The following is a 71696-nucleotide window of genomic DNA, read 5'->3' on the forward strand; positions in this document are numbered from 1 at the left end:
CAGGATATTGCTGATCCAGACAACTATGATTGATTGAATCTCGTTAGGTTAAGTTGTATCTGTAACTGACCAACCTGTTAATAGCCAACTGTTTGAAATATAGGCTGATATATAGTTGGAGACGAGAGTCTGATGCTGCTATATGACTGAATCAGTCAACTCGAACTTGGTGGACTCTGGACTCAGGCAATGACTATACTGCAGCAGTCTCCCACTCAAGCTAACGTTAGCTTCCATCAGAAGTCTGTCACCAGCATCATTCAGCATACTAAATATTTTTGATGGCATGCTAAATAGTATGGTAGTGTGAGTATTGGAATGCACAGGCTGTTGCTGTCGAGGGGCGTGTTGATGAGAGCCCGCCTGCCTGGCAGTGACAGGCTATGGTCAGCAGGGACGCGGAGGCGGAACTAAAGCTCTGCGCTGCAGTTTCCTTCAGAGCCTCCTAAACGGCACGGACGACCGGAAGTGGTCGCAAATTCAAACCACCGTCACATCAACAATAAGCGCGTAGTTGGTACTTTCACTTCATCTGCTGTCTGACGAATCGGTAGTTTATGAAGAATTAAGATAAACTCTTACAGAGCATTTATTTGAGGTGATGTATGCACTATGTTTATTGCATAATTTGATCTGTTTCATGCCGCTAGCTACTCTTTCCATCGCCGTCAATTCTGAAGCTGACTATTACCTGGAAAACAATCTGGTTCATCGTCATAGCGAATATCTACAACCCTAAATTTCACCAAATGCATTACGCTTCAGCTACAGTTTACAATGTTTGGGCCTATTTACATTTTTGCAAATAATGTGCAGATTTTGCAATCTGTAAACATGCAGCCTAGGAACACAACATTATTATCACGTTCCTGTTATTAATAGCGTTTATTATCGGTACGCCTTCCCGCCTTTGCTAGATTATACTCCAGGAAATAGACAAAGCCGTGCTAAACCCATCCTTTAAATCGTAACGTTATATCTAATTAAACGTGTATTTATTGCTTTCCAAATAATTAAAAATACGCATGTGTATTCTGTCGTATTCTGTAGAGTAACGTTAAATTGTTTATGTTGATTGGACTTTGTTAGTAGAAGAGTAATAATGTTATTTTAGGGTAAAATGGGGGACGTTTTTAAAGTCAAGATTAAATAAAAAATCTCGTTTAACCCTTGTACATCCCGGTGATATTGTGTATCGATTTAACAATGCATTATTTATTTCACAAACATCTTAACTCTTCGTATTTAAAAATATGACTTGTGCATACGTGAACTAGTAACGTCCAATTTCATCCCATAGTTTAGAGTGCTGCAGGGATGACGTGTTTTGGCTTAGCACTTAATTAAACCTTCAACAAAAGGCCAATGGGATTTTTCCTTCGGAGGTTTGGTTATTGCAGAAAATAAGTCCTGGGTCAAACAAACATTTATGATACAACTTACACATTTTGTTTTAACACCACTTTTATGATATCTGAAACATAAAAGCAGTGTTAAGAAGTAAAAAGCTAATGTTCGGCAATAATCATAATCAGAACCGTTTATTGCCAAGTACGTTACAAATACAAGGAGTTTTTTCTTGGTGACTGATGCAAAACAATAAACAGTGCAATAATCAAGACATAATTATAATTTGCAATAAAATATGGTAAACCGATAACAGTACATTAAAACAAGTATTTTCTAAAAGTGGCAAGTGTATTTTAATATAGAAAGGCTGTGCAAACAAACTACACAGGAACTGGAAGTGCAAAAATGCTCACTCCTTTCGGGGTTTTAGGGCTCGTCTTTTTACATTGTTAAAAAGGGTCTATATTACATTTTATCCAGGTGTCACAGTTCAAAAATAGCAAACTGCATCATATCTCAAATGTAGACATTCAATTTAATGTTTGCATTTGTTTGTGCATGTGAGTGTGCCCCACTGGTTAGCTCACGTCAGTTACAGCTGATAATGCCGCCTTGACCGACATCATCGTCACAGGGGTGTAATGCCCGCCCACATGTTAATCCCCTCACGTAAACACTGTCAGAACGTTCGCCGTTGTTAGCTGTGAGCGATCGGATCTAACCTCAACATGTTGAGAGCCGTTTAGAGGAAATCTATATGCTCCCAATATCGGATCTTGCACCTTTATAAAATATCTCCGATTATAACAATATCTATCTTGTAATATCATAGACGTTTCTGATTGTTATTCAAAATCAGCGCTCAAACTAAATAATTTTTTCTTTTCACTCAGCTGATTCATTTATGTTCTTTATTATTGTACTCATCCTTTGGTCTATAAAACTGAAAAATAGCCATTACAATATCCTAGAGCACAACGTGCCATCATCAAATGTCTCTTTCAGTAAGAGTAACAGCCCAAGTAAGGTCAAGAAAAGAAGCAAATGCTCCCGTTTTAGAACCTGGAAACGTCACGTTTTGCATTTTTGCTTGAAAAATGGCCATGTTCAATTGATTATATATTCTGCAATACTGAAGTTCTTCTGTATCACACATGCATCATGTAATATAAACAATATTAAATAGTTTGATTTACGCAGGAAGTGATTATTACTAAACAATAATTGTGCTTTTCAATGTTCAATTTACAGGTGCAAACCTAACCGAAGCGGTCCAGGCTGACGGCAACAGTATGGAAGAAGAACTAAAGGTGGCTGAGACAGAACAAGGAGATGCGGCGAGCAATGAGAGAGAGCCCAGTGTAGACATGTCCAATAACAGTCCAATTAAAAGAGCAAGGGGTAGGCCACAAGGTTCAAAGAAGTTGAGAGTTTTAATTCGAGATATCAACCTAACAAAGGAGTATTCAGGCATTTCCAACGGTGGGTCCCAACAGTCCAAGAGGGGAAGAGGGCGTCCAAAACTCATGAAACACACAGTGCAGGAAGGATCAGGAGATGACCATGCTGGTAATTCAACAGAGTCCAACAAACAGGTCAGGAATGAAGACAGTCCTACGGCAGACCATTCTCCGAAGAAAAGAGGCCGGCCAAGAAAATCTCTCAACAAAAGCACCTCTGAGAATGCTGAAGCTAAAGACTTACCGAACGGTGCCTCTGATACACCAAAAGCGAGAAGGGGTCGTCCTAAAGGATCCACGAAGCGCAAGTCAGAAAGTTTAACAAGTGGAGAGAATGAAGGCAGTTCTGTAACGCGTCGGAAACAAAGAGGCTCTCTCAATAAGAAACCCAGGCTAGAGACAGAGGTGAGCAGTGAGGAGGAAGAAGAGGAAGAGGAGGAGGAGGAGAAGGAAGAAGAAGAGGAGGAGGAGGAGGAGGAGGAAGAAGAATATAAGGTGCACGGTAAGGTGGGCCGGCCGAAGAGAAGCCTGCCCACACGGGGGAAGCGTGGTCGACCAAGAAAAGAACCAGCCAAAAGGGGAAGGCCAAGGAAGGACCCTCTGCCATCACCCGAGGAGCTGAAAAAGCCCAAAGTATGGAAGCCACTGGGAAGGCCGAGGAAATACCCGCGTGTTGATCCACCAGAGGATTCTCAACCGGCCCCTCGCAGAAGCCGCGGTCGGCCTTTCAAGTCAGAGTCCAAGAGAGGTGCTCACTTGCGCAAGAGTTTGCCTGCATCTTCATCCTCACCCAATGTTGTATCCCTGAGAAAAAGGGGCCGTCCCCCAAACGCTCCTAAAAATGATGCCGGCCCAACAGGGAAAAGGGGCCGTCCTAAAGGTTCAGTCATTAGAAAGAAAGCCAGAAGTGAAACAAAGCTCGAAAGCGCAGTCCCCAAGCATTCAAAAGCAGAGAGTGATTCATCTTCTGTTGGGGTGGAACATGAAGCAGAGGAGGTAGAAGAGGTGGAGCACAACACAGAGACGCCCATCGAGCTCGCGGACGATTCAGAAGACTCGTTCATCGAACAGGATGCAGGCTTTGACGTTAGTAACCAGGCTTGATGAACAACCCCGGTCTCACCAAAAAAAGTTGAAATACAATCTTGTCAAAGAAATCACATTTTTGACATTTTGTCGGTCAGATAAATATTCTGCAGCTCTCCTGTTTTCTGACTAACATTTCCATCTTCTATTGTGCTTGATTTTTTTTAAGAACTTCATTTTTGTCATCTCCGTAAAACAGTTTTTCTTTAGCTCTCAGATGTAATGTTTGTCAGTTTTATTGTTGCTGTAAAACAGTTGCTAGGGTTTGAGTTTGAAGAGGAAAAAAGTCCACACGCAACTCAGTATTTTTGGAAAGATTAAATGCGTTGTTGGGGTTTACGTTTCATGTTTTAGGACTCATCACCTTCTCATATATTTGTGTAAATCAACTGCCTCTTTGAATTGAAATAGACGTATCTGATATTGTTTCTTGTGTCACCAAGAATACAATTGCAGCAGTGAGAAAGTGGTGTGAAGAACTTTGTTTCCTGTCCCAAGTGCTTCAAATGAATTTGCCCCCCAAAACAATGTATTATACACATCGCAAGTTTTTTAAACAAATTAGAGGAACTCATGAGAAATTAGACATTTTACTGAAAAGTAAAGTCCTTAAATAATCATATAAATTTATTTTTTTGAATTAAAAAAATGTACAATATAATAAGCAATAAAACTTCAAATGGGTTTTGTCTTCAGCTCTACTTAAAATGACACATAAAGAAGTCTTTCCTTTAAGGAGAACCATTCAACTGGTTCTACTGTAGTGCTAATGCTGATATACCTGAATGTAACTAGTTATATTTTTATAATTGAGGTTTGTTATGAAAATTAACAGATCACTTTGTCTTATACTATTATGAATATTAAGTATTCTTATGTATCGTGCTTTTATTTTTATTATCATATACTCTAACATGTTTGAGTAGAAGTGTTTGTCAGTGTTGGAGTTAAATCAGTGTATTTCTAGAGTGTTGTTACGTTCATCTCTGTATTTCGTCCCTCCGTACACTGCATATTATTATTCCTGACCCAATAATCCAACAGTCTCGTGGGCTGTTTGAGCTACATCCCAGTTCTTATTTGAGGTGGCAACACTGAAGTGAAACACTGTACTTAATTTCTCACTGAAATGAAATAATGAATAATAAATACATTGTAGTTACTTTACCAGAGTGTATAAACCTTGTGATTCCATTTACTTTTTTTTTTCAGAAGCAACTATTGTAATTTATCTGACAGCTTGTTAGTTTGCTTCTGAAATATATCTAGTAAAGTTTAAACGGGCCAACATTATTCACAGTTGAGGCACCACCACATTAAATTATATTTCATGTTCCTGTCCACATGCTGGTAAAGAAGACAGCTCATAACAATAACTTCACTCTGAAAGCAATCCGTGCTCACAAGTTACACGTCACATTTCATGTTTTTTAGCAGAACCCAAAGCCTACATGCTGCTACAATATCTGAAACAAATACTTTTAAAGAGCAAATATTGAACACAGATGTTACTCACTATGATGTCAGAAATGTTGGGTGTAAAATTGTTAATTTTCCTCAAAGCCTTTCTTCCTTCGATGTGAGCATGGTACCAAGTGAAGCATTTTCAACTGATTACAATTATTTCTCAGGATCAAAGAAACCGGGCAATTGAACAGTTACACTTTAATGAAGATAGTTCTGTACTTGCATCATTTCTTCCTTTTCTAATGGAGTCATCCTCTTTGATGCATTTGACTAGAGTGCATGATGCTTGCAGGTATTATTTGGAGCATTGTATCAAGTTCATTATTCCTGTGGCTGAGATCATGCAGGCATGGGCCTCATTCAGATTTGCATATAAGGATTGAAAGCATCTCGTGTCACAAATATTGTCGTGCTCTTGTCTTCTTTTTATGTTTGTAGATAAGGTAAGACACCGTATTGATTGTACACAGGACAATTGAGTGTCACAACAGCAGAAGCACAAGAACAGATGTTTAAATATCTAGTATATGTACATTACGAGTATACAGCTAAAATGAAGCACATACAGTAAATCAAACATACAAGGTAGCCTACCAATGACTATTTAAGACAACATAATTGAACTTAAGTTTATTGAACTTAATAAAATAATCACAAGTTGAGGAAACAGAATTTGCAATTTAAAAAAATATGTACAACAAAAGTAAGATATGTTGGGTCTGCAGATAGCAGTCAGAGTTAGAAGCAAATGCGGGTACAAATACTCTACCCTACAGCATGTGTGAGGTCATGAGGTATCTTGCAGAATTGGAGCGTGGAGCTGATTTTGCATCTGTGAAATATATTTAGACTTAATAAGAACAGGATTAGACTATGGCAGTGTCGGATATGTATCCGCAGCTAAATCTGTGCAAGCAGACCTGGATGTTCTGCAAGCTCAGGCTAAAAGTGTATGCTGTAGATCTCTTCCATTCTTATTGACGCTGACCTCATCAATCTGCCCTTACCTCGTACTCCACCCCCTTATACAACTACGCTGTGCAACATAATCTGCCTCTCTCTAATTTGCCTTCTGTTTTGCGGCCCCCCCCCCCCCCCCATATCCTTTCTTTCTTTGTCAATATGGTTTCCCTATGGGGAGAGGTACAGGAAAGAAAAGAAGCAGCTAAAATAATGTGGGATAAACTCAGCTAACACTGATTCTGAAGGAGGACAGATGAGCTTTCTACGATCATTCTCACATTCTCTACACTATTGGTGTAGGATAAGGATAGTGTTTTTCCAGTTGTAGTTTTAAGTATTCTATACCCGATGGGTTTCTGCTGCTGCAACACTTTTCCTATGTGGGATCAATAAAGGTTACACCATCTTATAAATCAGTCCTCATAGCCACGTCAATTTCCAACGTGCTATATTGGCTGAGCATATTTTAATGAATGTACGTATGTTTGTTCTCGGTGCTGGAGTACAATTTTTTAAGGTATTTATACTTATGTGAGTTGTGTAACAGTAGCTCAAGTAGGGAAGAATCGTAGTAAGCTGACTTTGACTTGATGTCAGTTACACAGTTAAGTTTGGCAAAAATAGCCACCAGAAGCCACTGGTCATACCACACCAAGTAAGGCTGTTAAAGTGTATTGAATTGACCAATTTTATTACTTATAAATGAAACTTCATTTGTAAGAGAAAAAAATGTGTAATTACTTCTTTCAAATGTTACATTGTCTCGCTTTGAACCATATATATTAAATCTGTTATGTCAGCCACCATCGTTTTAATCAGCTTCTCTTTTACCTCTCTCTGTTTATTATAGATAAGATAAACTCGATTGATTGTACACAGAGGAATTGAGTGTCACTGCACGAACACATACATAGTAAATTCAAATATCTAGTACACTACAAATAGACTACATTTTGAGTATCCAACTAAAATGAAGCATGTAAAAACAAAAATCAAAGGTACTAATTTATCCTTTATTTAACCATTGAGATACAATATTTATTCGGCCAGGGAGTCCTGGTTAATAATTTTGCGACCTTGTCTGAACCTGAGCGTTCGCTATACCTTAATAAATTTAGGTTAATGCTGTCATACCCCTTCAGGTTTCCCTGTCCAACACAGTGGCAGGATATTGCTGATCCAGACAACTATGATTGATTGAATCTCGTTAGGTTAAGTTGTATCTGTAACTGACCAACCTGTTAATAGCCAACTGTTTGAAATATAGGCTGATATATAGTTGGAGACGAGAGTCTGATGCTGCTATATGACTGAATCAGTCAACTCGAACTTGGTGGACTCTGGACTCAGGCAATGACTATACTGCAGCAGTCTCCCACTCAAGCTAACGTTAGCTTCCATCAGAAGTCTGTCACCAGCATCATTCAGCATACTAAATATTTTTGATGGCATGCTAAATAGTATGGTAGTGTGAGTATTGGAATGCACAGGCTGTTGCTGTCGAGGGGCGTGTTGATGAGAGCCCGCCTGCCTGGCAGTGACAGGCTATGGTCAGCAGGGACGCGGAGGCGGAACTAAAGCTCTGCGCTGCAGTTTCCTTCAGAGCCTCCTAAACGGCACGGACGACCGGAAGTGGTCGCAAATTCAAACCACCGTCACATCAACAATAAGCGCGTAGTTGGTACTTTCACTTCATCTGCTGTCTGACGAATCGGTAGTTTATGAAGAATTAAGATAAACTCTTACAGAGCATTTATTTGAGGTGATGTATGCACTATGTTTATTGCATAATTTGATCTGTTTCATGCCGCTAGCTACTCTTTCCATCGCCGTCAATTCTGAAGCTGACTATTACCTGGAAAACAATCTGGTTCATCGTCATAGCGAATATCTACAACCCTAAATTTCACCAAATGCATTACGCTTCAGCTACAGTTTACAATGTTTGGGCCTATTTACATTTTTGCAAATAATGTGCAGATTTTGCAATCTGTAAACATGCAGCCTAGGAACACAACATTATTATCACGTTCCTGTTATTAATAGCGTTTATTATCGGTACGCCTTCCCGCCTTTGCTAGATTATACTCCAGGAAATAGACAAAGCCGTGCTAAACCCATCCTTTAAATCGTAACGTTATATCTAATTAAACGTGTATTTATTGCTTTCCAAATAATTAAAAATACGCATGTGTATTCTGTCGTATTCTGTAGAGTAACGTTAAATTGTTTATGTTGATTGGACTTTGTTAGTAGAAGAGTAATAATGTTATTTTAGGGTAAAATGGGGGACGTTTTTAAAGTCAAGATTAAATAAAAAATCTCGTTTAACCCTTGTACATCCCGGTGATATTGTGTATCGATTTAACAATGCATTATTTATTTCACAAACATCTTAACTCTTCGTATTTAAAAATATGACTTGTGCATACGTGAACTAGTAACGTCCAATTTCATCCCATAGTTTAGAGTGCTGCAGGGATGACGTGTTTTGGCTTAGCACTTAATTAAACCTTCAACAAAAGGCCAATGGGATTTTTCCTTCGGAGGTTTGGTTATTGCAGAAAATAAGTCCTGGGTCAAACAAACATTTATGATACAACTTACACATTTTGTTTTAACACCACTTTTATGATATCTGAAACATAAAAGCAGTGTTAAGAAGTAAAAAGCTAATGTTCGGCAATAATCATAATCAGAACCGTTTATTGCCAAGTACGTTACAAATACAAGGAGTTTTTTCTTGGTGACTGATGCAAAACAATAAACAGTGCAATAATCAAGACATAATTATAATTTGCAATAAAATATGGTAAACCGATAACAGTACATTAAAACAAGTATTTTCTAAAAGTGGCAAGTGTATTTTAATATAGAAAGGCTGTGCAAACAAACTACACAGGAACTGGAAGTGCAAAAATGCTCACTCCTTTCGGGGTTTTAGGGCTCGTCTTTTTACATTGTTAAAAAGGGTCTATATTACATTTTATCCAGGTGTCACAGTTCAAAAATAGCAAACTGCATCATATCTCAAATGTAGACATTCAATTTAATGTTTGCATTTGTTTGTGCATGTGAGTGTGCCCCACTGGTTAGCTCACGTCAGTTACAGCTGATAATGCCGCCTTGACCGACATCATCGTCACAGGGGTGTAATGCCCGCCCACATGTTAATCCCCTCACGTAAACACTGTCAGAACGTTCGCCGTTGTTAGCTGTGAGCGATCGGATCTAACCTCAACATGTTGAGAGCCGTTTAGAGGAAATCTATATGCTCCCAATATCGGATCTTGCACCTTTATAAAATATCTCCGATTATAACAATATCTATCTTGTAATATCATAGACGTTTCTGATTGTTATTCAAAATCAGCGCTCAAACTAAATAATTTTTTCTTTTCACTCAGCTGATTCATTTATGTTCTTTATTATTGTACTCATCCTTTGGTCTATAAAACTGAAAAATAGCCATTACAATATCCTAGAGCACAACGTGCCATCATCAAATGTCTCTTTCAGTAAGAGTAACAGCCCAAGTAAGGTCAAGAAAAGAAGCAAATGCTCCCGTTTTAGAACCTGGAAACGTCACGTTTTGCATTTTTGCTTGAAAAATGGCCATGTTCAATTGATTATATATTCTGCAATACTGAAGTTCTTCTGTATCACACATGCATCATGTAATATAAACAATATTAAATAGTTTGATTTACGCAGGAAGTGATTATTACTAAACAATAATTGTGCTTTTCAATGTTCAATTTACAGGTGCAAACCTAACCGAAGCGGTCCAGGCTGACGGCAACAGTATGGAAGAAGAACTAAAGGTGGCTGAGACAGAACAAGGAGATGCGGCGAGCAATGAGAGAGAGCCCAGTGTAGACATGTCCAATAACAGTCCAATTAAAAGAGCAAGGGGTATGCCACAAGGTTCAAAGAAGTTGAGAGTTTTAATTCGAGATATCAACCTAACAAAGGAGTATTCAGGCATTTCCAACGGTGGGTCCCAACAGTCCAAGAGGGGAAGAGGGCGTCCAAAACTCATGAAACACACAGTGCAGGAAGGATCAGGAGATGACCATGCTGGTAATTCAACAGAGTCCAACAAACAGGTCAGGAATGAAGACAGTCCTACGGCAGACCATTCTCCGAAGAAAAGAGGCCGGCCAAGAAAATCTCTCAACAAAAGCACCTCTGAGAATGCTGAAGCTAAAGACTTACCGAACGGTGCCTCTGATACACCAAAAGCGAGAAGGGGTCGTCCTAAAGGATCCACGAAGCGCAAGTCAGAAAGTTTAACAAGTGGAGAGAATGAAGGCAGTTCTGTAACGCGTCGGAAACAAAGAGGCTCTCTCAATAAGAAACCCAGGCTAGAGACAGAGGTGAGCAGTGAGGAGGAAGAAGAGGAAGAGGAGGAGGAGGAGAAGGAAGAAGAAGAGGAGGAGGAGGAGGAGGAGGAAGAAGAAGAATATAAGGTGCACGGTAAGGTGGGCCGGCCGAAGAGAAGCCTGCCCACACGGGGGAAGCGTGGTCGACCAAGAAAAGAACCAGCCAAAAGGGGAAGGCCAAGGAAGGACCCTCTGCCATCACCCGAGGAGCTGAAAAAGCCCAAAGTATGGAAGCCACTGGGAAGGCCGAGGAAATACCCGCGTGTTGATCCACCAGAGGATTCTCAACCGGCCCCTCGCAGAAGCCGCGGTCGGCCTTTCAAGTCAGAGTCCAAGAGAGGTGCTCACTTGCGCAAGAGTTTGCCTGCATCTTCATCCTCACCCAATGTTGTATCCCTGAGAAAAAGGGGCCGTCCCCCAAACGCTCCTAAAAATGATGCCGGCCCAACAGGGAAAAGGGGCCGTCCTAAAGGTTCAGTCATTAGAAAGAAAGCCAGAAGTGAAACAAAGCTCGAAAGCGCAGTCCCCAAGCATTCAAAAGCAGAGAGTGATTCATCTTCTGTTGGGGTGGAACATGAAGCAGAGGAGGTAGAAGAGGTGGAGCACAACACAGAGACGCCCATCGAGCTCGCGGACGATTCAGAAGACTCGTTCATCGAACAGGATGCAGGCTTTGACGTTAGTAACCAGGCTTGATGAACCACCCCGGTCTCACCAAAAAAAGTTGAAATACAATCTTGTCAAAGAAATCACATTTTTGACATTTTGTCGGTCAGATAAATATTCTGCAGCTCTCCTGTTTTCTGACTAACATGTCCATCTTCTATTGTGCTTGATTTTTTTTAAGAACTTCATTTTTGTCATCTCCGTAAAACAGTTTTTCTTTAGCTCTCAGATGTAATGTTTGTCAGTTTTATTGTTGCTGTAAAACAGTTGCTAGGGTTTGAGTTTGAAGGGGAAAAAAGTCCACACGCAACTCAGTATTTTTGGAAAGATTAAATGCGTTGTTGGGGTTTACGTTTCATGTTTTAGGACTCATCACCTTCTCATATATTTGTGTAAATCAACTGCCTCTTTGAATTGAAATAGACGTATCTGATATTGTTTCTTGTGTCACCAAGAATACAATTGCAGCAGTGAGAAAGTGGTGTGAAGAACTTTGTTTCCTGTCCCAAGTGCTTCAAATGAATTTGCCCCCCAAAACAATGTATTATACACATCGCAAGTTTTTTAAACAAATTAGAGGAACTCATGAGAAATTAGACATTTTACTGAAAAGTAAAGTCCTTAAATAATCATATAAATTTATTTTTTTGAATTAAAAAAATGTACAATATAATAAGCAATAAAACTTCAAATGGGTTTTGTCTTCAGCTCTACTTAAAATGACACATAAAGAAGTCTTTCCTTTAAGGAGAACCATTCAACTGGTTCTACTGTAGTGCTAATGCTGATATACCTGAATGTAACTAGTTATATTTTTATAATTGAGGTTTGTTATGAAAATTAACAGATCACTTTGTCTTATACTATTATGAATATTAAGTATTCTTATGTATCGTGCTTTTATTTTTATTATCATATACTCTAACATGTTTGAGTAGAAGTGTTTGTCAGTGTTGGAGTTAAATCAGTGTATTTCTAGAGTGTTGTTACGTTCATCTCTGTATTTCGTCCCTCCGTACACTGCATATTATTATTCCTGACCCAATAATCCAACAGTCTCGTGGGCTGTTTGAGCTACATCCCAGTTCTTATTTGAGGTGGCAACACTGAAGTGAAACACTGTACTTAATTTCTCACTGAAATGAAATAATGAATAATAAATACATTGTAGTTACTTTACCAGAGTGTATAAACCTTGTGATTCCATTTACTTTTTTTTTTCAGAAGCAACTATTGTAATTTATCTGACAGCTTGTTAGTTTGCTTCTGAAATATATCTAGTAAAGTTTAAACGGGCCAACATTATTCACAGTTGAGGCACCACCACATTAAATTATATTTCATGTTCCTGTCCACATGCTGGTAAAGAAGACAGCTCATAACAATAACTTCACTCTGAAAGCAATCCGTGCTCACAAGTTACACGTCACATTTCATGTTTTTTAGCAGAACCCAAAGCCTACATGCTGCTACAATATCTGAAACAAATACTTTTAAAGAGCAAATATTGAACACAGATGTTACTCACTATGATGTCAGAAATGTTGGGTGTAAAATTGTTAATTTTCCTCAAAGCCTTTCTTCCTTCGATGTGAGCATGGTACCAAGTGAAGCATTTTCAACTGATTACAATTATTTCTCAGGATCAAAGAAACCGGGCAATTGAACAGTTACACTTTAATGAAGATAGTTCTGTACTTGCATCATTTCTTCCTTTTCTAATGGAGTCATCCTCTTTGATGCATTTGACTAGAGTGCATGATGCTTGCAGGTATTATTTGGAGCATTGTATCAAGTTCATTATTCCTGTGGCTGAGATCATGCAGGCATGGGCCTCATTCAGATTTGCATATAAGGATTGAAAGCATCTCGTGTCACAAATATTGTCGTGCTCTTGTCTTCTTTTTATGTTTGTAGATAAGGTAAGACACCGTATTGATTGTACACAGGACAATTGAGTGTCACAACAGCAGAAGCACAAGAACAGATGTTTAAATATCTAGTATATGTACATTACGAGTATACAGCTAAAATGAAGCACATACAGTAAATCAAACATACAAGGTAGCCTACCAATGACTATTTAAGACAACATAATTGAACTTAAGTTTATTGAACTTAATAAAATAATCACAAGTTGAGGAAACAGAATTTGCAATTTAAAAAAATATGTACAACAAAAGTAAGATATGTTGGGTCTGCAGATAGCAGTCAGAGTTAGAAGCAAATGCGGGTACAAATACTCTACCCTACAGCATGTGTGAGGTCATGAGGTATCTTGCAGAATTGGAGCGTGGAGCTGATTTTGCATCTGTGAAATATATTTAGACTTAATAAGAACAGGATTAGACTATGGCAGTGTCGGATATGTATCCGCAGCTAAATCTGTGCAAGCAGACCTGGATGTTCTGCAAGCTCAGGCTAAAAGTGTATGCTGTAGATCTCTTCCATTCTTATTGACGCTGACCTCATCAATCTGCCCTTACCTCGTACTCCACCCCCTTATACAACTACGCTGTGCAACATAATCTGCCTCTCTCTAATTTGCCTTCTGTTTTGCGGCCCCCCCCCCCCCCCCCATATCCTTTCTTTCTTTGTCAATATGGTTTCCCTATGGGGAGAGGTACAGGAAAGAAAAGAAGCAGCTAAAATAATGTGGGATAAACTCAGCTAACACTGATTCTGAAGGAGGACAGATGAGCTTTCTACGATCATTCTCACATTCTCTACACTATTGGTGTAGGATAAGGATAGTGTTTTTCCAGTTGTAGTTTTAAGTATTCTATACCCGATGGGTTTCTGCTGCTGCAACACTTTTCCTATGTGGGATCAATAAAGGTTACACCATCTTATAAATCAGTCCTCATAGCCACGTCAATTTCCAACGTGCTATATTGGCTGAGCATATTTTAATGAATGTACGTATGTTTGTTCTCGGTGCTGGAGTACAATTTTTTAAGGTATTTATACTTATGTGAGTTGTGTAACAGTAGCTCAAGTAGGGAAGAATCGTAGTAAGCTGACTTTGACTTGATGTCAGTTACACAGTTAAGTTTGGCAAAAATAGCCACCAGAAGCCACTGGTCATACCACACCAAGTAAGGCTGTTAAAGTGTATTGAATTGACCAATTTTATTACTTATAAATGAAACTTCATTTGTAAGAGAAAAAAATGTGTAATTACTTCTTTCAAATGTTACATTGTCTCGCTTTGAACCATATATATTAAATCTGTTATGTCAGCCACCATCGTTTTAATCAGCTTCTCTTTTACCTCTCTCTGTTTATTATAGATAAGATAAACTCGATTGATTGTACACAGAGGAATTGAGTGTCACTGCACGAACACATACATAGTAAATTCAAATATCTAGTACACTACAAATAGACTACATTTTGAGTATCCAACTAAAATGAAGCATGTAAAAACAAAAATCAAAGGTACTAATTTATCCTTTATTTAACCATTGAGATACAATATTTATTCGGCCAGGGAGTCCTGGTTAATAATTTTGCGACCTTGTCTGAACCTGAGCGTTCGCTATACCTTAATAAATTTAGGTTAATGCTGTCATACCCCTTCAGGTTTCCCTGTCCAACACAGTGGCAGGATATTGCTGATCCAGACAACTATGATTGATTGAATCTCGTTAGGTTAAGTTGTATCTGTAACTGACCAACCTGTTAATAGCCAACTGTTTGAAATATAGGCTGATATATAGTTGGAGACGAGAGTCTGATGCTGCTATATGACTGAATCAGTCAACTCGAACTTCGTGGACTCTGGACTCAGGCAATGACTATACTGCAGCAGTCTCCCACTCAAGCTAACGTTAGCTTCCATCAGAAGTCTGTCACCAGCATCATTCAGCATACTAAATATTTTTGATGGCATGCTAAATAGTATGGTAGTGTGAGTATTGGAATGCACAGGCTGTTGCTGTCGAGGGGCGTGTTGATGAGAGCCCGCCTGCCTGGCAGTGACAGGCTATGGTCAGCAGGGACGCGGAGGCGGAACTAAAGCTCTGCGCTGCAGTTTCCTTCAGAGCCTCCTAAACGGCACGGACGACCGGAAGTGGTCGCAAATTCAAACCACCGTCACATCAACAATAAGCGCGTAGTTGGTACTTTCACTTCATCTGCTGTCTGACGAATCGGTAGTTTATGAAGAATTAAGATAAACTCTTACAGAGCATTTATTTGAGGTGATGTATGCACTATGTTTATTGCATAATTTGATCTGTTTCATGCCGCTAGCTACTCTTTCCATCGCCGTCAATTCTGAAGCTGACTATTACCTGGAAAACAATCTGGTTCATCGTCATAGCGAATATCTACAACCCTAAATTTCACCAAATGCATTACGCTTCAGCTACAGTTTACAATGTTTGGGCCTATTTACATTTTTGCAAATAATGTGCAGATTTTGCAATCTGTAAACATGCAGCCTAGGAACACAACATTATTATCACGTTCCTGTTATTAATAGCGTTTATTATCGGTACGCCTTCCCGCCTTTGCTAGATTATACTCCAGGAAATAGACAAAGCCGTGCTAAACCCATCCTTTAAATCGTAACGTTATATCTAATTAAACGTGTATTTATTGCTTTCCAAATAATTAAAAATACGCATGTGTATTCTGTCGTATTCTGTAGAGTAACGTTAAATTGTTTATGTTGATTGGACTTTGTTAGTAGAAGAGTAATAATGTTATTTTAGGGTAAAATGGGGGACGTTTTTAAAGTCAAGATTAAATAAAAAATCTCGTTTAACCCTTGTACATCCCGGTGATATTGTGTATCGATTTAACAATGCATTATTTATTTCACAAACATCTTAACTCTTCGTATTTAAAAATATGACTTGTGCATACGTGAACTAGTAACGTCCAATTTCATCCCATAGTTTAGAGTGCTGCAGGGATGACGTGTTTTGGCTTAGCACTTAATTAAACCTTCAACAAAAGGCCAATGGGATTTTTCCTTCGGAGGTTTGGTTATTGCAGAAAATAAGTCCTGGGTCAAACAAACATTTATGATACAACTTACACATTTTGTTTTAACACCACTTTTATGATATCTGAAACATAAAAGCAGTGTTAAGAAGTAAAAAGCTAATGTTCGGCAATAATCATAATCAGAACCGTTTATTGCCAAGTACGTTACAAATACAAGGAGTTTTTTCTTGGTGACTGATGCAAAACAATAAACAGTGCAATAATCAAGACATAATTATAATTTGCAATAAAATATGGTAAACCGATAACAGTACATTAAAACAAGTATTTTCTAAAAGTGGCAAGTGTATTTTAATATAGAAAGGCTGTGCAAACAAACTACACAGGAACTGGAAGTGCAAAAATGCTCACTCCTTTCGGGGTTTTAGGGCTCGTCTTTTTACATTGTTAAAAAGGGTCTATATTACATTTTATCCAGGTGTCACAGTTCAAAAATAGCAAACTGCATCATATCTCAAATGTAGACATTCAATTTAATGTTTGCATTTGTTTGTGCATGTGAGTGTGCCCCACTGGTTAGCTCACGTCAGTTACAGCTGATAATGCCGCCTTGACCGACATCATCGTCACAGGGGTGTAATGCCCGCCCACATGTTAATCCCCTCACGTAAACACTGTCAGAACGTTCGCCGTTGTTAGCTGTGAGCGATCGGATCTAACCTCAACATGTTGAGAGCCGTTTAGAGGAAATCTATATGCTCCCAATATCGGATCTTGCACCTTTATAAAATATCTCCGATTATAACAATATCTATCTTGTAATATCATAGACGTTTCTGATTGTTATTCAAAATCAGCGCTCAAACTAAATAATTTTTTCTTTTCACTCAGCTGATTCATTTATGTTCTTTATTATTGTACTCATCCTTTGGTCTATAAAACTGAAAAATAGCCATTACAATATCCTAGAGCACAACGTGCCATCATCAAATGTCTCTTTCAGTAAGAGTAACAGCCCAAGTAAGGTCAAGAAAAGAAGCAAATGCTCCCGTTTTAGAACCTGGAAACGTCACGTTTTGCATTTTTGCTTGAAAAATGGCCATGTTCAATTGATTATATATTCTGCAATACTGAAGTTCTTCTGTATCACACATGCATCATGTAATATAAACAATATTAAATAGTTTGATTTACGCAGGAAGTGATTATTACTAAACAATAATTGTGCTTTTCAATGTTCAATTTACAGGTGCAAACCTAACCGAAGCGGTCCAGGCTGACGGCAACAGTATGGAAGAAGAACTAAAGGTGGCTGAGACAGAACAAGGAGATGCGGCGAGCAATGAGAGAGAGCCCAGTGTAGACATGTCCAATAACAGTCCAATTAAAAGAGCAAGGGGTATGCCACAAGGTTCAAAGAAGTTGAGAGTTTTAATTCGAGATATCAACCTAACAAAGGAGTATTCAGGCATTTCCAACGGTGGGTCCCAACAGTCCAAGAGGGGAAGAGGGCGTCCAAAACTCATGAAACACACAGTGCAGGAAGGATCAGGAGATGACCATGCTGGTAATTCAACAGAGTCCAACAAACAGGTCAGGAATGAAGACAGTCCTACGGCAGACCATTCTCCGAAGAAAAGAGGCCGGCCAAGAAAATCTCTCAACAAAAGCACCTCTGAGAATGCTGAAGCTAAAGACTTACCGAACGGTGCCTCTGATACACCAAAAGCGAGAAGGGGTCGTCCTAAAGGATCCACGAAGCGCAAGTCAGAAAGTTTAACAAGTGGAGAGAATGAAGGCAGTTCTGTAACGCGTCGGAAACAAAGAGGCTCTCTCAATAAGAAACCCAGGCTAGAGACAGAGGTGAGCAGTGAGGAGGAAGAAGAGGAAGAGGAGGAGAAGGAAGAGGAGGAGGAGGAGGAAGAAGAAGAATATAAGGTGCACGGTAAGGTGGGCCGGCCGAAGAGAAGCCTGCCCACATGGGGGAAGCGTGGTCGACCAAGAAAAGAACCAGCCAAAAGGGGAAGGCCAAGGAAGGACCCTCTGCCATCACCCGAGGAGCTGAAAAAGCCCAAAGTATGGAAGCCACTGGGAAGGCCGAGGAAATACCCGCGTGTTGATCCACCAGAGGATTCTCAACCGGCCCCTCGCAGAAGCCGCGGTCGGCCTTTCAAGTCAGAGTCCAAGAGAGGTGCTCACTTGCGCAAGAGTTTGCCTGCATCTTCATCCTCACCCAATGTTGTATCCCTGAGAAAAAGGGGCCGTCCCCCAAACGCTCCTAAAAATGATGCCGGCCCAACAGGGAAAAGGGGCCGTCCTAAAGGTTCAGTCATTAGAAAGAAAGCCAGAAGTGAAACAAAGCTCGAAAGCGCAGTCCCCAAGCATTCAAAAGCAGAGAGTGATTCATCTTCTGTTGGGGTGGAACATGAAGCAGAGGAGGTAGAAGAGGTGGAGCACAACACAGAGACGCCCATCGAGCTCGCGGACGATTCAGAAGACTCGTTCATCGAACAGGATGCAGGCTTTGACGTTAGTAACCAGGCTTGATGAACCACCCCGGTCTCACCAAAAAAAGTTGAAATACAATCTTGTCAAAGAAATCACATTTTTGACATTTTGTCGGTCAGATAAATATTCTGCAGCTCTCCTGTTTTCTGACTAACATGTCCATCTTCTATTGTGCTTGATTTTTTTTAAGAACTTCATTTTTGTCATCTCCGTAAAACAGTTTTTCTTTAGCTCTCAGATGTAATGTTTGTCAGTTTTATTGTTGCTGTAAAACAGTTGCTAGGGTTTGAGTTTGAAGGGGAAAAAAGTCCACACGCAACTCAGTATTTTTGGAAAGATTAAATGCGTTGTTGGGGTTTACGTTTCATGTTTTAGGACTCATCACCTTCTCATATATTTGTGTAAATCAACTGCCTCTTTGAATTGAAATAGACGTATCTGATATTGTTTCTTGTGTCACCAAGAATACAATTGCAGCAGTGAGAAAGTGGTGTGAAGAACTTTGTTTCCTGTCCCAAGTGCTTCAAATGAATTTGCCCCCCAAAACAATGTATTATACACATCGCAAGTTTTTTAAACAAATTAGAGGAACTCATGAGAAATTAGACATTTTACTGAAAAGTAAAGTCCTTAAATAATCATATAAATTTATTTTTTTGAATTAAAAAAATGTACAATATAATAAGCAATAAAACTTCAAATGGGTTTTGTCTTCAGCTCTACTTAAAATGACACATAAAGAAGTCTTTCCTTTAAGGAGAACCATTCAACTGGTTCTACTGTAGTGCTAATGCTGATATACCTGAATGTAACTAGTTATATTTTTATAATTGAGGTTTGTTATGAAAATTAACAGATCACTTTGTCTTATACTATTATGAATATTAAGTATTCTTATGTATCGTGCTTTTATTTTTATTATCATATACTCTAACATGTTTGAGTAGAAGTGTTTGTCAGTGTTGGAGTTAAATCAGTGTATTTCTAGAGTGTTGTTACGTTCATCTCTGTATTTCGTCCCTCCGTACACTGCATATTATTATTCCTGACCCAATAATCCAACAGTCTCGTGGGCTGTTTGAGCTACATCCCAGTTCTTATTTGAGGTGGCAACACTGAAGTGAAACACTGTACTTAATTTCTCACTGAAATGAAATAATGAATAATAAATACATTGTAGTTACTTTACCAGAGTGTATAAACCTTGTGATTCCATTTACTTTTTTTTTTCAGAAGCAACTATTGTAATTTATCTGACAGCTTGTTAGTTTGCTTCTGAAATATATCTAGTAAAGTTTAAACGGGCCAACATTATTCACAGTTGAGGCACCACCACATTAAATTATATTTCATGTTCCTGTCCACATGCTGGTAAAGAAGACAGCTCATAACAATAACTTCACTCTGAAAGCAATCCGTGCTCACAAGTTACACGTCACATTTCATGTTTTTTAGCAGAACCCAAAGCCTACATGCTGCTACAATATCTGAAACAAATACTTTTAAAGAGCAAATATTGAACACAGATGTTACTCACTATGATGTCAGAAATGTTGGGTGTAAAATTGTTAATTTTCCTCAAAGCCTTTCTTCCTTCGATGTGAGCATGGTACCAAGTGAAGCATTTTCAACTGATTACAATTATTTCTCAGGATCAAAGAAACCGGGCAATTGAACAGTTACACTTTAATGAAGATAGTTCTGTACTTGCATCATTTCTTCCTTTTCTAATGGAGTCATCCTCTTTGATGCATTTGACTAGAGTGCATGATGCTTGCAGGTATTATTTGGAGCATTGTATCAAGTTCATTATTCCTGTGGCTGAGATCATGCAGGCATGGGCCTCATTCAGATTTGCATATAAGGATTGAAAGCATCTCGTGTCACAAATATTGTCGTGCTCTTGTCTTCTTTTTATGTTTGTAGATAAGGTAAGACACCGTATTGATTGTACACAGGACAATTGAGTGTCACAACAGCAGAAGCACAAGAACAGATGTTTAAATATCTAGTATATGTACATTACGAGTATACAGCTAAAATGAAGCACATACAGTAAATCAAACATACAAGGTAGCCTACCAATGACTATTTAAGACAACATAATTGAACTTAAGTTTATTGAACTTAATAAAATAATCACAAGTTGAGGAAACAGAATTTGCAATTTAAAAAAATATGTACAACAAAAGTAAGATATGTTGGGTCTGCAGATAGCAGTCAGAGTTAGAAGCAAATGCGGGTACAAATACTCTACCCTACAGCATGTGTGAGGTCATGAGGTATCTTGCAGAATTGGAGCGTGGAGCTGATTTTGCATCTGTGAAATATATTTAGACTTAATAAGAACAGGATTAGACTATGGCAGTGTCGGATATGTATCCGCAGCTAAATCTGTGCAAGCAGACCTGGATGTTCTGCAAGCTCAGGCTAAAAGTGTATGCTGTAGATCTCTTCCATTCTTATTGACGCTGACCTCATCAATCTGCCCTTACCTCGTACTCCACCCCCTTATACAACTACGCTGTGCAACATAATCTGCCTCTCTCTAATTTGCCTTCTGTTTTGCGGCCCCCCCCCCCCCCCCCATATCCTTTCTTTCTTTGTCAATATGGTTTCCCTATGGGGAGAGGTACAGGAAAGAAAAGAAGCAGCTAAAATAATGTGGGATAAACTCAGCTAACACTGATTCTGAAGGAGGACAGATGAGCTTTCTACGATCATTCTCACATTCTCTACACTATTGGTGTAGGATAAGGATAGTGTTTTTCCAGTTGTAGTTTTAAGTATTCTATACCCGATGGGTTTCTGCTGCTGCAACACTTTTCCTATGTGGGATCAATAAAGGTTACACCATCTTATAAATCAGTCCTCATAGCCACGTCAATTTCCAACGTGCTATATTGGCTGAGCATATTTTAATGAATGTACGTATGTTTGTTCTCGGTGCTGGAGTACAATTTTTTAAGGTATTTATACTTATGTGAGTTGTGTAACAGTAGCTCAAGTAGGGAAGAATCGTAGTAAGCTGACTTTGACTTGATGTCAGTTACACAGTTAAGTTTGGCAAAAATAGCCACCAGAAGCCACTGGTCATACCACACCAAGTAAGGCTGTTAAAGTGTATTGAATTGACCAATTTTATTACTTATAAATGAAACTTCATTTGTAAGAGAAAAAAATGTGTAATTACTTCTTTCAAATGTTACATTGTCTCGCTTTGAACCATATATATTAAATCTGTTATGTCAGCCACCATCGTTTTAATCAGCTTCTCTTTTACCTCTCTCTGTTTATTATAGATAAGATAAACTCGATTGATTGTACACAGAGGAATTGAGTGTCACTGCACGAACACATACATAGTAAATTCAAATATCGAGTACACTACAAATAGACTACATTTTGAGTATCCAACTAAAATGAAGCATGTAAAAACAAAAATCAAAGGTACTAATTTATCCTTTATTTAACCATTGAGATACAATATTTATTCGGCCAGGGAGTCCTGGTTAATAATTTTGCGACCTTGTCTGAACCTGAGCGTTCGCTATACCTTAATAAATTTAGGTTAATGCTGTCATACCCCTTCAGGTTTCCCTGTCCAACACAGTGGCAGGATATTGCTGATCCAGACAACTATGATTGATTGAATCTCGTTAGGTTAAGTTGTATCTGTAACTGACCAACCTGTTAATAGCCAACTGTTTGAAATATAGGCTGATATATAGTTGGAGACGAGAGTCTGATGCTGCTATATGACTGAATCAGTCAACTCGAACTTCGTGGACTCTGGACTCAGGCAATGACTATACTGCAGCAGTCTCCCACTCAAGCTAACGTTAGCTTCCATCAGAAGTCTGTCACCAGCATCATTCAGCATACTAAATATTTTTGATGGCATGCTAAATAGTATGGTAGTGTGAGTATTGGAATGCACAGGCTGTTGCTGTCGAGGGGCGTGTTGATGAGAGCCCGCCTGCCTGGCAGTGACAGGCTATGGTCAGCAGGGACGCGGAGGCGGAACTAAAGCTCTGCGCTGCAGTTTCCTTCAGAGCCTCCTAAACGGCACGGACGACCGGAAGTGGTCGCAAATTCAAACCACCGTCACATCAACAATAAGCGCGTAGTTGGTACTTTCACTTCATCTGCTGTCTGACGAATCGGTAGTTTATGAAGAATTAAGATAAACTCTTACAGAGCATTTATTTGAGGTGATGTATGCACTATGTTTATTGCATAATTTGATCTGTTTCATGCCGCTAGCTACTCTTTCCATCGCCGTCAATTCTGAAGCTGACTATTACCTGGAAAACAATCTGGTTCATCGTCATAGCGAATATCTACAACCCTAAATTTCACCAAATGCATTACGCTTCAGCTACAGTTTACAATGTTTGGGCCTATTTACATTTTTGCAAATAATGTGCAGATTTTGCAATCTGTAAACATGCAGCCTAGGAACACAACATTATTATCACGTTCCTGTTATTAATAGCGTTTATTATCGGTACGCCTTCCCGCCTTTGCTAGATTATACTCCAGGAAATAGACAAAGCCGTGCTAAACCCATCCTTTAAATCGTAACGTTATATCTAATTAAACGTGTATTTATTGCTTTCCAAATAATTAAAAATACGCATGTGTATTCTGTCGTATTCTGTAGAGTAACGTTAAATTGTTTATGTTGATTGGACTTTGTTAGTAGAAGAGTAATAATGTTATTTTAGGGTAAAATGGGGGACGTTTTTAAAGTCAAGATTAAATAAAAAATCTCGTTTAACCCTTGTACATCCCGGTGATATTGTGTATCGATTTAACAATGCATTATTTATTTCACAAACATCTTAACTCTTCGTATTTAAAAATATGACTTGTGCATACGTGAACTAGTAACGTCCAATTTCATCCCATAGTTTAGAGTGCTGCAGGGATGACGTGTTTTGGCTTAGCACTTAATTAAACCTTCAACAAAAGGCCAATGGGATTTTTCCTTCGGAGGTTTGGTTATTGCAGAAAATAAGTCCTGGGTCAAACAAACATTTATGATACAACTTACACATTTTGTTTTAACACCACTTTTATGATATCTGAAACATAAAAGCAGTGTTAAGAAGTAAAAAGCTAATGTTCGGCAATAATCATAATCAGAACCGTTTATTGCCAAGTACGTTACAAATACAAGGAGTTTTTTCTTGGTGACTGATGCAAAACAATAAACAGTGCAATAATCAAGACATAGTTATAATTTGCAATAAAATATGGTAAACCGATAACAGTACATTAAAACAAGTATTTTCTAAAAGTGGCAAGTGTATTTTAATATAGAAAGGCTGTGCAAACAAACTACACAGGAACTGGAAGTGCAAAAATGCTCACTCCTTTCGGGGTTTTAGGGCTCGTCTTTTTACATTGTTAAAAAGGGTCTATATTACATTTTATCCAGGTGTCACAGTTCAAAAATAGCAAACTGCATCATATCTCAAATGTAGACATTCAATTTAATGTTTGCATTTGTTTGTGCATGTGAGTGTGCCCCACTGGTTAGCTCACGTCAGTTACAGCTGATAATGCCGCCTTGACCGACATCATCGTCACAGGGGTGTAATGCCCGCCCACATGTTAATCCCCTCACGTAAACACTGTCAGAACGTTCGCCGTTGTTAGCTGTGAGCGATCGGATCTAACCTCAACATGTTGAGAGCCGTTTAGAGGAAATCTATATGCTCCCAATATCGGATCTTGCACCTTTATAAAATATCTCCGATTATAACAATATCTATCTTGTAATATCATAGACGTTTCTGATTGTTATTCAAAATCAGCGCTCAAACTAAATAATTTTTTCTTTTCACTCAGCTGATTCATTTATGTTCTTTATTATTGTACTCATCCTTTGGTCTATAAAACTGAAAAATAGCCATTACAATATCCTAGAGCACAACGTGCCATCATCAAATGTCTCTTTCAGTAAGAGTAACAGCCCAAGTAAGGTCAAGAAAAGAAGCAAATGCTCCCGTTTTAGAACCTGGAAACGTCACGTTTTGCATTTTTGCTTGAAAAATGGCCATGTTCAATTGATTATATATTCTGCAATACTGAAGTTCTTCTGTATCACACATGCATCATGTAATATAAACAATATTAAATAGTTTGATTTACGCAGGAAGTGATTATTACTAAACAATAATTGTGCTTTTCAATGTTCAATTTACAGGTGCAAACCTAACCGAAGCGGTCCAGGCTGACGGCAACAGTATGGAAGAAGAACTAAAGGTGGCTGAGACAGAACAAGGAGATGCGGCGAGCAATGAGAGAGAGCCCAGTGTAGACATGTCCAATAACAGTCCAATTAAAAGAGCAAGTGGTAAGATATTCTTCATGTTTAAGTTTAATAGAAATGTCTGTATTTTAACATCTATTTTGTAATGTCACAGAACTTTCTTGTTATAGCTCAAACTCAGTTATTGAACGAACAATTTTCATTTCACTTGATTAATCAGCTGATTCATTTCTTTTACGAATCCTTCTGTCTATAAAACACCAGAATGACTTGTTTAGTCTGACTAACAGCCCAAGCAAGGCCCAGAAAAGCAACACATTCTCCCATTTTACAACCTGGAAACATCAGATGTGTGGCATTTTGCTTAAAAACTGACCACGTTAAATTGACAATCAAAATAGTTGCCATTTTATTAGAATGGACTAATAGTTGTAGCTCTCGCTAAAACAAGAAATATTTCTCTTTGTAACACTGCAGGACTAATCTATTCCACAATACTGAAGGCCTGCTTTATCACACTTACACCCAGTTATATAATCAATATTAAAGAGTTTGAAAGTGATTATTACTCAACAATAATTGAGCTTTTCAATGTTCAATTTACAGGTGCAAACCTAACCGAAGCGGTCCAGGCTGACGGCAACAGTATGGAAGAAGAACTAAAGGTGGCTGAGACGGAAGAAGGAGATGAGGCGAGCAATGAGAGAGAGCCCAGTGTAGACATGTCCAATAACAGTCCAATTAAAAGAGCAAGGGGTAGGCCACAAGGTTCAAAGAAGTTGAGAGTTTTAATTAGAGATATCAACCTAACAAAGGAGTATTCAGGCATTTCCAACGGTGGGTCCCAACAGTCCAAGAGGGGAAGAGGGCGTCCAAAACTCATGAAACACACAGTGCAGGAAGGATCAGGAGATGACCATGCTGGTAATTCAACAGAGTCCAACAAACAGGTCAGGAATGAAGACAGTCCTACGGCAGACCATTCTCCTAAGAAAAGAGGCCGGCCAAGAAAATCTCTCAACAAAAGCACCTCTGAGAATGCTGAAGCTAAAGACTTACCGAACGGTGCCTCTGATACACCAAAAGCGAGAAGGGGTCGTCCTAAAGGATCCACGAAGCGCAAGTCAGAAAGTTTAACAAGTGGAGAGAATGAAGGCAGTTCTGTAACGCGTCGGAAACAAAGAGGCTCTCTCAATAAGAAACCCAGGCTAGAGACAGAGGTGAGCAGTGAGGAGGAAGAAGAGGAGGAGGAGGGGGAGAAGGAAGAAGAAGAGGAGGAGGAGGAGGAAGAAGAAGAAGAGGAGCCTCGTCGAGGGAGTGGAAGGCCAAGAAAGGTCACAGGTGGCTCCCAGCCAGCTAAGAGGGGAAGGGGTCGCTCTAAAGGCTCTTTAAACAAGAAACCCCCCGCATATAAGGTGCACGGTAAGGTGGGCCGGCCGAAGAGAAGCCTGCCCACACGGGGGAAGCGTGGTCGACCAAGAAAAGAACCAGCCAAAAGGGGAAGGCCAAGGAAGGACCCTCTGCCATCACCCGAGGAGCTGAAAAAGCCCAAAGTATGGAAGCCACTGGGAAGGCCGAGGAAATACCCGCGTGTTGATCCACCAGAGGATTCTCAACCGGCCCCTCGCAGAAGCCGCGGTCGGCCTTTCAAGTCAGAGTCCAAGAGAGGTGCTCACTTGCGCAAGAGTTTGCCTGCATCTTCATCCTCACCCAATGTTGTATCCCTGAGAAAAAGGGGCCGTCCCCCAAACGCTCCTAAAAATGATGCCGGCCCAACAGGGAAAAGGGGCCGTCCTAAAGGTTCAGTCATTAGAAAGAAAGCCAGAAGTGAAACAAAGCTCGAAAGCGCAGTCCCCAAGCATTCAAAAGCAGAGAGTGATTCATCTTCTGTTGGGGTGGAACATGAAGCAGAGGAGGTAGAAGAGGTGGAGCACAACACAGAGACGCCCATCGAGCTCGCGGACGATTCAGAAGACTCGTTCATCGAACAGGATGCAGGCTTTGACGTTAGTAACCAGGCTTGATGAACCACCCCGGTCTCACCAAAAAAAGTTGAAATACAATCTTGTCAAAGAAATCACATTTTTGACATTTTGTCGGTCAGATAAATATTCTGCAGCTCTCCTGTTTTCTGACTAACATGTCCATCTTCTATTGTGCTTGATTTTTTTTAAGAACTTCATTTTTGTCATCTCCGTAAAACAGTTTTTCTTTAGCTCTCAGATGTAATGTTTGTCAGTTTTATTGTTGCTGTAAAACAGTTGCTAGGGTTTGAGTTTGAAGGGGAAAAAAGTCCACACGCAACTCAGTATTTTTGGAAAGATTAAATGCGTTGTTGGGGTTTACGTTTCATGTTTTAGGACTCATCACCTTCTCATATATTTGTGTAAATCAACTGCCTCTTTGAATTGAAATAGACGTATCTGATATTGTTTCTTGTGTCACCAAGAATACAATTGCAGCAGTGAGAAAGTGGTGTGAAGAACTTTGTTTCCTGTCCCAAGTGCTTCAAATGAATTTGCCCCCCAAAACAATGTATTATACACATCGCAAGTTTTTTAAACAAATTAGAGGAACTCATGAGAAATTAGACATTTTACTGAAAAGTAAAGTCCTTAAATAATCATATAAATTTATTTTTTTTAATTAAAAAAATGTACAATATAATAAGCAATAAAACTTCAAATGGGTTTTGTCTTCAGCTCTACTTAAAATGACACATAAAGAAGTCTTTCCTTTAAGGAGAACCATTCAACTGGTTCTACTGTAGTGCTAATGCTGATATACCTGAATGTAACTAGTTATATTTTTATAATTGAGGTTTGTTATGAAAATTAACAGATCACTTTGTCTTATACTATTATGAATATTAAGTATTCTTATGTATCGTGCTTTTATTTTTATTATCATATACTCTAACATGTTTGAGTAGAAGTGTTTGTCAGTGTTGGAGTTAAATCAGTGTATTTCTAGAGTGTTGTTACGTTCATCTCTGTATTTCGTCCCTCCGTACACTGCATATTATTATTCCTGACCCAATAATCCAACAGTCTCGTGGGCTGTTTGAGCTACATCCCAGTTCTTATTTGAGGTGGCAACACTGAAGTGAAACACTGTACTTAATTTCTCACTGAAATGAAATAATGAATAATAAATACATTGTAGTTACTTTACCAGAGTGTATAAACCTTGTGATTCCATTTACTTTTTTTTTTCAGAAGCAACTATTGTAATTTATCTGACAGCTTGTTAGTTTGCTTCTGAAATATATCTAGTAAAGTTTAAACGGGCCAACATTATTCACAGTTGAGGCACCACCACATTAAATTATATTTCATGTTCCTGTCCACATGCTGGTAAAGAAGACAGCTCATAACAATAACTTCACTCTGAAAGCAATCCGTGCTCACAAGTTACACGTCACATTTCATGTTTTTTAGCAGAACCCAAAGCCTACATGCTGCTACAATATCTGAAACAAATACTTTTAAAGAGCAAATATTGAACACAGATGTTACTCACTATGATGTCAGAAATGTTGGGTGTAAAATTGTTAATTTTCCTCAAAGCCTTTCTTCCTTCGATGTGAGCATGGTACCAAGTGAAGCATTTTCAACTGATTACAATTATTTCTCAGGATCAAAGAAACCGGGCAATTGAACAGTTACACTTTAATGAAGATAGTTCTGTACTTGCATCATTTCTTCCTTTTCTAATGGAGTCATCCTCTTTGATGCATTTGACTAGAGTGCATGATGCTTGCAGGTATTATTTGGAGCATTGTATCAAGTTCATTATTCCTGTGGCTGAGATCATGCAGGCATGGGCCTCATTCAGATTTGCATATAAGGATTGAAAGCATCTCGTGTCACAAATATTGTCGTGCTCTTGTCTTCTTTTTATGTTTGTAGATAAGGTAAGACACCGTGTTGATTGTACACAGGACAATTGAGTGTCACAACAGCAGAAGTACAAGAACAGATGTTTAAATATCTAGTATATGTACATTACGAGTATACAGCTAAAATGAAGCACATACAGTAAATCAAACATACAAGGTAGCCTACCAATGACTATTTAGACTATTTAGACTATCAAAGAAACCGGGCAATTGAACAGTTACACTTTAATGAAGCGACCGTGGCTCACTGGGTTAAGAGGGTCGTCTGGGAACCGGAAGGTCAACGGTTCGATCCCCGACTGGGACGTGTCACGTGTCGAAGTGTACCTGAGCAATACACTGAACCCCCGGCTCCCCGGGCGCTGATCACTGGCAGCCCACTGCTCCCTATACAGGGATGGGTCAAATGCAGAGATACATTTCGTGTATGTGTAAAAATATATATGACAATAAAAATGGTTTCTTCTTTCTTCTTTCTTAAGACAACATAATTGAACTTAAGTTTATTGAACTTAATAAAATAATCACAAGTTGAGGAAACAAATAATTTGCAATTTAAAAAAATATGTACAACAAAAGTAAGATATGTTGGGTCTGCAGATAGCAGTCAGAGTTAGAAACAAATGCGGGTACAAATACTCTACCCTACAGCATGTGTGAGGTCATGAGGTATCTTGCAGCATTGGAGCGTGGAGCTGATTTTGCATCTGTGAAATATATTTAGACTTAATAAGAACAGGATTAGACTATGGCAGTGTCGGATATGTATCCGCAGCTAAATCTGTGCAAGCAGACCTGGATGTTCTGCAAGCTCAGGCTAAAAGTATGCTTAGGAGCAGCACACTTCCCCAGTGTGTGCGCTCCAGTTGAAGAAGGTGAAATGTCAATGTCAGCGGAAACAGCTGGTGGACAATTGCTGGGTCAACCTAAGGGGGCATGGAGATAGCAATACATCAAAAGGGTGCTGCAGACATGTTGGGAGAAGGAGATGACACAAAAAAATAAAGTTTTGGCTGAACAGGAGAGCAAATAGCAAGATATAGGCCTCGAAGGGAGTTCTGTGCAACCTGTCTGGGAATCAGAAGACCTGTGTATATCTGGAGTTAATTACTTAAGATTACACACAGGAATGGGATAAACAAAATAGGGCGGGTAGAGGACAACGTGAAAAGTGTGTAGACGGTGTTCAAGGAAGGAAGTGTGTTTTTTAAGCATGATTTGACTGGAAATTTGAAAAGGAAGGGATACAGAGGGAGAATAATACCTGAAGGTGGCAGCAATGCGACATAGTGGATTCCAATTGCCGTAAAAGCCTGCAAGAAGAGGATGGCGGTATGAGAAGCAACAGCAGTAACAGTCATCGGGGATGTTGAGGCGGAACTAAAACTGTGCGCTGCAGTTTCCTTCAGAGCCTCCTAAATGTCACGGACGCCCGGAAGTGGTTGCAAATTTAAACAGCCATCACAGCAACAATAAAGGTGTACTTTCACATCACACGCTGTTTGGACAATCGGCAATAAATGAAAATTAAGCTAAACTCTTACAGAGAATTTCGTTAAGGTGAGGTATGCATTTTGTTTACTGCAGTAGTTTCTCTCTTTTCCTCTGATAGCTACTGTTTCCATTTTGAAGCTGACTATTACCTGGAAAACAATCTGATAGTCAAAGCGGTTGTCTGGCCCTATATTTCACGAAATGATTGCGTTTCAGTTACATTTGAGAATCCATCGAGCTTTTACGATTTAAAAAAAACAAACTTTACAGTTGTTTCAAGATGTAACCGTAAACATGCAGCGGAAGAACACAAACGTATTATCATTTGCATTTTGTTGGTAGCCTCTACTATCGGTACGCCTTCCCGCCTTTGCAAGATTGTAATCCGGGAAAAAGTCATAGTCGTGTAAAACCCATCCTTAGCCATAGATATATTTTTATTAATAATAGTTTTCTTTTTAAATGAATTATGTGTTCAAGCTGTTGTGAGTAGATCAGTAAAACATTTGACAGTTATAATCCTTAGATATAGACAATATGCAGACTTATGAATAAACATATAATACAGATGGTATTATTTTAGTTATGATTAATCATTGTGTCACATGAGTGCGTTCGTGACTAAGCACAGTAAGACACATTTAAAAATGTATCCTTTTAAGTTACTATGAGGAACTTTGAACTGGTTATCAAACCGTCTCAATGTAATACTGACGCCTCTTTATGACCTACATAAGTAAACATCAGAGAGAAGATTGGTTATTTATTTACAGTTATTCTTCATGCTTTTCATCGGTGTCCCTCAGAAAACATGCAGGTTCACCAGAAACGCCTTCAGCTCTCAGGAAAAAGAGTCTCATAATGACATTATTTTTTATTTTACAAAGGACTTCTTACATTGTGAGAAGATATTCTTCATGTTTAAGTTTAATAGAAATGTCTGTATTTTAACATCTATTTTGTAATGTCACAGAACTTTCTTGTTATAGCTCAAACTCAGTTATTGAACGAACAATTTTCATTTCACTTGATTAATCAGCTGATTCATTTCTTTTACGAATCCTTCTGTCTATAAAACACCAGAATGACTTGTTTAGTCTGACTAACAGCCCAAGCAAGGCCCAGAAAAGCAACACATTCTCCCATTTTACAACCTGGAAACATCAGATGTGTGGCATTTTGCTTAAAAACTGACCACGTTAAATTGACAATCAAAATAGTTGCCATTTTATTAGAATGGACTAATAGTTGTAGCTCTCGCTAAAACAAGAAATATTTCTCTTTGTAACACTGCAGGACTAATCTATTCCGCAATACTGAAGGCCTGCTTTATCACACTTACACCCAGTTATATAATCAATATTAAAGAGTTTGAAAGTGATTATTACTCAACAATAATTGAGCTTTTCAATGTTCAATTTACAGGTGCAAACCTAACCGAAGCGGTCCAGGCTGACGGCAACAGTATGGAAGAAGAACTAAAGGTGGCTGAGACGGAAGAAGGAGATGAGGCGAGCAATGAGAGAGAGCCCAGTGTAGACATGTCCAATAACAGTCCAATTAAAAGAGCAAGGGGTAGGCCACAAGGTTCAAAGAAGTTGAGAGTTTTAATTAGAGATATCAACCTAACAAAGGAGTATTCAGGCATTTCCAACGGTGGGTCCCAACAGTCCAAGAGGGGAAGAGGGCGTCCAAAACTCATGAAACACACAGTGCAGGAAGGATCAGGAGATGACCATGCTGGTAATTCAACAGAGTCCAACAAACAGGTCAGGAATGAAGACAGTCCTACGGCAGACTATTCTCCTAAGAAAAGAGGCCGGCCAAGAAAATCTCTCAACAAAAGCACCTCTGAGAATGCTGAAGCTAAAGACTTACCGAACGGTGCCTCTGATACACCAAAAGCGAGAAGGGGTCGTCCTAAAGGATCCACGAAGCGCAAGTCAGAAAGTTTAACAAGTGGAGAGAATGAAGGCAGTTCTGTAACGCGTCGGAAACAAAGAGGCTCTCTCAATAAGAAGGTGAGCAGTGAGGAGGAAGAAGAGGAGGAGGAGGAGGAGGAGGGGGAAGAGGAGGAGGAGGAGGAAGAAGAAGAGGAGGAGGAGGAAGAAGAAGAAGAAGAAGAGGAGCCTCGTCAAGGGAGGGGAAGGCCAAGAAAGGTCACACGTGGCTCCCAGCCAGCTAAGAGGGGAAGGGGTCGCCCTAAAGGCTCTTTAAACAAGAAACCCCCCGCATATAAGGTGCACGGTAAGGTGGGCCGGCCGAAGAGAAGCCTGCCCACACGGGGGAAGCGTGGTCGACCAAGAAAAGAACCAGCCAAAAGGGGAAGGCCAAGGAAGTACCCTCTGCCATCACCCGAGGAGCTGAAAAAGCCCAAAGTATGGAAGCCACTGGGAAGGCCGAGGAAATACCCGCGTGTTGATCCACCAGAGGATTCTCAACCGGCCCCTCGCAGAAGCCGCGGTCGGCCTTTCAAGTCAGAGTCCAAGAGAGGTGCTCACTTGCGCAAGAGTTTGCCTGCATCTTCATCCTCACCCAATGTTGTATCCCTGAGAAAAAGGGGCCGTCCCCCAAACGCTCCTAAAAATGATGCCGGCCCAACAGGGAAAAGGGGCCGTCCTAAAGGTTCAGTCATTAGAAAGAAAGCCAGAAGTGAAACAAAGCTCGAAAGCGCAGTCCCCAAGCATTCAAAAGCAGAGAGTGATTCATCTTCTGTTGGGGTGGAACATGAAGCAGAGGAGGTAGAAGAGGTGGAGCACAACACAGAGACGCCCATCGAGCTCGCGGACGATTCAGAAGACTCGTTCATCGAACAGGATGCAGGCTTTGACGTTAGTAACCAGGCTTGATGAACCACCCCGGTCTCGCCAAAAAAGTTGCTGTTTTAGAAATACAATCTTTTCAATGAAAACACGTTTTTAACATTTTGTCAGTCGGTTCGGCTAAATATTCTGCAGCTATCCTGTTTTCTGACTAACTTGTCCATATTCTGCTTTTTTTCAAATTACTTTATTACTCATCTGAATATTAGTATTACTAATAATCTTTTATGGAACTGGCACTGATTGTTCCGGTTGACATTTAGCTTGTAGATGTAGTGTTTGTCAGTTTTGTTGTAACTGTAAAACAGTTGCTGTTAAATGATTTGGAAGGGAGAAAAGTCAAAACAAATAGAAACTACAGAGAGCTGAATTTGTGAAATCACATCCGGACGAGCCTCCATTCCACTAGCTGTTGTAACTCGATACAATCTCTCATTCTGTATTTCTTTCATTGCTCTTTCTGAAAAAAATTAAACGAGTTCTTAGGTTTTACTTTCCTATGAATACGGAGCGTTATGGGGTTCAGTCATATTCTATGAAAACACACATCTATGACGATGTGCTCCTCTGTTTTGACTTTTAGTTGGAATAATTTTAGGGCACAGTACTAAAACTTTTTTTTTTGTTGAGATTTGTATTATAACAATGTGAAAGGAGTCACTCGTAGCAATGAACGTACAGAGAATCATCACCTGAATGTGCAGCTCCCCCTCAACTTAACACAGCTCTTTAGCCGGTGTCAACTGATTGTTTAACCCTCGAGCCGCAAACTTTACTGTTTTTGTTCATTCTCGCTGCTCTCATGGTGCCATCTTTGGCCACGGGAATCGGCACTTTTCAGCAAAAAACTTCTCAAAAGCCACTGTAAGAAGCAGGCTGACACAGTTAGCCACTAGTTGGTGAACACAGTGGAGCATTACGCAGCTAAACAGACAGATATTTCCCTCAGGAGTTATTTGAGACCAAAAACTGAGCTAAAAATGAGTAAATATTGGACTTTTCAATTACATTTATTTTGTATAGCATAAAATTCCAAATTTTCCTCAGAGGGCTTTACAGTGTGTACGTCCTCTGTCCCGGGACGCTCACATCGGTATGGGAAAAACTATTGGCCACAAACCATTCCAAATGAATCATAATAATTCTGCGTACTGCTGGATGGGAAATAGGCACATTTCAGTTTTAAAGTTTGCTATGCCAACTTAAAAGTTGCTGTTATTTCAATGTTGTGTTGTGCAACAACTTGTTTCCTCTGCCCCCAAGTGGCCAACAAAAGTCAGTATTGCAGGTTTGAGCCATGATGTTTTATGGCTTACAAGGAATTGTTAAGAGGCCGATTAAACCACACAAAGTACTGTTGAGTAGTTTGTGTTTTTCAAATGTGGATGTGAGTGAGGTTTGCTTTTGGATCAAAAGACCCAGAACTTGCGCTTTATGAAGGGAATCTGTGAGGAGAGTTTGAGGGCCTGCAAGATAAAATACGTCCACATGATGTCGTGATTTTCTCGATGCCATTTCAGTTTTTTTTATTTGTCAAAAGCTTTGAATCCGATACAGTTACACCGATCAGTGAGTTGTCCTGCACACATCAGCCTCTCAACTTTTCCTTAACACACATTCCTCAACAGGACTGAAACCTCTCTAAGACCTTCTCTCCTCGCACAGTTTACTCTTGTAGTTGCAGCTGTTGCCATCATTATTTTTCTCTTATTGTTAACATGTAGCTGTGAAGTCTTTTTTTTTTCCTTTTCAAACTTTGACCTTCATGAGATTAAATTTACGTGATTGGATTGATTTCACAAACATTCATTCACTTGTTTTGGCACCTTGTTTAAAAGTCGTGTGACATGACTTCATTATTAATTAATGTACATCAACATCTGTGTGGTCGGGTAAAACAATTAAAGTTTCTAAATGCCAAATTGAGCTTCGGTGTGTCAAGTTATTCAATTAAAAATTGTTTTGAACAAGAAGTCAATGGTTTGTGATATTATGCACTTAAAATAAAATGTTGATCTAGATGTTTTATTTTCCACCTACTATTATATTAATGTTTATTTCCTTTCTATTCCGTCATTTACCTCCAGACACGACATAACATTGGAACCAAACATACTTGGGGAATTATCCATCTGATTATTATCGTGATTGTGTATAAGAGCAGCGCCCTCACCAGTCCTGTTTGATGACTTGACTGCTGCACTATGCTCCGGAGTGGAGCTGAAGCAAAGGCGTTGTATGTTTTGACAGACGAATCATTCAAACTAGAAAACTTGCACAGGTCAATGTGCATGTAGATAACCTGCTTTTTTTTGTCAAATATTTTACAGGGAGCATTATCATTACTTGTTATAATGGCCAACTCAAAACAAAGGAGTGTTTAATTTAGATATTTAACTGATTTAATGTATTATTTGACACCAGTACAGTATATATGCCTAGAACTGCCTACTTAGGTGTGTTGTCTTACTTCATAGGAATTTTACTCGGATGCTCTCGCAACTGCAGAGGGTGTAACGTATGGAATGAAGTTGCCTGCTTGTTTATTAAACGGACCATGATAAAGATCAACACACAAAATAAAAGTGTCTGTAGGCGTATAGATACTGGGGACTTTTTACTCTGCTGGGAAAAAAAATGTTGAGTATAAGATCTATAGATTCATACTATTTAATTTATCTTACTCCTTATAAAACAATGTAACGCCTTTATTCTTGACATATCTGTCAATTATTGAGACAAACAAATATATGGATCTTGAGCTCTTGACTCAGGCTCATAAGTGACAAAAAAACAACTCCCTCCCAAGAAAAAGGATACGGAGCCCAAGATATGCTTATTTGAGAGCATGAATTGTTAAATAAAAAGCAAGAATTATTAAATAAAGAGCACAATCTATTAGGTCCAGAGCACAAATGAGTATAAACTATTAAATCGAGAGTAGAAATTATGAAGTCAAGAGTATAGGGCTTCAACTTTTGTATTCCAGAGCTCGAATTATTAAATGTAGAGCACAAATGACTTATTGGAGAATATGATTGTTAGAGAGCAAGGCTACATTTCAATGACAAGCACGAATGACTATAATTGGAGAACATGAGTGACATTGAGAGCACAATTTATCACATTGAGAGCACAAACTGTCGATTTGAGAGGGTGAAACTGAATCAAGATGACAAATTTGTTTTCTTTTTAACATGACTCATCGTGTCCTCCATTAAAGGGCCTTTCTGGGTTGGGAAGAATGGACTACAACGGGCGGATCTTTGCTGTGACATTTATTTTTCAGTAAGTGGAAATAGAAGCAGAGTGACACCTCTTCGCTGTTTCCTCCTCCCTGTGGAGCTGGAACTTGGGTACACCTGACAGGTAACTTTCTGACTTCACCGGTGAGAAACAACTACGGTAGTGACCTCGCTGTTTTCGGACAAAGCTAACTTACGGATGGTTTCGGTGATGTGACCGGAGTGAAAACAGGTAGGCATACGTCAACCAGTAACGTGCAATGTTTTGAACTGTTTCAGTTTCACTAAAAAAAGGTCGTCAATATAACGTTGACGTTTCTGGAGTTGCCAAACAAGTTTTGGCTTTCGCCAGAAACCAAATTCCTGCACGAGGCCATAACAACTAAACTACAACTCGGTGTGCGTACAGGAGGGAAAGAAGCTTTATGAGTCTGAACTAACTCTGGAAGATGGTGAATAAAGATCTGTTTTGAAGTGAAACTCTACAACAGTAGCCTGTTTAGACTATAATACATATTATGTAACAAGCTGACAGCTATTCTTAGCAGCAGCTCTCCCGGAATAGTTTCAGCGTTTGTAAAGTGTGGCAATAACAATGGAGTAAGTAAGATATTTAAAGTAGACGATGAGAAGGAAGTGCAGTTATTTCCTGCAGGTAATCTGATCATATAGACATGAACTAATCTCCCCTGAAACCAAACGCAAAAGACGTTTAGACATGAATCTCAAAAATCTCAGTTTAGAGACGAGAAGTGTTTCACAAATCCAGCCATGTTTTATAGCTTCATCTCGCAGTACCAACAACACATCAACCTCAGGTTAAGGGTATTTCAGTGGCAGCCTATTTTTCTGTCAGGCAAAGTCCAGCGGTTTCATGTGTTTTCATCGAGCAGGAATGCAGCCATGTTTATACAGCTTGTTACTCACTTTATGGCTGAAATGATTAATAATTAGTTAGAATAATCTACATAATCTAGGTATCACAAAGTAGGGTTGGACACACTTGGGATTTCTTTCCAAATGTAATAGGCCTTGGTTTTGTGCAATACTCATGTATAGTACTGTATGCACTTATAACTTTTTGATCAATAATTCCTTGATCAATAATTCATTATGTTTCAAGCGAAAAATGCCAACATCTGCTTCTGAAATGTGAGGATATACCTCTTCAGTTTGTCTTCTGTGATATTAAATTGAATTGTGGGTCATACCAACTCACCATGACCAAATGACTTAGAGATTTGATTAAAGAACTATTTTAACACTTCACATGATCAAAATTAGTTTGCAAGAAACTGGAAACTAGTGTAGGTATAAATCTTTGAAAATTAAAAATGATTTGCTCAGGTGAAGAAGTATTTATTCTTATTAATTTGATTACTGTAAAATATTCGGCAACAACAATTTACAGGAAGACATGTTGCAAATTAAAGCAAAATAAGCAATTGGTGAGGCTTAGAATACACAAACAAAAAGTATTTGGAGTAGAGCTATATGATTTTGGTTCCATGGTTTTAATAGAAGTTTTCACATGCCAGTTCATGGTAAGTTCATATGGTTTTGAACTGGACAAAACAAGCAATTTGGAAGTTTCATATAGACCAAACGATTAAGGGGTGATCGACAACGTACTCACCAGATTAAGTGATAATGATGCTAATCGTTAGTTGACGCCGTTAATTGCTTTAATATATGGTTTTGACTTTAGCAACTGGTGAAATAAGTTGCTGATGCCAATATTCTTCAAATAAGCTGATATATCCACAACGTTTGCTGATTCACTCTCACTGGACTTGTTATTTGTTATACTCGTTTTGGTGTTTGGGAGGCGTCACCATTTAATCAATACTTAAATTAGGTTAAGAAATGGAGCGCATTTATAGCAATTTTGAAGTGGAACTCGTCTGATCCTCTGACATACACTCAAACACGACTGACAGCTGCACAGACATTCTGTTTACACCGTGTCGGCCTGTGCAGGTCATATAGGGCAACACACCCATGATAAACAGTGAACTTTGATTTTCTTCCTTGTGTGAAACTAAAGGCGGAGCAAGACATTGTTGTTAAACTTGTTTGTTACTCTTTTTTTTTTCCCCATACAGAGAAATTAACAAAAATGACTTTTAGCAGCTGAAAGAAGATTTGCTAACAATCAGAATTTTGACAGCGCACGAGGTATTGACTAAAAAGAGAGAACAGTGAATACAAAAATGTCTGGCCTAGGTGGTTTAGTCACACATTTAACTGAGGACGTGGCACTTATACCTGCAGAGCCTCAAATAGCAGGAAGTAAAAAACCAGAAGACAGTGACACCATAGAGGAAAGATGGGAAGTTACAAATGAGGAAGAAGAAGAAAAAGTAGAGCACTCGAAAGAGGAGGATGAAGAGGAAATGACCACCTCTGCTCATCTGGAGCCAGAAACTCTGCCATGGCCTGAAGACAAAGACAAGAGACCTCAGACGGACAACGACAATGGAGTCTGGTCAGAAAAAGGAGTTTCTGAGCCTGCAGAGAGGGACACGGAGCTCTATGGAGGAAACCTGGACCTGTCGGAGGAGCAGAGCCAGGGAGAGAACGACAGAAAGAGCAAGTGGAGGGAAAGCATGCCTGAGGGCGAGAGGTGGAGGGACGATGAGGTTGAGATGCAGCGGGACAATACAGGGGATGGCTCACTGGCAGATGATGAGGAGGAGGAGGAGGAGGAGGAAGGAAAGTCAACTTGGAATTCAGAGACAGCTGCTCTGGGTTTCACTCCACAAGTCACAATTGTGCGTCCGTCCAGCAAAGAGCTTCCCGAGGAGAGCTGGCTGCTCATAGAGAAGGACGTCGAGAAGGAGCCGCAGGCGGAGCACGACTCAGCAGCGCAGTTTCATCCAGAGTGGACAGAACAGGACGACAAGTACTGTGAGTATAAAAACCCAAACTTTACTGCATCTGAGCCCGTATTTATTAAGCATGACTTGAAGAGCGAACTGTGTGAGTGACGCATTTGTCAAACAACTCACTGCAAACAGTGAAGTGTTGGAGTAACATTTGAAAGTCATCACATAATTGATTTTGTATGTTTGCCCTTAGCAGCAACAACAGAGTCATGGATTTACTTTATGTCTTCACATTGTCCCAAAAAAAATCCCGGTGTTTTATTCAGGTTTGTTATTCTGTCATAAAATAAGGACAATGAGATGAGATCAGACAATAAAGAGGCAAATTAATTGCAAACAAAATGAATGGTAGAGAGAGAGAGACCACCACGCATCAGATTTCTTAATCCCCTAATCCTTCGCTACTGTTTCCTGTCCAAAAATCCTCATCCAACATCTATTTAATCAAATTAAAGCCAGATTAAGAAAGATTAGCATTAAGACAGATGCTCAATCCTGTTTTATTCTTTTGGAGAGGAAGAGGGGACACATAATCTCCTCATCTCCAAATGTGATGAGCATAACAGCCTGCTGTGCTGTGGATTTTAAGTCATTTACTCTAGTATATTCTTAGAAGGTATGGTTTTAAATGAGCAACTTGCAGTCGATGAACTGGTCACATATCATATTCGTTTTTTTCCCAATTACTGATTGTAATTTTCTTGGCCAATTACAACTTTTTAAAAGTTTGACCTGCCAAACCCTATTTTCTTTCTTTTTGAGAACTATAATTGACAGCATACACAAACATTTTTGTAACTTTTCTTGAATGGAAAATGGTATGTTTTTACATATCAGGGAAATGATTATTCCATACTCTATATGTACAACTATTTATTATCTATCCAAAACTATGGACACATTAACCTATTTAAACAAACCTATTTATGATGTGAGGGACCAGGGTACGCATACAGCTGGGAGAGCAGGTAAAGTGGGAAAAATAGGGATTTTATTCACCCAAAATACTACTAATACTAATGAGGATGGGTGACAAAACCAAGCAAAAGTGACAAATTAGAGGAACTGTATAAACTTAACATAATTAATCAGACCTTAGTTTAAACAACATAGTGAGTGCTCTTCTGATCAAGGGACACTAAATTCACCATCTCCTAACTGCAGAATATATACAAGGCTGCCCAGTCCACAATCAATCGCAGGGGTGTGAAGACACTCCTCCGCTGTGGCGCAGATGCAAAGGTTCCCGCCAACACCCCTCTTGCTGCTGCAGAATGGCACAGTCCAATTAAACAGACCGCTTTACTTAGAGAGGTGTGACGCAGCTGCTCAGTCTTTTGCCAGGATGGTCGGCTGCAACACACTGACAGGAAAGTTAACGCCTCAACTCAACAGCACAACACGTGTCTTCATAATTGACGGTTCGGCTAGTTTGCAGCCGCCACATATGATTTCATATATATTTACAAGAATGTAAAGGTGTGTAATTACATTAACTCCTGCTGTGAGCGGCGTCCTCCTGCCTCCCGCACACCTGCATCCACATTTCTTGCTTTTTCCATAATGGAAAAAGTCACCAAGTTTGCTGTGACAATAGTCTGTTACTGTCTGTGCCACTGTCTGTGCTACGTGTGTGTGGTGCATGCATGTAAAGTCAACCAGCACAGAATCGAGAATCTGAGACAGATATCAGTCACCAGTCATGGCCTACTGAGCTGAAAACTGGCCGATATGGTAAGCGGCCGATCAATTGGTGCATCTCTAGTTCCAATCCAGGCAGCTCAGTAAGAAAGCGAGTCACTGCACACTGATGATCTCTTTTCTCCTCGATCAAATATAATTACATGTCTTGGGTTGAGATGAGTCATGCTATGACTTCAGTCTCATCCACTTTGTCTTGCTGTCATTGTGCTGTCCCAATTAAGACAGAAATAAATGACTTTTAAAAGATACTCCTTCCTCAGACCTGTGTGAGCATCTGTGCGGCGACAAGCTGAAGGTAGCCCTGGCGACGGCGGCCGCTGGGCTGCTCTTCCCTCTCCTGGTGTGGGGAGGTTACGCCCTCCTTCCCTTTGACCCTCCTCTGCTGGTGGGCGCCCCCCTCAGAGTGGTTTACACTCTACGCTGCGCCTTCTTCGCCATCATCCCCATCCTGCTCGGTAAGTCCTCATGTGTTACGTTTATTGTGTATTGACACAAATACTTTGCATAATGTAAACAAACATTGTAAGCCAAAAACAATAGAAACTTCTCACAGACTAAAACCAGGTAAAATTGACCCTCGTCTCTCTGCAGGTGTGGTGGTGCAGGGCGTGGCCCGGCTGCGATACAGCGCCCTGAAGCCCCTCTATCAGAGTAAACTGGTGAACAGAGAAGTGATGGTGCACTGGCACTACGTCAACGAATCAATGGCCCTCTTCCTCTTCTTCTTCATGCAGCTCGCTGTCATGGCAACTTACATCAGCCAGGACCTGCTCAAACTGGTGCCGCTGCTCACCATCATATTTGTTTTTGGCAGGTATGTGCGCTCGCTGCAACGCGTTGTTGAATGTTTAGGATCCAAACCAGCAATGGGTGAAGGAATAGATGATTCTGAATGTTGTTTTGGTTCATAAATGTCTGCCGGATGATGAGTTAGTGATGCATTTGATAGTAATTTGTACAAATAGATGATCCCTACTATGCATAGCAGTTGATTAGTCTAGCATTATCGAGCTTTTCAGTTCAATGAATGAATGAGTGAGTTAAGTCAAGGACAAAAAATGTTAGGCTGCACATTTACTTTCCAACTGCTAAAGAATAGTCTTTCTGTACTTAAGGTCGTTTATTCCCATCAGTGCTAGACACAACTTTACGACCCATAATACACAGTGAAACCACGTAACTGATCATTAAGGATTGTTACAAATCCCCTGTTTAACCATATTTAAACCACTTACTATATTAGCGAGTACTGTCTACTTCCTTTTGTAACTTTGCATGCATGGCAACAGTTAGTACAACAGATCAAAGTTTAACAGTGCTGACGGACAGTTGTACTACCGTAGTTATTGTGAATACAGTCACCTTTTACACTTGCACACCAACTGGTTGAACTGGGATGTGTTTGAAACCAGATGACTCCTAGGGATGCATGTCCTATTAATTAATTCATGAAAATCACAAAGTTCTCTTTTCCAGTTTTGTATTTATTTACACAATATTTTACATTTAAGGAAACTATTCTCCAACAGTGAAGATGCATTCTACAGGCGAGTAGCTGGGATGTTTTACTTGCCCAATAGCCAAATGTACCTGACTGAAATAGAAAATTCTTTAAATTCTATTTTAAAATGAATTAAATTATCAGAACATTTTTTTAACAGAAAAAGCATATACACACACACACACACATCTACAGAGTGAATATTCACAGCCCCTCTCCAGTGATGAACTAAGATCCCAGGCTTCAAAATAAACCTCTCGACTGTGTTCATTCAATAAAAGGTTTGTTTATATATATATATATATATATATATATATATTTTATATTTTATAAATAAATAAGTTATTTTATTTGCATAAAAATACACTAAACACTGATGTTTTTGTCATTTATCCAAACCAAGCTGATTCTAAATTAAACATAATTGGTGATGTGCCTCTTGTTGGCGTTCTTAACTTATAATTCGTGTTTTCCCTGTGCTGCAGGCTGATCTACTGGCTCTGCCTCTCTCTGGGTAGCAGCATCAGGGGCCTCGGCTTCGGCTTCTCATTCTTCCCCATACTGGTCATGCTGGGCACCAACCTTTACTTCGTTTGCACTTCAGTCGGACAAGGGGCGGTTTTTGAAGTTGAACTGCCAACTACAGCTCCTCCTCCCAGTCTGCGCTGGTGGGGTTGAAGGCGATGAGGAGTTAAGAGACAAATAACTGCAAACACCTTTGTAATGTCATGACACAACAACATTCAGACAACTTGGCTTGTTCTTTTGGTGTCCTGCAAAGTTGTAATCCTTCAGATTTCAGTCTTGATTGATTTGGCATCACCTGTGATTACCATGATAACAGCAAGGGCAGTTTGCTGCAACAACTCTCCGTGAACAGCTACTTTTATTATTAAATTCAGAATGATACACTATCAAAAAATCTTCCAAAAGTGACCTTCGCCTTGTTTTGTACACAATATTGGTCACAATAAAAACCACTGATTCTCCAGTTGAATGCTTTCAATGTTAAGCAGCAGCAGAGAATGTTCTATTTACATCAGCAGTAACAACAGTGAAGGCTTATGGGAAAGGCGGACCCCGTCACTACCAATAAAAACATAAATAGTATTTATAAAATTATGATTTCATGAAAATCTCAAGGATTATAGCTTTTAGTGTTATGTTTTATTTGGCCTTTTCAGAGACATGAAGCAGGTTGTGGGATCATTTGTAACTTGAATCTCTGTCTAAAAAGAAGAAATCCACCAATATGGATTACAAGAGCTAGTTACAAGAGGAAGTTGAAAAAGTTGACATAGAAACAAAAGGCATGCAAATTAAAAAGTGACTATTTTTACAGTATGTAACTAAATGTACTAATCTCAAATCTTGAAACAACATTTTTATGTTTAGTTGATAAAATCAGGTTTGAGTCATCCAGTGTTCGCTGAACGTGATGCAGCAAGATGAAAAAGTACAACATAAATACTTCAGTTAGAAGCACTGAAGTAAGTGAGATGTATATCAAAGGTTACGGGCACTATACGTTTTTTTTATGTGAGATTTTATTATGAAATTGTTTTATGAATTTTACCATTTTTATTTAGTTGTCACACAACTGGTACTAATGGTAATCTTTGAACTGTATATTTGAAAGTGAAACTGTTGAATTCATCTTGTTGGTCTATTTTTTGATAGTTTCTTTTTTCAGTGTATTAGTGAAGTATTTAAAGCAATATTTCTGGACTTTGAAGGAATTTAATAAAGCTATAACAAATATGATACTCAAGATTGTGCAGCAGCTGGTGATTCAGGTTCAAATGACTGATGTCTAGCCAAGAGAGGTTGTATAAATAAAAGAAAAAACTAATTGTGATTACTATTGAAGTTATAAATGTTGGTCCTCTGTGATTATGATTCACAGGGCAAGTTTCTACAAGACCAAATAGTCATTGCCCATTTTCAAACCCTGAAAAATGCAGCCAGACCTGAAGAACAACAAATGTGGGCCAACTGCACAGGTGAAGACAAAAACTGCAGTGTAATGGTTAAAGTTCAGACAAAGAAAAACAAATGTGCAATCTGCAATGCATATGTGTGTATTTCTGTCAATCTATCAGCAATTTAGTGTTTAACTTTCTTGCATATGACCATCCCATGCTTCTAAAAACAACACGATATATATTAGAACCTTTATAGCCTGATAGTTATCCAAAATCATCGAGCACTATTAATACTATAAATTATTTTTCCGTCTCCTTCAAATATATCAGAACATCATCAGTGAATAGTGCTACCTTCTGTGTGATCCCTGCCACTTTAATGTTGCTTTACCCGGTAAACCCTTGGACTAAATAATAAGACAAAGAGGTGAGGCAGCCCTGCCTTGTTGCTCTCTACAACACCCAAGTACTTGTTGATCTTTTTCCAAGATTAAGATCTGTCAAATAATGTCTGAATCTTTCTTGAAAGACAAATTTTCCTGAAACTTTATACAAAAATACCCGTCAATTACTTAGTTTTGTCCTTGGTTTCTAGTATGTAAAGTCCTTAAGTTGTCCATAGTTTGTCTTTGTTGGATAAACCTGTCTGATCTTAATGGATAAGGTCAGGTAAGAGTTTTTCTAGGTTAAACTGTTTGCACAAGCTTCATTTTGTAAACTTGTGTGTATGTGTAATCTAAAGAACTTCAGAAGTGTCTATAGGTCTTATTGGAGACCTGGGACAGTTTTGACATACTATTTAATGACCATGTTTACAATATTTTTTATGACATAATATGCTATGACTTTTCTTATGACATACTATACGATGACTTTTTAATGCCATTGTTATGGCATACAATATGACATTTATATGGCATTTTACTGGTATACTATACTATATTTTTTACGACATTTAATTTGAATACATACTATGACATTCAATGCATACAATACTGACATATTATTGGTATTCTATACTATGACATTCTTATGGCATACTATACTATTATATTTTTACATCATTCTATTCTATGATATTTATGGCATTTTTATGCCTTTTTATTGTAGTTTCATGGCCTTACTATGACTATTTCTTAGCTTTCTAAACTACATTGTTTATATTTTTATGGCATACAATAAGACAGATTTTAATGACATTTTAATGGCACATTGTTATGACCTCTTATTATGCAGATATGATTTTAATTGAACTGTACAACAGAGCGATTGTTTACTGGGATGTTGTGCACTTGAACCTTGTGTTTTTGCTTTTTGATGTTGAAAAAGGTCAGAAAAAAGTCATAGTATAGCATGTCGAACAAGGACATAAAAAAGGCATATGATAGCATGTCGAAAAAAGTCGTGATATTATACTATGACCTTTCATAGTCATAGTATATAGCACTTCGAAAAAGGTCATAGAATAGCGTGTGTCCTGTTTGCTGTCTTTTGTCTTTCAGGATGATGATCGGCAGCTGATGAGCCCCACCTGATCCGGGTTGGTTCCAGCCTCTTCCTTGGCTATTTTGGCTGCTGTTATGTTTTGGTTGTTTCAGATATTTTCACACATGCTGACATTACTGATTACTGACTCTCCATGTTCGTTTAGTTTAGTTTTTGGATTCTTTAAATAAATATGTGTATTTATTACTTTTAACTCATCTGGTTTCCCATTCATGTCAAAGTCAAAAACGGTCATAGTATAGCATGTCGAAAAAAAGTCATGAACAATTGTAATATAGCATGTCGAAAAAAGTCAAAAACGGTCATAGTATAGCATGTCGAAAAAAGTCAAAAACGGTCATAGTATAGCATGTCGACAAATGTCAAAAACGGTCATAGTATAGCATGTCGACAAAAGTCAAAAAAGTCATAGTATAGCATGTCGAAAAAAGTAAAAAACGGTCATAGTATAGCATGTCGAAAAAAGTCAAAAACGGTCATAGTATAGCATGTCGAAAAAAGTCAAAAACGGTCATAGTATAGCATGTCGAAAAAAGTCAAAAACGGTCATAGTATAGCATGTCGAAAAAAGTCAAAAATGGTCATAGTATAGCATGTGGGAAAAAGTCAAAAACGGTCATAGTATAGCATGTCGAAAAAAGTCAAAAACGGTCATAGTATAGCATGTCGAAAAAAGTCAAAAACGGTCATAGTATAGCATGTGGGAAAAAGTCAAAAACGGTCATAGTATAGCATGTCGAAAAAAGTCAAAAACGGTCATAGTATAGCATGTCGAAAAAAGTCAAAAACCGTCATAGTATAGCATGTCGAAAAAAGTCAAAAACGGTCATAGTATAGCATGTGGGAAAAGTCAAAAACGGTCATAGTATAGCATGTCGAAAAAAGTCAAAAACGGTCATAGTATAGCATGTCGAAAAAAGTCAAAAACGGTCATAGTATAGCATGTCGAAAAAAGTCAAAAATGGTCATAGTATAGCATGTGGGAAAAAGTCAAAAACGGTCATAGTATAGCATGTCGAAAAAAGTCAAAAACGGTCATAGTATAGCATGTCGAAAAAAGTCAAAAACGGTCATAGTATAGCATGTCGAAAAAAGTCAAAAACGGTCATAGTATAGCATGTTGAAAAAAGTCAAAAACAGTCATAGTATAGCATGTTGAAAAAAGTCAAAAACGGTCATAGTATAGCATGTTGAAAAAAGTCAAAAACGGTCATAGTATAGCATGTTGAAAAAAGTCAAAAACGGTCATAGTATAGCATGTTGAAAAAAGTCAAAAACGGTCATAGTATAGCATGTGGGAAAAAGTCAAAAACGGTCATAGTATAGCATGTGGGAAAAAGTCAAAAACGGTCATAGTATAGCATGTCGAAAAAAGTCAAAAACGGTCATAGTATAGCATGTTGAAAAAAGTCAAAAACGGTCATAGTATAGCATGTTGAAAAAAGTCAAAAACGGTCATAGTATAGCATGTTGAAAAAAGTCAAAAACGGTCATAGTATAGCATGTCGAAAAAAGTCAAAAACGGTCATAGTATAGCATGTCGAAAAAAGTCAAAAACGGTCATAGTATAGCATGTCGAAAAAAGTCAAAAACGGTCATAGTATAGCATGTCGAAAAAAGTAAAAAATGGTCATAGTATAGCATGTGGGAAAAAGTCAAAAACGGTCATAGTATAGCATGTCGAAAAAAGTCAAAAACAGTCATAGTATAGCATGTGGGAAAAAGTCAAAAACGGTCATAGTATAGCATGTGGGAAAAAGTCAAAAACGGTCATAGTATAGCATGTCGAAAAAAGTCAAAAACGGTCATAGTATAGCATGTCGAAAAAAGTCAAAAACGGTCATAGTATAGCATGTCGAAAAAAGTCAAAAACGGTCATAGTATAGCATGTCGAAAAAAGTCAAAAACGGTCATAGTATAGCATGTGGGAAAAAGTCAAAAACGGTCATAGTATAGCATGTCGAAAAAAGTCAAAAACGGTCATAGTATAGCATGTTGAAAAAAGTCAAAAACGGTCATAGTATAGCATGTCGAAAAAAGTCAAAAACGGTCATAGTATAGCATGTGGGAAAAAGTCAAAAACGGTCATAGTATAGCATGTTGAAAAAAGTCAAAAACGGTCATAGTATAGCATGTCGAAAAAAGTCAAAAACGGTCATAGTATAGCATGTCGAAAAAAGTCAAAAACGGTCATAGTATAGCATGTCGAAAAAAGTCAAAAATGGTCATAGTATAGCATGTGGGAAAAAGTCAAAAACGGTCATAGTATAGCATGTCGAAAAAAGTCAAAAACGGTCATAGTATAGCATGTCGAAAAAAGTCAAAAACGGTCATAGTATAGCATGTCGAAAAAAGTCAAAAACGGTCATAGTATAGCATGTCGAAAAAAGTCAAAAACGGTCATAGTATAGCATGTGGGAAAAAGTCAAAAACGGTCATAGTATAGCATGTCGAAAAAAGTCAAAAACGGTCATAGTATAGCATGTCGAAAAAAGTCAAAAACGGTCATAGTATAGCATGTCGAAAAAAGTCAAAAACGGTCATAGTATAGCATGTCGAAAAAAGTCAAAAACGGTCATAGTATAGCATGTCGAAAAAAGTCAAAAACGGTCATAGTATAGCATGTCGAAAAAAGTCAAAAACGGTCATAGTATAGCATGTGGGAAAAAGTCAAAAACGGTCATAGTATAGCATGTCGAAAAAAGTCAAAAACGATCATAGTATAGCATGTTGAAAAAAGTCAAAAACGGTCATAGTATAGCATGTCGAAAAAAGTCAAAAACGGTCATAGTATAGCATGTCGAAAAAAGTCAAAAACGGTCATAGTATATCACAGACGGAAAACTCGAAAAACTAACGCCTCCGTCCTCGACAGTCGCCGATGCAGGTATAACAATGACTTAAACGAATAACACATTTCTAAAATAGTTGCCAATCAACTATAGACGAATCATTTCAGGTCTGTAATATATAATAACAACACTCAGGTCAATTTTCTTTATTTATTCGTCCATTGGTAAATGTTTACTTTTTTTTATGAACTTTTCCTAGTTAACTAATATTGTTTGCAGTGTAGTGTTGCCACTTTTACTTAAGTACAGGATCTGAGCAGACACATTTAATTGAAAGCTAAAAAAGAAGACCTCCTCAGATTGCTCTTGCGTTAAAATATTGTTAACTCTCAGTGTGTACTTTGTTTTTGCCTTGCTCAAACAGTTGCTGTTTACCTCGCAGGAGGTCATGAGAGATCAGCTAATTCAAGCCGTGTAGTTATCACTGAATGTGTGAAATGAAGCTTTATTGCAACATGTTTGAAACTGTGACAATGAGCTGAGGTGAGGTGAGGACGAAGAGAGAAAAAAACAACACAGATGCGCTACTGAAAAAGATAATCTCATGTGCCTCCGAAAGTACATCTTTGTTCAACTTAGAAAGATTTCTGGACAATTTATTTACACCAAACGTTCCTGATTGAAGACTTTAGTCTTCATGAAATATTTTAGAGGCACTTCTGGGTTTGATATAGAAGCGTAAACATTAAAATAAAGCCACAAACTCCAATTCATTTCACTCAGTTTGTCTATTTAATATATAAAATACGGTAAAACATACGCAAAAAGGGTAAGGTTTCAAGGGACTTGGATACTTTGGTACAACAAACACTTTTTTTTGTAAAAGCGGTATAGAATTTCAATAACATCAGTGCATACTTTGTATATGAAAATATACACAAATTGTAAATCATTCTCAAAAAACAAAGAATTATTTTCTTTACAACAAAAAACTAAAGCAGACTAGCTCAACACAATATATTAGCTATAAATTTCATCTTTAGTATTTCATATGCTACATTATTCTGAGTTGTTTTAGAACTCATTTGTGATGCATGTCCTGTATCATTACTGTGCGTAACATAAGTTTTGTTACCTGTATCCCATGCATTAACTTTTTTTTTTTCAAATTTCATGAACTACTAATTTCAGTTGTTTCCCATTTTTATAAATATATTCTTTATCTTAATTAAAACTGTAGCATTTAACTGGTATTTCCTTCACTGCATTTGCTAATACCACAATAACCGATCGTGCAATTTTCAGCAAGTTGTTTTTAAAAAAAAAAGGAAACCAGTACTATGTTTATGATAAGAGAAAATTAAAACTATCCTACACAAAATAGCAATAAAATAATAGCTCCATAATAATAGACAATGGAAATGTCACCAGCACAAATTAATCCAAAAATAGTGAGAGTCCAGAAAACATTTTACACAACAAGTAACATGGGTGCAGGTTTTCATTTCTCTTATAGATTGTCTTGTGACTAAACAGCTAGATTGGACAGAGAACCTTTTTGTACATGAACAAACCTGCACGAGGCAGGAAGCCAATCGGTGTGGTGTCACATTTCAGTCAACCGTCAGCGCCCACAAAACACAAAGAGTTTCCACTAAAACTGAGTTGATATATAAATGGAAACGACTGATCTCTCTGCCTGAAGGGTGGTACCACTCATCAGTTCAAAGAAATTGTTCCACATTTTGGGAAATGTACTTAGATGAGAAGTTTGATACCACTTATATCCATCTGTTAAATGGAAAGTCACAGCCGATTAGCTTAGCTTAGCATAAGGACTGGAAAAGGGGGAAGGTAGGTGCTTGGAAATGCAGTCACATTTTTTTTTTTTCAAGTCGTTAATCTTCGGTGAAATTTGGATGAAAATTGTTCATAATAAGTGGTATGAAATAAAGGCGGCATTCGAGGCGCTAGAAGGCGAGTTTTGTTACCTTCGTACACAGCCAGGCTAGCTGTTAGCTTGTGTAACTAACCAGCTCTAGCTTCATATTTACTGCACAAATATTATTGAGTGAGTATCAATCTTCTCATCTAACAATCTGTAAGAAAGCGACGAAACGAGTTTCACAAAATGTAGAAAAACTCCCTTTAACGGTTTAAGAGGCAAATGTTCACCAACATGAGTTTTTCGAAAGTGTTGGATGTAAAATTTATGATTATCTGAAGAAAATAAAAATAATAACCTGAAATTAGTAAAGAGCTACCCAACACACTGTCGAATGAGGGATGGAAAAATTACCTGATCATGGAAAACAACAACACTGGCGTAAAAATGTCGCACAGCAGGGTGATGTTTTTTCCGGATACTTGCCACAAACCCAAAGTCAGTGTCAAACACTGGTGTCACACTCTGCTACTAATCACACCAAACCATCAATTCATGAAAGACGCCGTGTCCACTTCCCCTACACCGATATAAAAGTGTAAGATTGTTTTAGATAATTAACAGTCAACAAACAACAGCTGACACGCCAGTCTGCACTTTGAGCATCGTCTCAAGGGAAAAAAGGTCAAGCAATCGGGAGAACCTTTCTATGTCTAGGCTATAAACAGCCTTCGTACACTTATACACAAACTTGAAATGGTTCAAACCAAACAAATTCGCACTAGAAAACATACCATTAAACAACAAACACAGCACTTAATTTCTAAGTGAAAAAAGGCATAATCTGTGTAAGCTCAATGTGGAAAAGATTCTGTGAATCAAAATATACATCAAAGATGCGCATTTTATTTCTTAAAAACACCAAGTGAATGGCAGTGTCCTAATCGTTTCATAATTAGGTGGCAATGGACAATTCTATTGTGGGTTTGATTTGAGTTTAAAAAAAAAAAAAAAAAAAAGAAAAAAAAAGAAAAAGAAGTGTGGTAGGAGAATATGATGACACCACAACCAAGCAGGCCTCTGTGAGTGAGACAAAAAGTGCACACACCATCAACACTAGCATAAAATAGGTGAAACAAGTCCGATCCACCAGCACGACCTAGTGTGGCGAAACACCTGCACCGTAGCTTCGAAACATATCAAATTCACACTGGTATATGCGAACAGATCCACTGAGAATCAACACATTGCTTGTTTTTAGGGATACCTAGCAAAGTCTATGCAAATATAGTCATATGTACATACACGTCGTTGAAGCTGAAAAGCTATTTTACTTTGTCGCCAACTGAAGCGGTAGAAATATAGAAAATGTCTTTTTCCTTTTCCTTTTTGAAACACGGCAAAGAGCTAAGGAGAGCTAGAGAGAGCGCTTAAGAGGACATCAAAGCTTTTGTATAGGAGGGATTTTCATACAAAGTCAGAATTCCTACTTCTGGACAACCAACAGACCTTCAAAACAGATTTTTTTTTTACATTTTTTAAATACCAACAGATAAAGAACAATTGGACTGAAAGAACCAAATACTTTCCCTACCGCAAAAAAAAGCCACCCGAGTGGCTCTAAAAAACTCATACTATGCATTGAACTGGATGGCATCTCCTCCTGGTAATAAGCTGAGTGGCTGGCTGGATTTCTGGTGCAACAATTTCTATCCAAGTTCCAGAGGAGATGAGGTGAGTGGACGGGAGGAGCACCCCATCTGAGGAGAGTGACGGCGAATTCAAAGCTTGAAAAGCATCAACAGTTACTAGTTCTCCTCTCCGTGACAGTGCAAGTGATAATTCGTCATTGTCCTCCTACTGTGTGGGAGAGACATTTGGCATTTTATTTGTTGTGGTAGAGGTTGATATTGGCACTCTAGCAAGGTGCTCAGCTCCACCTGAGGGCTCAGGCCTGCCTGGGTGTACGAGGTTTGGGAAATGTGGCAGCGGAAAGAACCATAGATGGTTAAGTATCTTAACCTAGAAGACCCTGTTTGAGTCGGTTTGCTCAGTGCCAGATAGATGCTCAGTCCTCAAACTTGTCTAGATTAAGTTCTATCCAAAAGTGCATTTTGGAAGTGACTTATGGAAAAATGGGGAGCACACAATCCAAGCTATGTTGGATTTCAAAAAGCAAGAAGTCATACAAGTCCCATGATGTGGATAAGCCACTACTCACATTGTGAACGATGCAGCAGAGCTCGATGTAAATACATGAAGGTGAAACCATGTGAAAGATAAATGTATTCAATGGTTTTGTCAGATTGGAAAAAAAAAAAATTCTACCAAAAGAAATTACTTTACGGGAGTTCATTCAACCAAGAAGGCTTTAAAAATCGACTGGACCACAATATCCAGCTGAGCACTAAGTCATCCTCTCCTCACTCACAGCGTGAACCCCAAAGGATATTTATAACTATTTTTTTTCTTTAATGTATATTTGGCAAAGCCTCATAAGTCTGGGTGACGCAGCTGAGTTTTATAACGTGGGACAGAGGCAGATGTGTGATGATAGTGTCACATGGCAGTGGGGGTTAAAGAATGAGTGTGTGTGTTGTGGGTGTTTAAGTGTCACCAAAACTTCACTGTGGGTGCAAAGAGGTGTGGCACGCAGCTCTATGTGACCCAGGTATCCAATCTCATGCGCTTGAGGTTTCCTCCCTCCTGCTCTGGTTCGTTCGACATCCTGAGGAGCTCGGCCGAGGGGCTGAAGTCGGGGCGGCTGCCGGGACCGACTCTTCCTCCAGCACCTGCTGCGCCATCGCCGCCGCCTCCGCCCCCACTTCCGCCACCGGCTGCACCGGTGTCGTCACGATCGCTGCCTTCAAAGGAGCTGGCATTGCTGCTGACGCTGTCTGCGGGCGAGCGGCCAGTCGGGGGCTCCAGGCACAGCAGGGAGCCGGGGTACTGTGGCGGCGCAGTCAAGGTGGCTCCCCCTGAGGTCGAGGACGGCGTGGTAGAAGATGGTGGAGGGCATGGGGTGCTGCGATCCCTGCCGGGCGAGATGGGCTCCGACTTGATGCTCACGCTGGAGTTTGTGTTGACGGTCAGCATGGCGCCTTGAGGTATATGGGTCACAGGCCTGAGAACAGGGTCACAGAGGATGGAGAGGGAGAGGAAGCCAATGGAAGAGAAGGGGACAGAACAAAGAGGAAAGGCGAGAAAACAAAACATACATATGATTAGCTTCTTGACAAAAGGCATGTGAGAAACTGGAAGTTCACTTACAGCAAGACAAAAGACCCACGTTACAAGGCACAGCACCAACAGGGCAAAGCCACATTCGATTATTCAATAATCCAATACATTGAGCCTTCAAAGCAGAAGTAACCCTCCCACTGCTCCCAAAGGATCAACACATCAGCCCAGGAAGCATGACAATGATTTGTGTGACAAGGTGGTTCGCAGTGAGTCAGCTATGATGTGAAGAAACTACAGATGACATACAGAAAATAATCTCGGGTTAGAGAACATGGTGGAAACCGGAACTACGTCTTATTTCCTGTTTGACGGCAGACAGCACCAGACATGCTTAGGGGAAGTCAGCCAAAAGCACACAGACACACAGGAAAAAGGAAGTGATGATACAGTACCGGCCCAACCACTCATCTCTACCCAAGAGCAGGTTGGACGGAGAGCCAACACTGTGGGGGGGAAAAACAAAAGGTTGGAGCCCAAACCAAAGGTAAGTGGTGGATTAGAGGTGGATTCAAAGGCATGTGTGGAGAGAAGTGTGAAACATTATTGCAAGCAAAGTTTCTTCAACAGCAATAATGTCTTAGAATCAGAAGAACAAAGACCCTAATCTGCTGAATTTTTGTTCCCACACACAAACAAATCCAGGCATAACAATCTTGTTTTCTGATCTACAAACACAGCAAATGAAGCATTTAAGAAGAATAAAGAATGAATGTGTTAATCGGGACTGTTACGCGTTTCTGAAGTTTACTACTACAGTTTGTCTGTCCTTAAGAACAGAAATGCATACAAGAATAAAAGCAAAAACATTGTCTACTTTATGATAATGCATAATGTACTTTTCATGGTTCAATTAAGGATGATTTGTAGAAAGTAAAGGTATTGCTGATTGAATTACAAATGATTATGCTCAGATCAGAAAATAACACTGTTAGTATCATTATTCAAGGTTTCATGTCATGATGAATTACTAACTCAAATCTACTACCCTTACAACTGCATCTAAACCATCAACGTTAACATAATAAACTTAGAATAAAGTGCTTATTTGTAAAAAGTAATTTGGTAAACTACAGCAGCTGCATTTACAAAGACGGAGTATTGCATTTTTAGGCTGTTTACTCAAGTTAAGTGGTGGATCTGTTGAACATCATAACTCAGCAATATTATAGTCTGTGTGCTTGTTCCTTCCTGAAATTTCTTACTAATAATGTATATTCTCACAACATTCATCAACTAAATTAATAACATCTTGCATATTTTTAAGGTTTAGAGAGATTATGTTTAAAGCCAGTGTTTTGAATGAATGGCTGCCTTTAAGGAAGCATTTACTGTATGTTGTTTTGTTTCAGACTAAAGCAACGTAGACTACACCCCCCCCCCCCCCCACCACAGACAAGGTCTGGACATTTCACACACGCACACACTAGTAGTGGCTGTTCACCTCAGGTTGGCAGCCAGACTGGACACCTGGCTAGACAGCTCGCTGCTCTGTTTGTCCACGCCCCACATGCTGTGGACAAGAGGAGAGAACACACTTCAAGGATCTGGTGCTCGCGCCACCAAAGACACAGCACGAACCCTTTCGACTCGAGCAGCTCTCCTCACGCTGCAGCTGCACCTCAATAGTTCTCCAATCTAACGCAGAGGCTTCGCAGTAGTCTTCTTTGAAACCTTATATTTAAGGAGAAAAAGTATCTGCCAATTCACATACAATTTCACTTCTAAATAAGAATGAAGAGATAAAACATTAAACTATGCATTGCTGTCTAAACCCTGAAGTCCTTTGTATATACTGTAAATAAAGCCTATGCACCAGATATGTATATGTTGCTGTCCTTTAGTCCAAAATGTCTCTTTTAAATTGTAAAATAAACGTAAATATACGTTAGCAGGCAAAAAAAAAAAATCAGTTTTGGTCTCATCTCTCGCCGTCTGAAAATCGCTGTTGTGCATGTGAGTAGAAGTACGTATATTTGATCTCAAATATTCTCAAGTAAGAGTAAAAAGTATTCTGCAAAACAACTACTCTGAGCAGTTTTTTGTTGAAATTATTGAAGTAAATGTAACAATTTACTGCCCACAACTGCCAAAAGACGTTGAGATTCTAATAACTCAAAATGTCTGCAGTTACAAATGTAATGAATAAAGGACCTTTGAGAAGGTGAACTTGTTTCACACTTGATGAAGTGCAACAACTCCAGAAAAAGTGAATACCAGATATTCAGATAGATGTTATGAAGAGGCTGAGATGGTGAGATGCTGGTGAGACCAATTCACTAACGAGGAATATGAACTGCTTGCATATAAAGGTCATGGTATGGATATCATGCAAGCTCACTGGTAAGGTCAGTTGTACAGTATTTCAGTGTTCAGGGGGTTGCCATCAGACAGAGAGCTTTCACAGCAGCCTTCCATCATCATCATCATCATCATCCCTGATGTGACGGAAGAGCTTTCAGGAAACCAGATTTAAAAGAAAGCCGCAGCGCCAACGAGAAAATAAAGAAAAGACTTACACCAAGTTGCTGAGTGATGCAAGATTAAGTTGTTGTTGTTGTTGTTGTTGCTGCTGCTGCTGCTGTTGTTGCTGCTGCTGCTGCTGGGAAACAGCCTGCTGTTGCCATGTGGTTGGCAACAAGCCGCCAGGTGACGCCAGAGCATGTAACGCAGTGATGTCTGCACTGGTCAGCTGGTACTCTGAGAGAGAACGAAGGATAAAAAAAAAAAAGTCCCAACGTAAAGCTCACATTTTCTTGATTTAATTCTCTGTGATACATTTTTTCATTCTTTCAGTTTTGAACTTGTTTTGAGGTAAAACCGACTCGTGTTTAAAAGGATATCTTTGCTCCTGTGTGCTCAGTTCACCTGTGTTGTATGCTGTGGTCATGGCGGAGAAGGGCAGCCCTTGTGCCAGGAGGCTCGGCGTGGCCACAGAGACAACCGGCGTGGTGAGGCTTTGTGCCACCTGGGCTCCTGCTGCCAGCCGCTGGGCGTTCTGCCAGGAGAGGACGCAGACATGTTAGTCAATGCAGAAACTATTTTCACATGCGGCGTCGAGCTGATCGACTTATTTCGACAACGTCCGTTCCGACATGCTGGGAATGACAATGTGCATATGGCTGAATTCAAAATGATGGATCGAGTCAAGTAAATCTCAAAGTCAAGTGGATTTACCATCAGGAGGTTCGTGATGTCATGCGTCAAAAATGAGTTCCTTGTTTTGAGTGGGCCATAGACAGAGATATTACATTAAAGGCAGTTTATTCAACCATCAGATACCCTTAGTGGGATTTTTTAAGGATTATGTCTTAATTACATAGCGACAGAGAGAGATGACAGGAGGGGAGAGAGACACTAACCAGAGACCATTGCAGTTCATAGTCAATGCCTTACACTACCAGGGTGACCCCTGACTTTATTTTTTCAAATCAATACAAGACCTAAAATTAGGTCATTAAAGAAATTGTCACATTGGATTGATTTTAACAAAATCTATCATTTCTAAATATTCTGCATGTCTTGAAAAATTGCACAAGAAATGTTGTTTCTTTAGATCTAGGGCTGCCAAAAACAAATAATTGTATTACCAATGAATCTGCCCTTTCCCCCCCAATTGATTACTGAATCAATTGCTTCCTCTATGGAATGTCAGTTCATAGCACAACGCCTGAGGTCCTGAAACCTAAGTTCCTTGTATTGTCTGACCAGTCTAAAACATATAGATATATTTAGTTTACGATCACAGTAGAACAACAAAAACAACAAATATTCAAATCTAAGAAGCTGGAACCGGTGTTTTTGTTTCCCTACTATTATTTTTTTCACATTTATTTTCTGAAGAATGAGTAATTTGATTCATTGATTAATCATTTCAGCTCTAATACTATCATCTATAATGTACAGACAGTACAATCTGTATTTTATATACTCTTTATTTAGATTGAATTTTAAAAGTATAGAGTATGTAGAGTCATCCTGGAAAACATCAACTATTGTGACATAATTAAAAGTCAAACTAACTGTGTAATTGAGTGTGCAGCTCATCTCACGTTTCTCCAGTGGATGTCACTGCAGGCCTTCCAGCATGTTGGTGGAATGCACTCTGGTTAACCATCTGTTTTATGTTTCAATCATTGATTTTAGAGAACATGGCACAAACTTACTACTACTACAGTGTTTGTACATTCAGTCAGTCATTTAGATGACAAAATATCCAGTGTTTCTCCAACACGGGTGCAACAGACATGCTGCTAAATCTGCTAAACCCATAAGGTTTTATCATCATGTACCTCTGCTGAAGATACTCTGGTTAAGATGAACTCTAACAGATAAACCCAAAACTGAGGCGTAAGAGTGAAAAATAGGAGGTCCTGCAAACAAAAAGCCAACAATGCAATAATTCCTATCTGAAAGTGAAAGTACTCTTTTGAATTGTAAGACCTTGTGAATGCAGATCATCCTGAATTTACACCACACACACACAGACACACACACACACACACACACACACCCACACAATTAGCTGCCTCAGTGAAGAAGTAAGGAGGGGGGGGGGGGGCAGGGTGAGAGTGACGAAAATGAAGCACTATGCTCTGAAAAATGAGATTCTTGTCCATCAACTGAGTGGAATTGTAAAAAGAACAGCCGCCACCTCTCTCTATTCAGCTCTAAATTACAACGTGGTCATAAAGTATAACACGCTTTCTCAATCAGTATGTTGTAGCCTTTCTAATGCACTTCTTAAAAATGATATCTGCGTATATAATAATTTATTGCTCTTGATGATATTTTAGGATCATCTGTAAGGGTGTAACTAACAATTTCCACTAGTAATCAATTAAGTTTTGTTGAAGGTGCTTTGGAGCGTCATATTAAATATGTGACTGGGGGAAACATTAGAGTCCAATGCCTTTAATGTTATGCCAGTTAGTTAACATCTCTAACGGACAATTTTGGTGAAAGGTGAAAATGAGTGTCAGTGAACGGGGAACATGCTCCGTGTCGCCTCGCACCACCAAGTGGCGAAACACCATGCTTTATGTGGCATCACATGATGGAGGTAATGGGCCTGATTCAAATCTGACTGGATCACTCAAAGACCGCTAAAGCACTGACTACCGAGCGCTATTTATCATCGCGATCCTAACAACACAACCACGAGCCCTGAATCACATGCAGTCGGGTGGGAGCCTCAAGCTGAATACCATCCCAATAAATGTCAGTGGAGCAAGACCAAAACAATGAGAAACTCTTGTACAGTATTGTAACCATGCTGATAAAGTACAGACAGTCGATAGCCATCAACTCATGCGAGTGACTGACGTGGGGGAAAAAAAAAATCACCTCGTTTACCAATTCCAGCTCATCCTCTGTCTGCAAAGGGTGGTAACAGATCATATTAGTAACTAAAAGTAAATTTAAAAAATACATTGATGAATACTGTAGTTTGGCATGCTAAGTTATTGATGAAATAATAATTGTTACACGAAATGCATGAGACCTGAAATCACTGAAGGTGCCATCACTCTGGGACAGCACACATTAAATAGTTGACACAACAATCTGACCACAAGGTCCATTTAGGAGCAGTTCTGCAGCTTTTGATCACCTTCTCAGATCTAAATGATCAATTTCAACTTTTAAGCCGACATGAACAAATCCTTAGACCTGCAATATCTGTTGTTTGGGGTTTTTTGGTAACACAACACTGACATATGTTCTTTTTAGTGTTGATAAGGTGACCGTTTTGGCAAACAGATGCCTATTGAGATATATATATATATAGTTGGCAACAGTTTAGGAAGATTGTGTGATATAATCAAAATCTCCAGAACAGCTATTGAAAGGACTACGGTAGTTTTTTCTTAGAAGCTATACGTTGACATGGGTGCATATTTAGTTAGAAAGATTATGAGAAATCTCATTAGTATGTCAACGGAAGTTGATCCCATCTGAGACTTTATGAACTTTGCCAGAGATAATAATAATGAGATGCTGAACGTTGAGTGAAGAGCACAAATCTCTGCTCTCTGGTCTTCACTAACGACACAACAATGATGGAAAGCAGCCTCTACCAGCCCGTTTACCTTCTATACAACCAATATAAGTTAACACAAATATGTCAATTCCCAATATTCATCTCATTCATTGGCCAGTAAAGGTGTAATTATCTGAGATCAAATGAAAATAATTTCTATCCCGTAATGTCCCTTATTAACAAATCCTCCGGGTTCCAGGTGTCTTGGTTTTCTTATTGTTTGTAAGATCCTTACTTTTTGTCATCACGAGTGACTAAGTGCGTTAACAAAAGGTATGATCATTGATCACTGTGTGAGGTTCAACATGTTAACTACAAGGACCCAGGCAGCACACGTTCTGCATGGTTAGGCTCACCATCTGCATGAGGCTCTTTCCGCCCTGTGAGGTGATGACTCTGAGGTCTGGCTTGCGGCTGTTGACCATCTGGGGGCTGGGAGGAGGGGGTGGAGACTTGGCCGGAACTACTTTCCCCAGACTGTTGCCGTTGGAAACGGTGAGGAGGCCTGGGGAGGCCCTGGCACTGTTGTATCCATTCGCTGCAGGGAGGAAGAGACGCAAATCAACAGGAAAATCTAAATTCAGACAGCGGGGTACGGAAACTGTGTTAAAATAATCCTCTACAATCCCATCACTTAATGTTCACTCCCACTTCATCTGAAGAATAAACTCTAATCTGATAACAGCTAGAAATATGATTCAGAATCTTTCTGTGCTGGTGATTATTGGACATTATGTCGCGACACATTTATTCCTTCTACTAAAATCCTACACAATTTCTTCTTGAATAAAAAATATGATTTGGGATTTTCGTTTTCTTTTTGCATTAAATATCAGAAACATTTTAGCATTCTTGAACATTTTACTGGGCTATAAGGTGCTGAAATGTTTTTAAAGAGTGAGCTGCTGGGAATCCCAAGCGTGCCTTTTGATGTTACTGGTGGCCTCCCCTGATCCCTCCACATCGTCACAGATGGTGCAGAGGAGGAGAGGAAAGGAAGAACCTTGGGAAGTGTTCATTTTGTGAACAGAAATGTTGCAGATTTTCGTTGACGTTCTTTTATTTCATGACTAAATCGTAACAATGTAAACGGAAAAAAATATTGCAAAATCTCTTTCTGATGAGGGAAGACGAGACCGTCGACATTGTTGGGCAAGGATGATAATCTAGATTTTTTTTTCTGATTTGAAAGCAAACCCTTGTTAACATGACCCATTCAAAAATAACCAACACAACAGACAGCTTGTCTATTGTTTTTTATTCAGTCTGTTGACTATGAGACCCACTGAGAATATACAACTCCGATGGACCGCAGAGATAGCGTATAAAGTTGTTGATAACTTCAATCCATATTTGTTGGCGTTTAGCATTTGAAAAACAACGCCATCGCTGCGGTTGTGAGATTTAGGATAAATACTCAAACACAGGCCAGATACCAGAGGAACTCTTGGCGATAAAGAAAAGAAGCAATAACTTAACAATAAAACTCAGAATCTGAACAAACATAGTAGCAGATTACTCACGGACTGGACTTGGGCATCCTCCATTTGAATTATTCAGCTCGCCTCCGAGAAGAGCACCTATTGAAAAAGGACAAAAACGATGTGAACCGAAAACCAATACAACTTTTTCAAATGTTATGATATATAGAAATTCACTGTACAAAACGTTTATCATTTGATAACAACGTATTGGGACTTGTATTGGCATACGACAAGCTGCAATTCTGAGAAGATAATTTCCAAAACAATCAAAAACGTCTGTTTCTAAAGTCAACAATGAGCTTTTAATCTCAACTACCGGTAATTCTAAACAATTCATTACAAATTGTCAACGTAAATCCATAATAATTTGTATAAATGTGTACATTGTTATACACTGAAGAAAGTGCCCACATACACACCAGGCTAAAATACACTTAATTCGTTTAAAAGCATAATATTTAAAACTTTATTTTTGCATCCTTTATATATTTGTAGTTTTTATTTTACACTTTTAATTCCAATTATTTGTTGCACATTCGCCTTTTTACTACAGGAGTACTATTAGAGTTTGCCACCCTGCATTTCACTGCATATTGTGAACCTTTTAATCTTAAATTATAATCCAAAAAAAGAAACATTTCGTCACTTCATTGGTCTTGTGCAAAATAAATAGCTACTCAATCTCAAAAAGGTTAAGTGCATCCAAGACGTGAAGACAAAAACATAATAATGATAATAATAATAATAATAATAATAATAATAATAATAATACGCGCCAGAAGTTCATGAATGCAATTCATTGTGATTTGTTTGTTAGGCTGTGAATAGTTGTAAACTAATGCTGCTGAACTGTTAACGTTGTAACTAAACTGCTTCAACGCAGAAGCTCTTTTTCTTGTGGCATTTCCGGCAGTTACCAAACCGCTTCAGGTGCATTGGGACGCACACGTATTAACTTTAGATCTGCAATGCTTAATATTTGGTTGATACAGATATTAACTAACAATTCAAAGGCCATAAAAAGCATCCCAGTTGGAGGAGAGCAGCAAATGTCACACAATGCAGATTAGTCCAGTGCAGAGTGATGTGCACACCTCCCTAATCCACAAATCAGCTCTTTACATATAGTACAGACAATAACCGCTGAAGGTCTATGAAAGAATTAAACTGATAACAATACAATGTTATCCTTCAGGAGGTAAACATGACAAAGAGCAGATAGTGAAGGAGTAGAGAAATATCAATACTACTTAAGAAGTATTCCTTAGTACTTCATGTCGTCTCTCACTAAAAGGAAGAGGCTCATCGATCGTGTTCTTTTTAAGCCTAGTATTACTCGCTCACCTGCACTGGCTGGTCGCTGTGGCAACCCGGGAGACACCGTATTTCTCTGAAGAGCCGGTTGCTGTGGCGACAGGAGGTGGGTATCCGTGAGCGATGATGATGTTACATAGGAGGTAGTTACCAGTGCGTTGCCAGGGTTACTGAACTGCAATGTGCTTTGATTAGACGCCTGGACTGTGACCGGCATGGAGAAGGTCTGGGAAGGAGCCGTCGACTGCTGCAAAGAGGGAGGAGAGAGTCTTAGTCTTCTATGTGCATCAACTACTTACCTCTCTGGTGAGATAACATAGTTTTAAGAAGCCAATATCATCCAGGACGATCGTTCGTTGGGCGCTAATTAAAAAGTGAGCAATGCACATTTCAGAATGTATTCCACTGGACAGTTAAGCCTAAAAGGTGTTTGATCACCAAATCCACATTACTTTATTTCTCCAACTGTAAAATTCATGAGACGTGAAGGACCAAGTGACACCTTATTTCATGTAAAATATGTTAAGATAAAAGTCACATTAAAAGCACATTGCGAAGGATTTTACTAAAAAGCAATGTACACACTCAAACAAAAAGAATCCCTCTCAATCATAATTGATGACCCTTTCCTCTGCCTATTTACTCTTTTCTTTTCATTTTGCTGTGTTTCTGTGCCCCTCACTCTGCCTCTGCGTCCAGCTGTCACACCTCAGCCTCTTCTCCCCTGGGCTCCGTTCTATCCCGGTACCCTAATCTGTGTCGTCTGTCGGAAGCTCATGGAAATTCTCCGGTCTGGACACAAACGCAATGCCCGTTAGCTAGCTAGACGTATAAGAAGGAGGGGCCAAATTTGAATGTTTACAAACCACAACGGACAAATCCTACTCACTCTGCCTGTAAGTTGAAGTTGGTTCTTGACATAAAGTGCAGCAATGATTTAATGCCACTGAGGCAGTTTGGCTTAAGTGAGAAATACAGGTAAGTATCATCAGCATAGAGTTTTTCTGACCGACAGCCGACCCTCATTAACTGATCATTAAAATGAACCGACAAGATTAGTGCCTTGCATGCAGGGGTGCTGTGGTTGAAGTGTCTAACAAGCCGCCCAGCTGCAAAAATAACCGATGCACAAAAAGACTAAATCTACAGTTGATCGCCAGCTAAACAGGCAACGAAATCCCTAGTTCACATGTCCGGGAGAGTTAGAAGCCACGATGTCAGGTGCATTGTCTTGGACTCATGCAGACATTTTCTCAGGAAGTCTACACCGCATCAATTCATTTAGCTGCAAGGTTTTCAGCTGTGTGTCTCCCTCGCATACTCAAGGTTTCCGTCAGTGTATTGCAAGCTCAACGGCCCACCGTTTATGTGTCGATGAGTATTAAACATTAATGCCACAGCCGTGAACGTAACAGTGCAGTATGTGTACAGCGTATTTGTCGGTGAATAAATGCTACAACTCCTCAAAACCCAAGCCAAGCTTGTCACTTGCTGATTAAAGTGAAGGAAAATATTTTTTTTAATGTGAACTGATGCCATTAATTGGTCAGAATTCTTACTGTCGGTAAACGCTCTAACAGACAATTATTAACATTGCAACCAGAAAGTCTTACAAACTGTGCGGATTAAAAGAGCAAAGCGCTGCGCTTGAGGCTGAAACAAAACGCTTTGATGTGTCAAGAATATTGGTGGGTTTGGAATTCCTTTAAAATAAAATTCAGTCTAATTAACTGCTGAATATTTACTTTAAGAACTTTGGTCAGGTGTGATAGTGGCCAAAAAGCGGTTCATGTATCTGGTATTTCCTTTGTTATCTTCTTCTGCAAAGTGAAACAGCCAGTTAGAGGAACTTCAGCCCAGTAGCTGTTTCCTGTTGGCACTCAAGCCAAACAACGAATAACAACAAATGCCTGGCCAACAAGGTTACAGTGAAGAAAGAAGCAGAACAACAGTAATTACAATATACTCCATTACTTACTCCGTAGCGCTTGAAGAGAACATCCAGATCCTCTGTGGTCTTACGGTACTTGTCATCATTTAGGGGACTTTGATCAATGGAGTCTTCACCATCCGGCTCTGGACTATCACAACCGTTGAAGCCTTTCTTTCTCAAAGTCTATGAAAGTAAAAAGAAGAGTCGCATTACATCGCTCAGTTTAGTTGCTCGAAACTAGGGTTGACCCAATTAAGTTTCTTTTTTCCCCAAACCCAATCTGGTATCTCCAATACCGCATCAGATCTGACACTTATATTTATCTAAATGTGAATTCTATATGTATCTGACACATCACCACACCATTTGAGGGCTGAGACAAAACCCAGCTAAATGGTGACTACTTGCATCCTCATATCTCTTGGTCCTGAAATATGTGAATCAATCACTTGTACAAAAGGGGTGGGGGGGTCACAATTGTACCAGATTACCTGGAAAACACCTGTATGCATTATCAAGCTCATGCTGCCCCTATTGTTTGTTCCTGTGTAAAGGCTACAAGGTGTGGCACTAAGGAGCTTTATTAATCAGTCAGTTAAGTTCTACTTGATTCTCTGGCTCCCAATCTTAAGAGAAAGCCGTTAACGTTGACAAATACTTATTGGCATCTTATCTCTGTTTAAGGGTAAAGTCTCCCAGTAATAATAAATGTTACAAGATTACCTCAAACTTAAGCAATGGTAACTGTCAATCTTAGCTGGCTCACTTGTTCACAAACGCTGATGATATGATGGACATACCTCAATAATATCTGCATTGGTCCGGCTCTCGTGAGGCTCGTTGTACTCGGTGTATTTGAGCAGGACCTTGTCCATGTCAGTACTGGCATACTGGAACAGCTTGTTTGCATGGTTGAAGATGATCAGAGCTATCTCGCAGTCACACAATACACTCAGCTCATAGGCTTTCTTCATCAAGCCAAACTTTCGCTTTGTGAATGTCACCTGAGAGAAAGACGCAGAAGTTGGGGATGGGGAAACAGGGCAGCAGGTGGGAAAAAACAAGAGATATGTGAGAACACACCCTTTATTAAAAGCTCCGAAGACTCACAGAAGGTCAGAAATTCAGATATATTATTATTATCCGGTCTTGATTAACACATAAAGAGGTTTAGACATGCAAATCCAAACTGAGAATAAACTTTCATGTGCCTTGTAATGAAGAAAGGATATGCAGTCACATTACTGGCAGACACATAGCATTTTGGTGCTCCGTCTGTCAGAACAATCACTGGAACGTGTTGGAGTCGTTTTCAGCATCAATAATGAAGCATCCTTTTTTTGTGTACCTGTCTCTAATTGTTTTTTAGTCATACTCCATCATAGGTTTTGATACTTACAACCAGTCATATGCATCTAAAATAACTGAATTTTTAACTGATCACTCAATTTTGTAATTCAAGGGTCCACTACTCTGATTCAATCAATAAAATCAAGTATTATTAAGTATTAAGAACATATTAACTGGTATTTTACTAAACAAAGATGCTATCGGGATTACTGCTGCATTAAAACAGAATACAGTCTAAAATGTCAATCATAAACTAAATATACAAGATTATAAATCTGATCAGACATTTAATACCAACCTGTGGTGCTTTGACGTTTTCTATACTACAGACATATTATAGCAGGTACCAAAAAAGTATGGAGGATCAAAGCAAAGTATAAACTGTATTAAGAATACTCATCATAATAATAAATTATCAAAAACACTTTGCAGCCCTTATCCATAAAGAAGAAGAAAAACAGATGAAAACTGCTCACCTGCTTGTTCCTTTCATCGGTGATCCGTTGGATCTGAATCTTTTTCCTACCCATAATGCTTTGCAGTTGTGGCGACAAATGTAGTCAGTGAAGTGGAGAAGCGTCTCTCAGAGGGTGAGAGAGGAAGTGCAGCCTGCAACCTCTTACTTCAGTCCAAACACTCAGACACAGTCATGCATCCGAGGACACACGCACACACACATGTCTCTGCCCAGGTGCGGTCAGGCAACGCTGTCGACTCCTTTTGACGGGCGGCGGCGAGGGTGAGGAGCGGAGACGTGTGATGTTGAGGAGTGGAGGTCTTCAGTTCAGTGTTTGTTCAATGAGGAACAAAGAGTAACAAACTTCCTTGCAGCTGAAGGACGTTGCTCCTCTCCTGCGTGACACAGAAAGGTCACTCAAATATCACACAAACATCAAAACAAGACGTGAGGGGAAATAGTCGCTTAATCTTCATAATGAATCCAAATGACCTAAGAGTAATGTATACAGCTCCTTTGAATGTGTCTACAACTGTGATTTAAGTTTACAGTAGCGCTGCACGGTTAATCATATAACAATCACACTTCTAGCGTCTACAGTTAATTAAACGTGGTTAGGTGTGATGCTGAGGCTTTACATTTGAGGTGGCTGCACTGGTGCATTAAATCAAGCGCTCCCTGGAGCCGAGTGGAACGGTTGATTAAATCAGCAATTCATTAGTCGATCGGCAGATAATTAATTGGCCACTATTTTGATAAATGATTAATCATTTCAGTTAGAAATGCCAAACCTGACCTGGTTTCAGGTAACAGAGGATTTCCTCCTATTGTGATTTGAAGATGGATACCAGCGTGGTCTCTGGGACACAATAATGAGCATTTTGTAACGACATGTAATTGACAAAAAAACATAACTGTCAGATTCATTGATGATGAAAACAGCAGTTAGGCTGTGACGCATAGTCAAATGTGATTGGTCAAGTTGTTGACTGATAGTTGAATTATTATTCATATATTTTTTTGGTCACTTATCTCCTCTGTTTAAGCTTAATATAGAAAACTAGTAAAAACAACAAAACTATCGGCTTAAATAAATTATGCTATCGCTTAGCTGTTGTTTCAGAATAATGGACAGCGTGGCGTTATAGCTCGAGTACTGAAATGAAGTGGAGATCGATAAACCCAGAATGACAGACACCGTTTCAGTCCGCTCGCTCTTCATGTGCTGCGAACAGCCGTTTAAATTGACACATTTCCCGATTTTGCTCCTTCGCGAGCAATGAGTTTCAAAATGTTGCCCAAGGACTGCAGGCGCTGGGGATTGAACCAGCTTCAGAGGAATAGGAACTGGTTTGATGGGGCAATCCCACTGCTGTAGTGGAAACTAAACTTCTACATTTCCAAAAAACATGAGCTTCTCCTTCTTACACACAGGCTCAGCCTTGTGGCAACAGTTTTACATTTTCCCTCCAGTCTTGACCTTCCACGTCCGTGCTCTCCTGTGGGATTGTTGTTAGGCCAGACTGAAAAATTGAAAACACCAGTGGTGTGCACATGGGGCCTCCGAAAACCTAATTTCAACACTTCAGAGCATCCAGCTTGAGAATCAATCAAAACTTGGAATAAAAGCCAGCATATTAGGTCCAACTCTAAAATGCCCAGCGTCATTTATCAGCGCCATGTATTACACGTGTTTAAATCCCCCCTTGATGATGTCCATTATTACTCCAAAGACATGACCTGTATGATGTGGTCTGTGCTGCACCTACGTGTAGCTTCTCATACATTCGATATGTGTATTCACGTCATCATAAATCATTCATTAGCTGCAACTATAAGGCACAAACTCCAAACAATTACCACAAAATGTAGAAATATCCCACTGCGCGAGGGGAAAATGACTAACAACGACTCTGCTAACTTTGCCAAGCGGCAGTCTTTGATTAGCCGTGAATTGACCAGAATGGGGCGACACTGCAAGGCTTCTGTCCAGCCTCCCTCTGCCTGACTGCCGTCTGCATGGCTGCCCCCTCATTACTGTAATTGACACGTTCATCCCTCTTCTTCCCCCTTAAGGCGCTGATAGCTCAATTAGGAGCTGGCCGGAGGACTGATTGGATGCCAGCATAATGAGGTCGCCGCTTGGCTAAAACTGAGCCCTGCATCCAGGCAAACCAAGCTCCCTCTGTGACATACGAGAAGCAGAGAAGACCGTTAACAAGTAAAAGGCACTAGATAGAATAGTTTAACAGTGGAAAATGATGGACTTTTGGCTGGACCAGGTTTGCCTCATTATCTTAAGAGGGCAAGCATTTGGTCGCTCTGGTAAAAAAAGAGAAAAATAATGGAGCCACGCACGTTATTCAAATCATCCAAGTTACGGTTATGCAACCCTCAAATATTCTTCTGATGAAGGAGAACGTAATCAAGCTCAGGATAGGCATCTGTCAGTTTTGGAGGAGTGTAATTAGTGGCTGTGACCTTCAGCGGATTATGCACTAGCCAATGAAATGTGCCAAAGCCCTGAGATGAATGGTCGGAGCCTCAAACGTGACTTGCAGAGGGGTTTGCCTATCCACAGCTCCCAGACAGGGGTTTGGGACAGTCTTAATGGCTCAGTCTCCATTCCCCAAAGATGGACGGGCTTACTTGCACTCACATAGTCTTGTGACTTTGTACACATGTTGGCAGAACTGGTTTCAGGTACTCTGCACTTTTTAAATTGAAAGAACCGGAAACTAGAGCTGTGCATTTCACTGCAAATTACGATGTAATCTCAAAGCATAATACCTAATCCAATTAAATCATTTTAATAATGATATATTTTTCACGTCTCATTTGAGTCTTAATATTTTCCCCTCATGTCTCACTATAAAATTAACACTAGCAGACAAAACAATGAAAGCACTGAGGTGTTACTGTGCCTTCTCCACTTGATAAAATCAGAAGGAGATTCAAGGAAAGTAAATCTTAGAGAAGTTACAACTTTCTAGACACGGCATAGAGGACTGAACTTGGAAAGAAAGATGTTACCACTATGTTTACTGTACATTTAGTGTTTCGTTTATACTTGTATCTATTTCAATCATTTAAAGAATATCATCTATTTTGGTCCCTCCTCTCTGACTCGCTTTAAAAACAGTAAATACATGTTTTTTTGAATGAAATGTGTGTATTGATATCATAAACATCTTTGCTTAACTAAGAAATATCAATAATTGTTTGATTTGTTGTCTGACTTGTTAGGCTTTATTTGACCTGAGAGACAAATGAAGGAAACAGTTCAAGACCTGAATTCAATCTTAAGGAATTTCTGCTGCGGACTTTGAAAAACCTTTGGTTGATTTAATTCTGTTCATCTTGGAAACCACTCCCAGCTTTATTAGCTCAAAGTCCTACCCATAGCAACTGCACGTTTCAACAGCACTGTTATTGCAAGCATTTTATTAAAATACTTCTGTTGTTGATACTGCACAAAGGTTTTTGGGGAGCCAAAAGGCAAGAAAAAAAAACTTTGAATCCTGCAGTGAGGGAAGTAGAGAAATAGGAATCTTTGGGAGCCAGATAACTTGGCTTTGACTTCTAAACATAAGGATTCAGCAGCACATCCAATAAAACATATTACACATTACAATAAACATGCTGTTTGTGGAGAACTGATTGGTGAAATGAGCCGTCTATGCTCTCAATTAGTAAGACTGTACTACCTTCATATGTTGACGTGAACCCATCTGCAGGGATGGCACACAGTGGTGTCACTCTGTCAAACTGGCCTACTTCTTGCCTAACAGCTCTGGTATCTACCCCGGGATGACACAGAAAATCATGGCTGCTGATGTCCAGTGCACTGAATGCATACAGCCCCATGCTAAACCATAATAATGGTGCCCAAATTTGACAAAAGTTGCTCTTACGGTGTATGTTAAAGAACAGTCAGACTTACAGTAAACACAGTCATGCAAATGGCCTTTGCATGCCAACAGCATCGCTGTCTGACATTTGGCATTATCAATACAGTGACTTTTGTACTAAATCTCATCAGGTCACTGCGAGCAAACACATCAAAAAATGACATTTGTTCTTGAGGCTCTTTAAGAGTGAAGCTGGAAAAACGCAGATAGAGGAGCAGCTTTGAACAATAGGTCTCTTATATGCCTGTTTTCTCCTTAATGTCACGAAACTACTGGCCATGTTATATGTGGTATGCAGAGTCCACGCGAGGTTAAAGTGATTTATATCAAAGTGGGAGCGGGACTGAAGGCTGTGTCCTACAAAAACATCATGACAGATAGAGTCTGAAGACTGGTAGGCCCTCTGACTGCAGACAGGTAGCGTTACCCTACAGGCTCTGATTTGACAGGTCGGAAGCTAATACCGTCAGCTAATCATGTGTCCGGGTTTTTACTAAATACCCCGATTCAAGACACCATAACCCGGGTTGATTTACAGGACAAAGGGACGAGCTACTCTAAACAGGCCATTTCACAATTTTCAAGTTACGAGTCGACCGACAGCCATTACCTTCCTGACACTCTCCATGTAACTCGGCTCTGCGAGCTGTAGCACGCACTACTTTAAATCACATCACAAACACGTTTTCAAATTGAGATTATACTTCCGTGGAACACAGATCAATACAGTGACGCGTATTTACTTTGCAATATTACAATAATAAAGCTAGCAGGTCTGCTTTCTGTGCGAGGAGAAAAGACGCAGGAAGGAAATGTATCACTCCACTTACCCTGAAATATTGCTGATAAAAAGCCAAAAATAGGCCTGTCGCCACGCGCTCTAGATGTCGTAATGTCTTAATTAAGAAGCATTAATTAACTACGTTGAAGCAACGTCTCTATTTACATGAATCCGCGGCATTTTATTCCATTTAATGTTGAAGTAACTATACTGTCCACCCAGGCTATACAGCGCACCCAGTGTACGATCGACGTCATTGAAATTAGCCCACGATTGACCCGTCGGAGATCCAATAGGAAGCTGACGTGCGAGCCTCTCGTCCAATCAAAGCGCAGTGTTGTATAAGTGGGCGAGTCTTTGCGAGAGGACATGACGAAGGTGACGGCCATGTTCTGC

At 39.3% G+C, this 71696-nt stretch overlaps 5 protein-coding genes across 8 annotated transcripts in view; 4 read left to right on the forward strand and 1 right to left on the reverse strand.

Annotated features, from left to right (window-relative positions):
* The window catches only part of LOC306791165 (uncharacterized protein), a 12087-nt gene extending 7024 nt beyond the window's left edge, over positions 1 to 5063 (forward strand). Inside the window, exons 1-2 of one of the 2 annotated variants that reach the window (XM_079287799.1) lie at positions 459 to 598; positions 2602 to 5063. In XM_079287799.1, the coding sequence (XP_079143925.1) occupies positions 2643 to 3914 (1272 nt within the window). In that variant the 5' untranslated portion in view covers positions 459 to 598; positions 2602 to 2642 and the 3' untranslated portion in view covers positions 3915 to 5063. Of the gene's footprint in view, positions 1 to 458; positions 599 to 2601 lie in introns of those variants that run through there. The other variant, XM_079287798.1, reaches the window with a different exon arrangement.
* A 2885-nt stretch (positions 5064 to 7948) lies between these two features.
* Positions 7949 to 12556, forward strand: LOC306791169 (uncharacterized protein). Its single transcript, XM_079287807.1, has 2 exons — positions 7949 to 8088; positions 10092 to 12556. The coding sequence occupies exon 2, from the start codon at positions 10133 to 10135 to the stop codon at positions 11405 to 11407; it is 1275 nt and encodes a 424-aa protein (XP_079143933.1). The 5' UTR covers positions 7949 to 8088; positions 10092 to 10132; the 3' UTR covers positions 11408 to 12556.
* Positions 12557 to 15442: 2886 nt separating this feature from the next.
* Positions 15443 to 35258, forward strand: LOC306791160 (uncharacterized protein). Of its 2 annotated transcripts, XM_079287787.1 has the most exons (5): positions 15443 to 15582; positions 17586 to 17735; positions 25062 to 25211; positions 25734 to 25883; positions 31948 to 35258. In XM_079287787.1, the coding sequence occupies exons 2-5, from the start codon at positions 17627 to 17629 to the stop codon at positions 33369 to 33371; spliced, it is 1833 nt and encodes a 610-aa protein (XP_079143913.1). In that variant the 5' UTR covers positions 15443 to 15582; positions 17586 to 17626; the 3' UTR covers positions 33372 to 35258. The 2 variants fall into 2 exon arrangements, with proteins under 2 accessions (XP_079143913.1, XP_079143914.1); XM_079287788.1 differs by lacking the exons at positions 15443 to 15582; positions 17586 to 17735 and adding an exon at positions 22919 to 23058.
* Positions 35259 to 36695: 1437 nt separating this feature from the next.
* On the forward strand, positions 36696 to 44343 carry LOC306791168 (uncharacterized protein). The gene is made up of 5 exons (XM_079287806.1): positions 36696 to 36821; positions 38695 to 39499; positions 41442 to 41636; positions 41773 to 41995; positions 43168 to 44343. Exons 2-5 carry the CDS (start codon positions 38803 to 38805, stop codon positions 43358 to 43360), a joined length of 1308 nt encoding a protein of 435 aa, XP_079143932.1. The 5' UTR covers positions 36696 to 36821; positions 38695 to 38802; the 3' UTR covers positions 43361 to 44343.
* Positions 44344 to 49688: 5345 nt separating this feature from the next.
* LOC306791161 (myocyte-specific enhancer factor 2D homolog) lies at positions 49689 to 71514 on the reverse strand. 2 transcript variants are annotated; one of them, XM_079287789.1, is made up of 12 exons: positions 71350 to 71514; positions 66628 to 67003; positions 65602 to 65805; positions 64847 to 64984; positions 62899 to 63115; positions 61594 to 61650; positions 60427 to 60608; positions 56899 to 57028; positions 56550 to 56730; positions 55475 to 55543; positions 54426 to 54476; positions 49689 to 53914 (listed from the first exon to the last, which is right to left on the reverse strand). In XM_079287789.1, the coding sequence occupies exons 2-12, from the start codon at positions 66679 to 66681 to the stop codon at positions 53449 to 53451; spliced, it is 1749 nt and encodes a 582-aa protein (XP_079143915.1). In that variant the 5' UTR covers positions 66682 to 67003; positions 71350 to 71514; the 3' UTR covers positions 49689 to 53448. The 2 variants fall into 2 exon arrangements, with proteins under 2 accessions (XP_079143915.1, XP_079143916.1); XM_079287790.1 differs by lacking the exon at positions 54426 to 54476.
* Positions 71515 to 71696: the final 182 nt, after the last annotated feature.

This window comes from Melanostigma gelatinosum (assembly GCF_949748355.1).
Source record: "Melanostigma gelatinosum genome assembly, chromosome: 17".
Lineage (NCBI taxonomy): Eukaryota > Metazoa > Chordata > Actinopteri > Perciformes > Zoarcidae > Melanostigma > Melanostigma gelatinosum.

Coding starts and splice junctions, on each gene's coding strand:
- LOC306791169 (XM_079287807.1), top strand. CDS start 10,133: ATGGAAGAAGAACTAAAGGTGGCTGAGACAGAACAAGGAGATGCGGCG.
- LOC306791160 (XM_079287787.1), top strand. CDS start 17,627: ATGGAAGAAGAACTAAAGGTGGCTGAGACAGAACAAGGAGATGCGGCG. Junction 17,736..25,061: donor TCCAATTAAAAGAGCAAGGG/GTATGCCACAAG, acceptor TTCAATTTACAG/GTGCAAACCTAACCGAAGCG. Junction 25,884..31,947: donor TCCAATTAAAAGAGCAAGGG/GTAGGCCACAAG, acceptor TTCAATTTACAG/GTGCAAACCTAACCGAAGCG.
- LOC306791168 (XM_079287806.1), top strand. CDS start 38,803: ATGTCTGGCCTAGGTGGTTTAGTCACACATTTAACTGAGGACGTGGCA. Junction 39,500..41,441: donor AGAACAGGACGACAAGTACT/GTGAGTATAAAA, acceptor CTCCTTCCTCAG/ACCTGTGTGAGCATCTGTGC. Junction 41,637..41,772: donor CATCATCCCCATCCTGCTCG/GTAAGTCCTCAT, acceptor GTCTCTCTGCAG/GTGTGGTGGTGCAGGGCGTG.
- LOC306791161 (XM_079287789.1), bottom strand. CDS start 66,681: ATGGGTAGGAAAAAGATTCAGATCCAACGGATCACCGATGAAAGGAAC. Junction 63,116..64,846: donor TTCTCTTCAAGCGCTACGGA/GTAAGTAATGGA, acceptor CCCTCTTTGCAG/CAGTCGACGGCTCCTTCCCA. Junction 54,477..55,474: donor AGTCTGGCTGCCAACCTGAG/GTGAACAGCCAC, acceptor TCCCCCCCACAG/TGTTGGCTCTCCGTCCAACC.